The sequence below is a fragment of the Papio anubis genome, chromosome 1 (assembly GCF_008728515.1).
Source record: "Papio anubis isolate 15944 chromosome 1, Panubis1.0, whole genome shotgun sequence".
Lineage (NCBI taxonomy): Eukaryota > Metazoa > Chordata > Mammalia > Primates > Cercopithecidae > Papio > Papio anubis.
This window is the reverse complement of record NC_044976.1, coordinates 142,265,345-142,336,216: the sequence shown is the minus strand read 5'-3', so window position 1 is coordinate 142,336,216 and position 70,872 is coordinate 142,265,345. Positions and strand designations below refer to the sequence as shown.

Below are 70,872 nucleotides of genomic sequence, written 5' to 3'. Positions count from 1 at the left end.
GCCATTGCACTCCAGCCTGGGCAACAAGAGCAAAACTCTGCCTCAAAGAAAAAGGAGAAAGAAGAAAAAGAAAGAAAGAAAGAAAGAAAGAAAGAAAGAAAGAAAGAAAGAAAGAAAGAAAGAAAGAAAGAAAGAAAGAAAGAAAGAAAGGAGAAAGAAAGAGAGAAAGAAAGAGAGAAAGAAAGAGAGAAAGAAAGAGAGAAAGAAAGAGAGAGAAAGAGAGAAAGAAAGAAAGAAAGAAGAAAGAAAGAAAGAAAGAAAGAAAGAAAGAAAGAAAGAAAGAAAGAAAGAAAGAAAGAAAGAAAGAAAGAAAGAAAGATCATATTCATCTTTCTATGCTACATTTCACCTAGCCCAAAGACTTGTCGGTGGTCAGCATTCTTTCTAAATAAATATATATTAAATGAATGAATGAATAAATTGTTGCTGTGGTTTGCTGTTTAAGTTTCCAGGTCTGTTAGCAAACCCCAGACTTGTGAAATACTTGAAGGGTTGTGTACACTCCTTTTTTGTATCTTTCTTTGTGCACTGCTAAAACCTAAGCATACGATAGGGCTCAGGATATTTCTGAGGAAGAAATGAATGATGAGTGAATGATTTCAGGCTCTCTCTCCAGGAAAATGAGTTTACTCAAGCCACCACCAGTTTTTCTATGAGTATAATAAATACATTCAAATGTAAGTCTATACAGAACCTATTTAGGTAAGGCAGGCAGCCACTCAACCTGGAAGCACATTAGGTAGAGAGGATTATTGCTTTATCATCAGTGTCATGCTCACAGCGGTGAGCTTGTGTGCAGCACAGTTCTATAACCTCAGGGGGACTGTCAGCTGTAGATACTGAAAACACAGTTCTGCCACCAACAGCCCATTTCTGTTACAGTGAGTGACCCTCCTGTAGTTGGTGGTTGCAGTTTCAGCCATGTTGGTAGTCAGGATTTGTAACACATCTGCCTGTCACTCACACCATCTCCCCAACACACTCCCAAGTGAGAGGCCGCAGCTAGCTATTCGACAAGGTACTTTCCCTATAAATCTCAGCAGGAAGCAGCATGGTGAAATGGGAAGAACACAAGATTGAGGGCCAACTCTTGTGTTCTGATCCCAAATATTTAACAACTCCATGTTGTTATATGTAACAACTCCATGGATACTTTAGGAAAAGGCAAGGCAACTAGTGGTTTGCTGAACACCTATTCTGTGCCAGATAATTTGTATATCATTTATTTAATCAGCATCATAGCTTTACCTTACAGCTAATATTGCTTCTTTTTCACAGCTGGAGCAACAAAGAGGCTGAACAACTTGCCCAAGGCCAAACATGTAGGATGTAATAGAGAATTTGTACCCAGGTTTTTCCGGTAAACTATTTTTCTTTTCTCTGAGCCTCAATTTTGTCTATAAAAGAAAGAGATTAGGTGTACATGATTTAACACCTCCATAATTTTTCTAGAAACTTTTAACCTACTCCCTGATTTGTAACCATTACCACAGGAAGTAACATTGCAGCAAGAAGTAAAACAGAAACTATCAAAAATAGATAAAATGAAGAGATATACTAAATTGAGTTCATCTCTTTGAATATTGGATTATGGACAAGGCAGGTAATCTTCATACATCAACCTTGTGTATTCAATTGAAGATATTTTTAATAAATTCAAATATAACATTTTAATGATTCAACAAATTTTTTTTTCAGATTTTAAACATTATGCTATACTCTTATTTAGTTTGTCCAAAAGATTATGTTTTATTGAAGCTATTAGTGCCCAATAATCTCACTTTTGTGCCTAGATTGAGACCTTTTGGGAAAAAAGTTTGAGGACTGGTGAATGGACACTTTTCAATGCATGTCTATTAACTCCAAGGGGGAAAAAAACTACGTTGTACTTATTCACTCCTATGTGCGTCAGTCTAAATAGAAGGAGATTAATGTCTTTCTCAGACGAAGGAGCTAGACAGTACGGTAAGCTTGTTTCACTGGCACATAATAAAAATCTTTGAAGCCAAGGACCAGGCTGCTTTGCCTCTTTAGGTAAGAGAGGTGTCCTCCTCTTCCTGAGCTCTTCCCCCATACAGAGGAAGGATGGGGATCTTCTACTTTATAAGTACCTCTTTTGGGCATTGCAAGCCAATGTCAGCTTTCAGAGACGCCAATCTGGCACTCACAGAAGAATTAAGGTCACTTAAGGAATATGTGCAATAAAAAGAAGAGGAAAAAAAAAAAGATTTTGGAAGGCCATCAAAGACTTAAGAGAGGGCATTCCGTGGCCAGGCAGAAAATGATAAAGGATCCGGGATTTATGTGCTTAGGAGAATTGAACCACACTGTTATTACAAAGCCATAACAAAACCCTGGCTCAAGCGCCATTCTGCCTGTAAGTGCAATTTCTTAAATGGAGACTAGATTCACAAGGAAGACTATGATTTGTTTGGGATTTTGCCCCCAAAGTGTAAGAATAGCTTAGGCATTAGGTATTCCTAATTTGTTATAACTTGTGAGCAACTGGCTAAGTTGGCAACTGTAAAGAGGCTAAGACTGCAGTGGAGTCTAATAAAAACCCTAATAAAAGTTTTAAACTAGTTCACACATCTGCAGTCTAACGGGGGGTATTACCTAATATGTGCCATCACTGCAGCAGCCCCACCCCACACCGCTGGCTACTTGCTGGAGAATGAGGGTTGGGAGGGGTATTGGTGCAACATTTCCCCCAGGCAGAATTTACTGCTTCTTAGAAAACCACAACCATCTCCACAACCATCTTCAGATGGACCTTGAGGGGATTTATTTAAAGAAATATAGCTAATTCTCTCGGGTTCCCATAATTTGCACTTGCAAAAATTCTTTGAAAAGCGTTGAAGCACACCTCTTCAATGTATAGATATCTTCACCAGGAGACAAGAAATTGATGTCTGGCATTTTAATGCCCCCGTGCAAAAATAATCAACTCCACCCCCAGGGTCTCAGCAGCAGCAGTTCAAAGAGAGATCCCCTCCAAGTGCTGGGATTGCATGATTTCACTAGAGTGGAGGAAGAAGTGGGAAGCCGGTGGTAGGAGGTGGGAAGCCCAAGATTTCTTTCCACGCTTTGAAAATTAATCAAGAACCTTGGGAAAATACAAAAGTAGAATTTTAATACAAAAATTTAAAGCTTAGTAAATTGCTGATATTAAATGCAAAAAAAAAAAAATTCTTTTCCCATTCCAGAATAAGTATTATATTTTTCTAAGAGAAAGTGTTTGCACCATGAGCTGACATTATAATATGTTTAATTAGGTGATTCTAAAGGTTGTTCTAGCACATGCATAAACCAGTCCAGCATAAGGCCCCATCATTGGCTCGGTCTCAAGAGAGGGTGCACATGACACTTCGCTGCTAACAGTAGCAGCCTTCAAGGCCTGTGCCCACCAAGAGCACATAGATCAAGTTGGCTCTTAGAGTCTAGTCACACATTTATATTAAAAGGTAGAAAAGCCACCTTCTGGGACTTTTCCAGAACTTCAAATAGTCTCCCTTCTCTCAGCTCATCAAGTTTAAAATGGTTTTCTTTGTTAGCTTTCAGCCACCCTTGCCTTCCAGACTAAGGAGATTTGAAACCCCTCTCCCCAGGTTATGGAAGATACAAAGGACTTTTCAGTTCACCCTATTTTCCTGAAAGAAAATCTCTCTGTCTCATAAAAGCAGCCCCAAACCACACAAAAGCCTGGGGGCCGGGAGAAGGAGAGAATCCAAGCCAATTCTCCCTTCAATCACTTTAACTGGCTGCCGAGAGCTGCGAGGTGTCCTGTGTCTGGTGATTAGCATCAGGTGATGCCGGGGTGCCAAAAAATTAGCAAAATAACCTGCCTTATTCTAAGAAGGAGACTCATGGCAATGAAATTATTGTCCTAAAAATAAATGTGTTGATTAGGTCTTTGCATTTGTGCATGCACTCTCAAACAAAGAAATAGAGGCATGCTTCTAAAAGGGGCATTTTCAAAGAGAATATTATCCTCCTCCTCATGCCCAGCCCCACCCACCCAAAAAATAAAGCATTATTACATTCAAATCCACTAGGGAAAAACAACCAAATATACGTTAATTCTACTTATAATCTCTGTTCTATAGTCATGCTTATCATCATCTTTTTTTTTCCTGTTCTCTAAATGAAAACCAGAATTGCCTGAATTCGAGTTATTAAGATATTTTCTGACAATTTTAAATCACAGAACATTTCTTCTTCAATATTTTATTTGTTCTGTTTGCACATCAAGTAGCCTGTTTCCTCTAACTAACACAGTATTTACCCTAACACAACAAGTAGCCTGGAGTCCAGTTCTGCTCTCATTTGCCTTAGGGGTATCTGAGGTACTGGCTTCAGGTTGTCTGGAAGAGACTCCATGAGGGTTCAGGGAGTCAACATCTGAACTACATCTGGGGCATTTGGATTAGTATCTACACATTTGGGTTAAGACACCTTCAAAAAGGGGTGCATGGGAGTCACTCACATTGTAGCTAGTATTATCCCCATTGAGTGAAGTAGTTGGAGTTTAAGGAGGGTCATTCACACAGGTGGTGGAAGAGCTAAGATTCAAATTCAGATCTGCTTGGTCCTAGAACCTGCACACACAAGTCCTTCATGATACATCTCCCCTATTAGTAACATGAAACAGACCCAGAATTTCTGACTCAATCCTCCAGAAAGCAAGGAAACTCTAGGATAAGGGGCATTCCCTTGCCTTCTCTAACTGCAACTTGCAACTACACCCCCTTTCCCCCACCCTCAGCCCTAGTGCATTTTCTGGCTAAGAGACATACATGTGTGACTCAGAGACATGGTGTCCAGAGAGGTCTGGAGCAGAGGCATTGAGCAGGTTCTTTGAGGAGGTACCTACCAGTCCACAGGTGGGAGTCAGGCAAGAGGAAGGGCTGGGGCAGAGGAACTAAGCCAGTAGGAAGTGGAGCCCAGTATAGGCTGCAACAACAACATGTGGTAACTGGCCCCAGACATCATGGAGAGGAATTAGTATGTATTCAAGAACACTGCCTTTCCATAATAGAAGATATTTCATTGCCAAGTTACCAAGAATGTCTAGAAGTGTCAGAACTGGGCTTGGATGAGGACTCTGGCCAAATAAAACTTTTCCTGGGGCTTGTTACCATTATTTTTCAGTGGCAATAGTGACTCAGAAAACAATCTTTAGAAATATTTTTTATCACCTAGATCTACTCAGTCAAGTGTCCTTCTATTGTGATGCTGCTACTCCTGAGTTGGACCCATGTTTTTTCCAGTTTTCTGAGGTCACTACACTGTGCTATTTAGAAGAAACAACAGATACACACCATTCTCTATTCCAGGCTACAGCTTCAGTGCCACCACTCCAATCAGGAGGCCCTCAACTCTGGCTGCAAATTAGGATTATATAGAAGAAACTAAGATCAGCAGAAATGTCATGGTAAAACAAAATAAACGTGTCTAGTGTTTTCAGTAAAGAATGATTAGAAAATATGATCTATTCGCATATTTAGATAGGATTCATCTCTATGCATGCCCCCAACCTGTAACAAAACTATTAACAATTAGTCAATGATGCATTAAGTTTTCACTAGAAAGCCAACTATGATATATGGTACAAATGAGCAAAAGTTGAAGCTCTGAGTTCATGTAAAAGATGGCTGTGTGTAATTTCATCCATCCTCTGCCCTCTATGTCTCTCAAATGATCAGTGGGAAGCTATAATACACATTTATCCACAATTACAATGCTGTTGAAATAAAGAAAATATTGTAGACAAATAGTTTTTCGATTTTAAAAGTTGGAAGGTTTTTTGCTTACTTCTTATCTATATATATTTAATTAGATGTGGATGCACCTGCTTGGCCATTTTGTACATAATTTGATTTTACAGTGCCTTCATAAAAATAAGAAAACAGTGGCCCCTCTGGATGACTTCTTGGCAAGAGGAAGATACTTTTTTACAGAAGAAAAAGCTGGTGCCTACCCCCTTCTTCCAGGTAGGACTGAGCACAACCTGGATCACATCTCCCACTCATTCCCTCCATCCGGCATTTATAGGCAGGGCTTGGAATGTGCAACCCTAAGCATGTAACCCTACAGGATCGCCCACATTCAATTCACAATTATTGTTTTACCCAACATCATTCGATGGAAAATCTCCAGGAAACATTTCAGAAATCGGTCATAATTTTTCAGTTGAGACAAAGTTTGGGAGGTTTCTAGCATTTAGTGAGAAGAGACCAGGGATGCTAGATGCCTTACGATGTTCAGGGAAGAACCAAACTACAAAAAATTGTTCCACACCTTCTGATCAGAAAAAAATATATTTAAAACACTTTTAACTGGTACAGTCACCTGAAGCTTGACCCTAATTTCTTTATAATTAAATTAAGTAATCTGTTTAATAGTTTGTATATATATTAATTTTCCAAAAATGCAGCTACTGTATGAATGAAGAGAAGACTGTACATTGTTACCTTACAAAGATTTGCTCAACATTTTGGAAAATTATGCCACCAAGAGAAACTCAGGTCATAGGATTTTTGTTTCTAATACAAGATACTTGTTATCGTTTATACTAGTGGTTGTTCCATTCATGATGATTGAACATATGTATACATATATATCGTTAGATCTTGTTTCAAAATATCAAACATAAAAGATAATGGCAACAAGATTCAGCTGACAATTTGAAATTGGATTATATAGATTTGCCCATAAAAGAGAAGTTATGGAAATGCCTTCTCTCCCAGTGTGTTTTTTCTAATGAAGTAACAAAGTCATGAAGATTAAAGAAACATTTTACAAAGAAACATCGTAATAAAGTTGTCAAAAGTATGTCACATTTCCAAGGGATCTTGTCCCTGGAATACTCACAAATAGTCTTTTAATCAGAAAAAGGACGAATCTTAGCAATACAAATGATTGCTAAAGTGTGATAAGCTACATAATATTGGAGAAAAGCTAACTTTACTAGCTATGCGAGAATTTAGTAAAATGATCATGGAAAAAATGCAAATAATTTTTTTAACCTTTCTTTTGAGCAGTGTTACTGTATCAAGAAGAGTTGATGGCAGTGTTGAAAAATTAGCCATGTGATGAACTGCAACAAGTAAATTTTTATGTCAAGTATATGAAAGCATCTTGTATGATAATGAAGACTTACTGCTCATATACAAAGGATCTGCAAGAAAAAAAAGAGTTGCAGATAAACTAATATTTTCAAAAGTACTGATGAAGTACAAAAAAAGTATGTCAGTAGTTAGAATTCTTTAAAAATATTAAACAGAAAAATAATTTCCTTTCCAGTCATTGATTGTATCATAGAAAATGGGACCAGCTGTGATTTGACAATAAGGCTTTGTAAACAAATTAAAATACCACCATGTTTTAGCAGTTCCTCAATGACTAGTAGGTAAGAATCTTGGTGAAACATTTCAGAAATCAATATATTGTTTAGTCTTAAATTAATAAAATTAAGACATCTATGAATTATTATTTAGAAACCTAAGAATTGACAAAAATAGTAAAAATTTTATCCAACATAATAAGTAAGCTTTTCTTATAAGATAGTTCTTCAGAGGGAACTGCTTATCAATTTTATGCTTACTATTTGACACTGTTGTAGAATTATTTCATTTCATCATTGATAAATTAGTGACAAATACAATACCAAAATTAAAATGCTGAAAAATTTTGTATTTATTTTTTAGAGATAGTTGTAAAGTTAAATGAGGTAATTTTGAGATGCAAGGAAATGAAATCAATCACATCAATGTGAAAGAAATATTTACGGGAATTATCAAGAAACTTAGATTTCTTTAAAATAATCTTTGTCACTGAACATTTTCATTATTCTTCTTTCCAGCTGCCGAATGAAGTTAAGTGTAATACTATTTGGAAATACATTACTCTCATATGGATGCTACCAAAATATGAAATGTAACTATCTGAATGAATTAGTGATTAATGCATGATCTATTCATTTGAAATGGAAAAAGAGCATGTCAGCCAACATTTACAGAGTTCCCTGAGGGAGGAAGAAAGGACAGGGGTCCAAGAATTTAATCATTCTAATTACAAAGTTACCCCACTCCTTTTCTTGTTTGTTTGATTTTTTTCAATTTTAATATAATGTTTAATGAACAATATGTTTAATGAAAATAGTTTTAACATCATTTAACATTGATTCAATCTTTCTATTAATCTGTTTAAAGGACTGATATCTACATTGCCAGGGCGTATAGCTATTATGTATTATAATCCCTTCTTTTTAACCCTCATTTGGTTCTAATTCTATAACTATATATTTAATGCTCACCACCAGTACTTGTCATGATTATCACTAGTAATTTTGGTTATGTCATGCTCATTCTTTAATATTTTCCTTCAAGGGGTCATGGGATGGAGATATCCGAAGTTCTTGCCTGTTCATAACAGTTGGCTTCTCCTCTTTACAGTTAAAAGTCACTTTTGTATCACACCTTTATTATGTCTAAAAATTTCCCTAGAATACATCCTAGTATTGATTGTCTGGCTTAATATTCTCAGATATGTGACATATTCTTTCAATATGCAGTTTCTATTATTGTTGTTGCTATTTTGGAAAAGTTCCTCAAGTTATACTGTTAGGATTTGTCCTGTTTCTAGGCTTTTATTTGGTTCTTCAGGGACTCCTTCATTTGCATTTTTAAAATTTGGCCTCTGTTCAATCTTTGTCACTTTCCCTTGAATCTTTTTCAAGTGTCTCATTGTTAATGTTAAAATTTTAGACTTTTCCATAATCTTCATCTATTTTTTATCTATTTTTCCATAAGGCATTATCTGTTATGTGTATTCACTCATGTTTCTCCTGCAAACCCACTTATTTAAAGAAAGAAGTTGAATTACTTATTAGAGTATTTTGAACTTACTATTTAGGGAGAATGAGTTTCAGTGCTACATCACAGTTACTACAAACTACTACAAACTACAGTTGTTATAAATATATTGCAATGGTCACTGTAAAGAAGTCTAAAAACGTATAACAAATATAAACAGTGTGAACAAATTCCAAAACAAATATCAAATTGGTGGAGTCGCATGAAACAAATATACTTTTGTTTTAAGGTTTTTTTAAAAGTCTTTCATATTATTTCTATTCTGTATATGTACAGTGTATATGTATCATAGCTTAATAATAGGAAATTTGTGCTGCCAAAAAAACACGTATTTATTTTGTTTGGGTTGCCCATTCTTTGCTAAATGTAGTATTTATTGAGCCAGTTGTTATCGTAGAAAGTTAGAATCAGAGATAGTTTATGTTTTCATTTAAAACATTATATATGATTTAAATGTGCATCTCAACTTACCACAGTCTGCCTTCAAATAATATTATACTCACCTTACAAGTAACACAAGAAGCTTACAGCAGGATTTTTTCATTTTCCCCTTGTTCTTTGTGATATTATTGCCATTTATTTTTCACTTCTACATATGTTACAAATGCCACACTACCTTGTTTGCTTTATATAGTTACAAACATTTGGAGAAATTGAAAAATGAGAAGTCTTTAATATTTGCCTCACATTTATCAATTCCAATGTCCTACCATGTTGATCAAGTCTCTCAGTGGTAACCTTCACCTTCAGACTAAAGAATATTCATGAACATTTCTTGTAATACTTAGTGAACAATTCCCTCAACTTTTGATTGTGTGAAAATGTCTTTTATCATCTCCATTTTTAAGGATGTTTGTGCTGATTAAGGATTCTTAATTAACAGAGGTTTGTTTTTCTTTCCTTCCTTGTCTTCTGGCTTGTCTTGTTTCTTTCTTTTTTTTTTTTTTTATTATTATTATACTTTAAGTTCTAGGGTATATGTGCATAACATGCAGGTTTGTTACATATGTATACTTGTGCCATGTTGCTGTGCTGCACCCATCAACTCGTCAGCACCCATCAACTCGTCATTTACATCAGGTATAACTCCCAATGCAATCCCTCCCCCCTCCCCCTCCCCCCTCCCCATGATAGGCCCCAGTGTGTGATGTTCCCCTTCCCGAGTCCAAGTGATCTCATTGTTCAGTTCCCACCTATGAGTGAGAACATGCGGTGTTTGGTTTTCTGTTCTTGTGATAGTTTGCTAAGAATGATGGTTTCCAGCTGCATCCATGTCCCTACAAAGGACACAAACTCATCCTTTTTTATGGCTGCATAGCATTGTCTTGTTTCTGATAAAGTCAGTGCTAATTGTTATCTCTGTTCCTCGCACATAATGTGTCTTTTTTCCTCTGGCTCCTTTTGAGATTGTTTTCTCTCACTTATTTTCAGGAATTTTATTATAATGTGCCTCTCTTTTTAAAAAAAATTCTCTGTTCAGTTGTACATGTGCACTTTTGTTACATAATTAAACTCATGTCATGGGGATTTGTGTTCGTCCTACTTGGGGTATGTTAGGTTTCTTGGACCTATGTGTTTATAGTTTTCATCATCAGGAAATCTTTTGAGCATTACTTTTTCAAATTTTTTGAATTCTTCTCTTTTCCTAGGACCCCAATTTACACACTTGTTAGACCTCTTACGTGATCACAAAGCTAAGTGAGAATCTGCTTTTTCTTTCCATCTTTTTCTTTCCATGCTTCAGTGTGGAAAATTCCTATTGTTATGTATTAATGTTCATTGACCTTTTTTCCCCCCAGTATCTCTTCTGCTATTAAGCCCATCCAGTGAATTTTTTTTCTTTCAGATATTGTTTTTTTCATCTCTCATTTTTTAAATCTCTATTTTACATGTATATTTTTATTTAAATACTTGTTAATTCCAACATTTCTATAATTTCGGAGTCTGTTTCTATTATTTTTTTCTCCAGATTATGGGTCATCTTTTTCTGTTTGTGTGTCAAGCACATTTTGATTGATTTGATTAGATCGCTGATTTTTAAAATTTTGTTGTCTTTAGAGATCAGTGAATTTTTGTTCCAGTATCAATTAAATTATTTGAGGATTAGCTTGATTCTTTTGAGTCTTGTTATTAAGCTTTATTAGGTCAAGCCTTGAGTAACTATGTGGGGACTACTCCTAAGACATGGCTTTGCTAGGGTCTCTGCTGAATGTTTAAGAGTTTAATGAGATGTTTCCACTGTGACTAGACTAAACTCAAACCCTACCCACTTCTCAGCCCTGTGCATGCTTGAGTACAAGTTTGTCCAACCTGCTGCCCACGGGCCACTTGCAGCCCAGAACAGCTTTAAATGCGGCCCAATGCAAATCCATAAAATTTTTGAAAACATTTATAAGATTGTTTTGCAATTTCTTTTTTAGCTCATCGGTTTCATTAGTGTTAGTGTATTTTATGTGTGGCCCAAGACAATTCTTCTTCTCCCAATGTGGCCCAGGGAAGCCAAAAGATTGGACACCCCTGCTCAAGCCAAAAGATGGGACACCCTTGCTCAGTTTCTAGTTCTTGGGTACTTGTTCTTTCCCCCATAGTTGTTTTTCTCTAGTCTCATGGAGTTACATGCTGGATTCAAAGGGACATTTGATGTAGATTTCTGGAACTTTCTCTTCATCTCTCCTTTCTCTCTGGTTCTCTGATATCTCTAGGCTTTGATCTCTGTCTCCTCAGCTCAGCAAGATGGCTGTGCTTCATTTAGCTTCCTGCTTTCTGTGCCATAGTTCCAGGACATGCCTCCAAATTGTAAACCACATCTTACTGGTCTTTCTTCTCTCAGGCATCACAGTCTTGTGCTGGCTATTGTCGAACACCTGAAAACATTTGTTTCATCTAGTTTGTACAGATATGCATTGTTTACCACAGGAACTATGTCCTCAGTTGTAACCAGAAGCAGAAGTGAGTTGCCTATGGATTTTAATTTTTTGCTAATACTGCCCCCAGAAGTATATTGTAAAACAGTTTTCTACAGCCTCCTATACGTATTACTTTTTTTTTTTTTCTTAATCCACTCTCTGCTCCCTACCACCTGCCAAAATATTTGGTCTTCAAAGTCTTAATAAATACCAGAAACTGAAAGTATTCCCCAACACGTGGCAAGGTTTTAAAATAGAAGATACGTTTTCTGTGCTACTCTGTCATTACTTTGCCCTAGGTCATTCCATATGAATTATGTTGACCCTCCACTTACAAGTAAGATACAGCTCATTTGTTGGACGGTCTAATTCCTCATTTTCTCCACTTTGTTGGTCTACAGTTTTTCTTGGCAGGTTATCCCAACTTCAATTAAAGTTACTTCTCTCCTTCCTTTATTATACACAAATGAATCTGGGTTAGTATAACCTATTCAAACACTGCTTTTTATTTAGTGTCACTCATAGCTCTACTATTTCATTTTCCTGCTTTTCGTGTAGGGAATGATTTCTTACTTTCTTGTTGAAAAACCCAAACTTATTCATTGTGAAGTTGGGGCAAGAATCTGACTACTTCACTATATTTTCTAAGTAGTCATGTCTAAGCACTTACATAATGAAATGCATGTTATTTTGTGATAAAATGTTTTTCTTTTATTTGTCCTTTTTGAAGGAAATAAATTTATGTGTAGATATTTTATTAATATTTTCAAAATTTTATATATAAAAAGAGTATACCATTTGTTACTTCTCTTACAGTATAGCAAAAGGGGCATTACAAAATATTGGCTGGAAGACAGCATTGAGTCTTATAGGGTTAAAAGCCACTGATTTACTTAACAGCTTATTAATTGCTTTCCATGTCCAAAGCACTGTCCTTTGGAAATACAGAAGCAAAATGGATGTTGTCTATGGCCCTGGTGAGTTCACATTTTAATAGGAGAGGTATCCTGGAGCTTCATGAGTATAGGTCACTTATAATATTTCTTCTTCCTAGGACAGCCATTGACACAGACAGGGTGATTAATAAATGCACATTGAATTAATGAAAGTCAGCTCTCAAATAGCTTAATAAAGGACAATAAGTAAAAAGTGAACCAATAGTGGTACAAGTGGAATACCCTAGGAGTTTAGAAAAGAAAAATATCAGATCTGATGTGACCAAAACAGGGCTCTTGGAGGAAAGGGCTTTTAATTTAAACCATGATGCATAAACCAGATTGACATAGAGGCAGATGACAGGGGGTTCCAAAGTGAAGGACAACCAAACACTCACAAATGAAAGATTACCCAATATGTTGGAAGAGTAATTAGCAACCAAGTTTGTCTGAACCTTAGTACTCAAGTTCAAGTAAAGGAGTAACGAGGCTTGAAAGTTAGTGCCAGCCAGATTGCAGAAGAAACTACACCACGGACAGCAGAAACCAAGGTTCATTTCTGACACAATAAAAATAATGCCTTAGGAAGATTAATCTAGCTGTGGTATGTAGGAAAACTATGATGTCAAGGAACAGGGCTTAACTCAGGGGATATTCTTATATCAAATGCCCCACCAAATATGTAAACCACAAAGAATCTCCTTTTTGAAACTAGTAAACCTCAGGATGACATTATTATTTTTAATATCCTGTACCTGTAAGGAGGAGATGAAGAGAAATGAGATAATATTTATGTCATATATGTGTTTAGGAAAAAAAGATACAGTGTTTGAAATAAATAACAATGTAACGGGATAATAAGGGATCATTCTAGTAACTTCAACATTTTCTTCCTCTTCATTCTCCAATACAGACACGTTTAATGTCACCCTGGTCATAAGGTGCGGGGAGCTAGGCAAAGTAACAGTAGAGTAAGTTTCAAAAAGACTGTCCTCAAAGGATTTCTTATATAAGAGAGAACAGACTCAGATACGTTGACTTTTGTTATTAATTTAAGAAATGGCCCAGGCGCAGTGGCTCATGCCTGTAATCCCAGTACTTTTGGAGGCCCAAGTGGGTAGATCACGAGGTCAGGAGTTTGAGACCAGCCTGACCAACATATGAACCCTTGTCTCTACTAAAAATACAAAAATGTTTAACCAGGTGTGGTGGCATGGGCCTGTAATCCCAGCTACTCAGGAGGCTGAGGCAGGAGAATCACTTGAACCCAGGAAGCAGAGGTTGCAGTGAGCCAAAATCATGCCATTGCACTCCAACCTGGATGACAGAAAGAGTCTCCATCTAAAAAAAAAAGAAAAGAAAAAAAAAGTCTTAAAACTATATTGTCAGCACAAGAAGAATGTAATTGGATGGTGTTTACTGTTTTTTGTATTTCCCTGGATACTTTAAATTTCTTCTAAGTAGCAGAGACTTGAGAGTTATTCCTCTGTTTTGGATAATTAATCTCAGGTACCTGTAAAGAAACAGACTTTAAACTATAGAAGCATCTTACGCATACCTCCCTAAAAGCCTTGGATTCAGTCAATCTCTTAAGGTTTGCCTCTACGACAACAGCTAATACCATTTTACTTATTCTAAAGCCCAGGCAGTGAGATGAAGTCCCCCTCTGCAGACCCAAGCCAAAAGGACACACTGAGGCTGGAATGTGAATTAAAATTTTCTCTGGTCAGAAGAGATGACGAGCTTGGTAATCTTGTGGTATAATATTAGATTCTCAGCTCACACCACAGAAGTCCATTATGGGCCTCAGAAATCCCCTGGTTACTTCTGCCCCCAATTCCTATGAAAATAATTACTAGTTCATGCCCGAAGATTAAAATAGCCACAGCATAAAACAACTTCAGTGTTCCTCTTAGCCTACTTATTTGCTTAAGCCTCCTTCCAGAATATCCCATCAGTCAGAATTCCAGGCAGTGCTTAAAATGTGCGAAGTTGCTAAGCTTTCATCTCTGACTATTTTGACTAGGTCCCAGTCTCTTCCTCTAAGTGGGGTGTGATTTTTATGTTCATTCTTTCTCGTATAAATCATACCTGTCTTCCATTTAGTGTCTCCTGTTTTAGATACGTTAACCAGGCATAAGAGTGCTCCCAAACTGAGTAGAAAGAAAGAGAGAAAGAAAGAAAGAAAGAAAGAAAGAAAGAAAGAAAGAAAGAAAGAAAAGAAACCTATTAAGGGTTTTTTCTTAATCTTAAAATGAACAAATAAAAACTTGGAACATTGAGTGGGCAAGAGAAGTAACCAGCATTCGTGTGAATGGGTGGGGCAATTCAAATTCACTTTGGCATTTGACATTAATAGTAATGGCAATTAATTCTAATAAACCTCACTGTAATGAATTTTTGGTTTTGAACTAATTGAACTGTGATAAACTGGAATTGTGCTAGAAATAAAATAATAATAATAGCATAATAAACATAAAACTAGTATCATTTCATGTCACTTTTGAAAGAAATAGTAAATAAAATTGAGTTGATTTATGGGTGTCAGATCAAGGCAGGACAGTATAGCATCTAAAAGTTTGAACTGTTGTGAATTCGTACAGTAGAACCTCAATAAAACATAACAGATTTCATAAATTAAGTCCGTTAGCATGACTTTATACTATAAAATTATAAATATTAAAAAGCTAATCTTTATTGCATACTTACTATGTGCCAAATGATGTTTTCTATGCATTTTTCTCATTTAATTCTTATTTTTTTATTACATAATCCTGTCCATTTTACAAATACAGAAATTGAACTTCAGGAAGAGAAAATAGCTTAGGTAAGTGAATTAGTGGGTTAGGTGGGGCTGGTGATCAAAACTAAACCCCTGTTCTTAAATACTGTGCTATTTATTTTGCTTACTCTTTATGCACAATAGTTAGATTAGGGTATGAGTTCCAGTCGCATCTCCTAAGTGTTTTAGTAGAATCCTGTTGAATTTGTTATCATCTGTTCAATAGTTAAGACTACATTTGGTTTTCAAGCAGCGTTAAATACAACTTAAACGATGTTAAAAAAAGGGGGGGGGGGAGGTTCATTGTATGATTCCACATGAAGTTTGGGGTACCTAGTTACTAAAGTGAGTTAAGGAGCTCAACAGTGTTGTCAAGGAACCATGCTCCTCTGTCCATGCACCACTTTTTTATGGTTAAAATGGTGAAATTTATTTTATGCATATGTACATCACAATTAAAAAATGAAATTTTAAAAATCCTAGTATATGGACTTTTTTGTCCTTAGGATATTAGATGCTAAATTTTTTATGCTAACAGAAGTATGTCAAAAGGCAGGGCCCCAAACAAATTCTCCAAGTCCCATATAAGTTCACATATATCTCAGGGTAATTTTCAGAGTGCCACAAACCTTACCTGCCAGCTTTATTTCTCTTGAGGCTGAGGTAACCTATTTCTATTAGGACCCACTAATATAGATGAGTTAATGGAAATTACATTACAAGATTGGAACGTGTCAAGAAAGAGGCAGACAGAACAAAGTTTGTAAGCCATTCGCCATTCATAACACTGAAGAGTGCCATCTCCCTACAAGATGGAACAGAGGGCCAGGAATCAGGTCCCTGTTCAAGTCAGAAATGAAGGCGGAAGCCTGGTGCTAGGGACATCTATCCCTTTTGTGAGGAAATTGAAGGCTTCCTCAGAAGTCCCAGCAGATTCCGCTTATATTCTATTGCCCAGATCTGTGTCACATGGCTACACGTAGCTTCGAGGAATGCTGCAAAGGCAAGCAATAATTTGGCAGATCTAAAAGTGCAAATGGGCAAAGGAGAAGAGGGCCAGGCATGGGCACAGGGCTAGCCACCCAACAGTATTTGTGGAAAGTAAATATTCAGAAGATGGTGTCTTCATCTGTTGAGGCTGCTGTAACAAAAATACAATAAACTGAGCAGCTTAAACAAATAAAAAATTATTTCTCACAGTTTAGAGACTGGGAAGTCCAAGATCAAAGTGCCTGCCATTTGGTTCCAGGTGAGGGTTTGTTTTTCGGTTTGCAGACGGACGTCTCCTCGCTGTGTCCGTCCATGACAGAGAAAGCAAGATCTCAGATCTCTTCCTTTTTTCATAAAAGCATTAGTCCCATCATGCAGGCCCCACCCTCATGACTTTATCTCACCTTAATTACCTCCCAAAGGCCCCACCTCCAAATATCATCCCATTGAGGGATAGGGTTCCACCATATGAATTTGAGGGGGATATCACATTCAATCCATGGCAGAAGGGATTATTTGATCAATATAGTATAACTTTCATTAACTGGTATTAGAATTCTTCTAAAGCAAATTTTTTTTCAGAGATCAGGTCTTGTGGAAATAAACAGTTTTTATCTTGGTAACAGTTGCTGAAAAATGCCTATGTGCAGGTAGTGTCTGGACCACACTGACAGTTAGGCATGTGTAGTTCATACCCAGGTCTCTTAAGAAGTATGGAGACTGCCGGGCGCGGTGGCTCAAGCCTGTAATCCCAGCACTTTGGGAGGCGAAAGACAGGCGGATCCGCGAGTCAGGAGATTCGAGACCATCCTGGCTAACACAGTGAAACCACGTCTCTACTAAAAATACAAAAATTAGCCGGGAGTGGTGGCGCCTGTAGTCCCAACTACTCGGGAGGCTGAGGCAGGAGAATGGCGTAAACCGGGAGGCCGGGCTGCAGTGAGCGAGATCCCAGCGCCACTGCACCTCCAGCCCTAGGCGACAGGCGGACTCCGCCTCAAAAAGAAGTATGGAGACTGGATGGGGAAATTATTCAGATTAATCTGCACATGACTATAAGGTAGTATATAATGCATACTATGAAAAAGCAAGTAAAGGGCCAGGCGCGGTGGCTTAAGCCTGTAATCCCAGCAGCACTTTGGAGGCTTGACAGGCGGATCTTGAGTCAGAAGATTACGAGACCATCCTGGCTAACGCGGTGGAAACCGTCTCTACTAAAAATACAGAAAACTAGCGAGGCCTTGATGGTAGGCATACCTGTAATCCCTACAGCTACTGCGGAGGCTGAGGCAGGAGAATAAGTAAACCCAGGGCCAGGCGGGGAGCTGAGTGGTCAGCGCCCTTTGCACTCCAGCCACAGGCGCAGGCAGACTCCGTCTCAAAAAGAAAAGAAAAGAAAAGAAAAAGCAAGTAAAGTAAAATGCGGCAACTTTAGTGGAAGGAGAAATTATTTTTTACCTGGGAAAAAGTTCTGCCACAAAAAAAGCACTTGCTTATTTTGTAGAGAGAAGACTATCCTCAGAGAAATGGCTCTCTAATGATAGAGTTTCAGATACTACAACAACTATGTAAAAGATAAAAATGCCAGCATAGTATAAACACCAAAAACTGCCAGATGAATAAGAATCTGCCCTGACGGTGTTTCAGCTACACAGCATTGTCAGAATGTGGATCGCACCATTCGAATTCCCATGTGTCCACATGAATGTGAGCATTCTTGATACCACCATGGGGCACCTCTGAGATTTTCCTCTCCCGTAATCATTTCATCAGTTTGAGATTCCAGTGTGGTTGGGGACCAAGAATTGTTTGGCATGTTAGAGAAGCACATAGCATTTTAATTGTGCTTGGAGACAGCGAGACTGAATGAGGGAGAGTAATTAAGAAACATAAATAAACTAGGCACTCTGTTTTGCCTCACATCATGTCATTATGGCTCAGAATGAACTGCTGAGCTTTATGAGTGAAAGAAGCAGCCAAGGCCACTGAGTTTGGAATAAGACTATGGACTATATGGAATACGTTAGGTGAAGAATAGAGACAACTACAATGTTATTGTAATTATTTTTTATTGTACATTTACTTCGTTTATCATAGAAAAACACACTAATTATGTATGGGGCATATGGCATGTGCTCTGGCCTTAATCTGTGAACATCATTATATCATTTTTATTATTTATTTATGTATTTATTTTTGAGACAGTGTCTCACTCTGTCGCCCAGGCTGGAGTGCAGTGACACTATCTTGGCTCGCTTGAACCTGGGTTCTCCTGCTTCAGACTCCCAAATAGCTGAGTTACAGGCTCCCGCCACCATGCCTGGCTAATTTCTGTGTTTCACGATTTTGGCTGGGCTGGTCTCGAACTCCTGACCTCAAGTAATCCACCCACCTTGGCCTCCCAAAGTGCTGGGATTTCAGGCGTGAGCCACCGCGCCCAGACAATATACATTTATTTAAATTAATTATCAAATTAAACCTGTGAGATGGATACTCTCATTCTCTCCATTTCATAAATGAAGAAAATAAGGCTTGGAGATTTCAAGTGACATACCAAAGCTTATGTATTCCTTTCTAGGCGCTTAGCAGGTACTAACAGTCATTCAGTGGCAGATCTTGCTTTTCATCATGACCTATCAGACACCCAAAGCCAGAATTTTAATTATCATGTAAAACAATATTTCTGTAACCCAAAAAAAAGGCAATAGAACTCAGATTTTGAAAAACTTTTGGCAGATTCCAGGTCTAGAAAAGATAATTATCTTGGACACAAGCAATTAAATGTAAACATGTATAATGTGAAATATTCAAATGTATATTGAAACTGTCCCTGAATTGGATGCATTTATCAGTGGATAAATGTATTATAATAATTTATTAATAGACATTAAATTAATATACTTATTACTAAATGGATGAGTTTATTAAGATACCTAACAATATATTAAACAAGGATATGAAGGCTTGTTTTCATAACAGCATCACTAATGCTGCTAAATGTCCATCTCTGTGCAGATATTGGCAAACCTTTCCTCTAAAGACTAGACAGTAACTATTTTCAGCATCGCGAGTGATAGAGTCTCTGTCACAATTATTTAACTTTGCTGTTGTGGCCATAGACAATGCATAAATGAATGGGTGTGGTTGTGCGCCAATAAAATTTTATGTATAAAACAGGCAGAGGTGAACTTGGGCCATAGTCCAAGGTTTGCCAGCCCCAGTGTTAGAGAGCTAAAATGATCCCATTTTAGGGAGAAAGCTCTGAAAGAGTGCTAGTATAGTAAGCAAGAAAAAAAGTAGATATATTTAAAATTTAAGCAACACTTGAATCTCATTTTTATAAACGAAGGGAGTCAACATGGTTTTCATTTTCACTTTCAGCAGTATTAAATAATGATTCCAAGGAAAGAAACTTATGTTCAATTATAAAACTAATTTATAAGGCAAATTGTCTAAACTGTCAGATTATCTAAACATCAGAAGACACGTCAGAGGCAATATTAGTACACAAAATAATGTTTAGAAGAACCAGAATAAAGCTCACCACCAGTCAATCTATACATATTTAATGACCATGAAATATGTAAGTTCTATTGCAGAAATGCAAAGATAAAAAAGAAGGCAAAAGAAAAGAAACAAATATTAGAAAATTAAATTTATTTAGTTTATGAGAAATTATCATGTGGTTATTGTTTATTTCTATGTAATAGCTTTCTCTCGATATAACAAAGAAGAAAATAGATCAATCTCCATGAATTAAGATTTTTAACCATCTGAAACAATAAGACGGATGCATATAAACTCTTGAAATTAGTTTCACCTCTATTACTCTAGTTTTGCGAAGCAGACACTAAAATAAATAGATATGTGTGTTTGCATATGTGTACATACACAGACATAGACATTTATATGTATGTTACTTAATTGTTGTTCTCTGTATAGTATATGTAGTGTGTTTATTATATGTGTGTGCATAAATACTGTGTCCATATACTATATATATACACGTACAGTGTTTATATATGTAGTGTTTATGTAGACATATATACCATGTATATTGTATATGTAGTATATATATACACATATGTACAGTCATCCCTCAGAATCCACCTGGGATTGGTTCCAGGATCCCTATGAATACCAAAATCCACAGATGTTCAAGTCCCTTATATAAAATGGCATACTACTTGTGTGTAACATACACACATCTTGCCATATACTTTAAATCATCTCTAGAATTCTTACAATACCTAATGCAATGTTAATTCTATGTAAATAGTTAAACTATATTTTTATTTGTATTACGTTTTATTGTTGTATTATTATCTTTTCCAAATTTTTTTTTATCTACAGTTGGTTGAATTCATGGATGTGGATAGCCAACTGTATTGTATGTCCATATATACACACACACACACACACACACACACACACATGTATTTACTATATAAAGAATGAAGAATAAATAATATACAGATTACAAACATTTCCACATTATTCATCTCATTAAATCTTCACATCAAAAGGTAATACAGAAAAGGTAATACAAAAAAACAAACACACACACACACACACACACTTGAGTGAAGATAACAACAAATAGATTTGTAATGGAGAGACCAAGTCAACTTTACCTGTACATATCAATCAGTTCGAGTCCTCTTTTCCCCAACAGACGGTTTGGAAGGAGAAAAACGAGTCCATCATGCTGCGCTCCAAATCATTTATTATCTTAAAAATGTGGGAAAGCCAGAATTGGTAAACAAGACTTTTGTAAGCATGCATAAAACATATTAAATATTTGGTGGCAAGGGATTTCCATGAGGCTTTCATGGGAGTTAATAAATCAACAGAAACCACTTACCGAAACATTTTCATGGGTCCAGTGGAATTCTAAGCAAATATCAGGTTTAAGAATGAAAAGTCAGTTATATTTTCAACGTAATCTCACGTTCAAAGAAGTGTAAAAGATGCTTAAGTGTTAATATTTTATGTTTCCCCACTCTCAGCAGTAAATGCAGCCCATTAAAAAGAATGCTAAGCCATAGCTGTTAGCACTGGCACGGGACCAAGGAAACACTGAACCTTCACAGAAGGGGGTTAATTGCTACACGAAGAGGTAATTTATTAAGGAACACTGAAGCCCTGTATATTCCCCAATGCGAGGCTGAACAGCAAAATCTTATGTGAATATTACATTTGATAATCAAGGCCTTTTCTATGGCAGACTTCAGAACTAGCTAAGCTAAACAAAAAGGGGCAATGGAGGGGAGAAAGGGAGAAAGAAAAAATTCCAACACCATTTTTCTCTATGGCTCCCATAAACCTTTACACGGTGCCCTCCAGTCTGCCGCCCCCACCACCAGGAAAAGTTTGCTGCTCCATAAACCTCTTGGTGGCTGATGAGAAAGTCTCACATAACTATCAGGTGCAGGGCAGCTTCTACTGTTTTTTATTTGTCCAGATCTGATTCTTCAGTATTCTTCCGAGTGTCAAACTTAATTTTCACCATTTATCAGAGCAATGTTTTCAGAACCTTATCATGTTGAACTAGACCTTCTTTTCCATCGCAGTTCAGACCAATATCACGTGGCCTATTAAACATCAAGTGTGAAGAAAATAGTGGCCCCATGTGTCCTAAGCCTAATGTCTCCCTTTTGGCAGAGTTTCGTTCTTAGTCCAATGGGTGCCTTGTTCTGTCCTGAGCTTAAGATTTTGTCAATGGCAAAGGTTCAAGAGACAAGTAGAGTCCAAAAGCAAGTGTGAGGGCCAAAGTGGCTCTGAGAAATCATTTTACCTAAGAAGCTGATGATTTTCTTGGCTGCACTGGCAACAGATTTTGGAGTCTCAGAGAACTAGAGAAGGAGAATTAGTTTTACCTCTTTGTCTTTCTCTCCTTCTTTTTTTTTCCTTAACATCTCCAACAGCAAATTGTCATTGAAGAAAAATTCCCTTAGGGGAAAAAAAATAGAGCAAAGGAGAAACTGGTTCTTCCATCTTTTTCATTTTGAACTTAGTCTTCTAGCCATCTCTAATCAAGCCCTCAAAAAATGAGTATTTATGGGGTGCAGATCTTCCTCCTGGCACTGGGTTGAGAGAGGTGATAGAATACAGAAAGCATAAAACACGAGGCCTGGTCCAGCCCTTAAAGTGTTCAGTATCATAGGAAAGTTTTTTTTTAATAATCCATGTGAAACAAATAACAACTTTATAGTATCTACAATAGGGATAAGAGAGAGAGAGCACTTTGAGATTTTAATGGATCCTTATTCCTCTCCCTTGTTGAGCTGCTCTTCTACTTCACTTTGTATTTTTATTTCTCACCCTCCTCCATGTTTTCTATATCTTCTTGGCCTTTTCTTGTCCCTGAGCTGCATATGCCCAAAGCCCTATTTGGACCTTTCACCAGCCACTTAACGTCATGCAATCTTGAAGGGCTCCATGATCAAAATTATGTCTCACACTTGCAACTAATCCCCCTATGACACCCCCATTTCTTCAATATCAATGGTGTTAGTGGAAAAAAAGTATCAATTAAGCTAGTTTACACAAAGCAGTAGGTGGCCTAAGCATCCCCTTTCTCATCCCCTCCTTCTTCATATGCTTTTCAGATTATTGACTTTATATGGGAATATCCTATCTCATTCTAAGACTAGATCCTGAGCATGTATCACATGACAGGGTGGCCAGGTCTAAACCAGGGGAGGGGACAGAGAGGTTTCTTTCACAGCTTCTGAGGACTGTCCATCCACTATCCCACTTCAAACTATCATCAAGTTTCATAACTGTTCTTGCCCCTTTTTATTTGGAGTTTGACAGCACGTTGCTATATTTCATATATGATCTTATGGCAAGGGAGAAGAGGAACTACTTTTTCTATAGAGCAAAGGGAACAGTATGCCCTAAGCCAAGAGAAAACAATACATGTTCTGCTTTCCAGCTCCTAGTGGGGTATGTACCTGTTACTTGGAGACCCTTAGAAAACGAAAGACAGGAATGGTTCCTGTTAGACAAGAGAGAAAAGCTTGGATCCTCTGAGATGCAGATTGGTGTGGCTTCCTAGGATCCTCAAGATACTTTCTGTTCTCCTTTCTTTCCTCTCTCCATTTAGAATTTCAGATACTTATCTTGGTTATCTGGGCTACATGTAACTAATACGAAGCATGGTCATTTACATATGAAAAACATTTTCAGTAATTTTTTATATTTTTGAATTTTTTCAGCTAGTTATGTTTATTTCTTTTAATGCATAAGTGCCTTCTTAATTGGATTAGTATATCATCTACTAAAAGCAGCCTCTATTCAGGATTATGTTTCACTTAGGACCTCATCCTGGGTAGATTTGAAAGTCACATTAATAATCACTATTAAGCTCATAAGATGAAACCAAACCTACACATACATACACATTTCCAAGGGTTGCAGACTTTTGGTTTTTAATCTGATTTTAAAGAAAGCCTGTGTTAGTTCTTATTCTCTGCAAATACTCCATTGAGGAGTGTCTTATCGTTTCAATCTTGAAGTTTATCTTGGAATTTATCTAAAAGGAATTATTTTGGTCACCAGGGTCAACACCCCTTTTCTTTCTTAATCTTTGTTTTTAGTTTTCTTTCTAAGGAATTGGAAGAAAACACAGGCAGATGAGTACTTAAGCAATCCCAGAACTTTGCATGTCACTTGACCCAGAGCCAGGCACATGTAAAGGTCTTCACTTGCCAAAAACACACCAGGGACCTCTTAAGCAATCAAGAATTGCTACATGTGTGCAAGAGCTAACATCTTGAAGACAATCAAAATCGGTAATTCACTTACCCTCTGTTTCTCATTCATTCACCCTCTGAGCATCTCGACATGCTGGAGCATGGAGATCCAAACTGGAAACCTTGACTGCTCCTTCTGCTTGTGGAAAGGTGACAAGATCATTCCCTCTTGTTCACAATTGGGCATAATGAAGAGGAGTGGAGGACTGGTGGAGGACTGGACTCTACTCTCAAGAATCCCTGGGGAAATGAGAAAAAACAGGGAAACAACGACAGAAGAAAAAGCAGCAAAACAAAGGACACACTAAAATCAACAAGAGTGAAATAACAAAAGGAAGAAAAAGAGAAACTCAACCAAGGGTCAATTTCTGCTTCTTGTATAGTTCTTTTGGGACCACTGATAACATAAGTAGGAACTGATCCTCAAAAAATGGGGACTTTATTTGCATGAAACATGGAGGACTTACTTTTGCTTGTGGCATTTGTTGTATTTAAAGGGAAGTGAACTACCTCCAGTCTTTCCTGCATATGAGTTTTCCACTTCCAAAAATGGGATCTAAAATATATAAGACATTATTCACTACCTGCATTTGATATGAGAAGAATTAAAGTATTCCCCAGCAGTTTTATTCACATTTATTATAGTGGGCCAGGAGATTTTCCATAAAAATGAGTAGCTCCCAGCAGGAACAAAATGTATACAATTTGCTGATCTTGAACACAGTGTATTTATATAATACGTTTTATCACCTGTAGGCCTTACAGAGCTAGGTTTTCTCCTGGGATGCACTGTTAATATTTCAACCTCTGCATATGCCAAATGGAAACAAAGATTATTTGAAAGGGTAAATACCCGGCTTTCATTCTTCCTGGCACAATACCGATGCAGCATATTTAACTTGAGTTACTAAGAAAACTGAGGATCTTTTACAAGATGTGGCAATATTATGCAAATGACTAATTCCAGTTAAATTCTTTTAAGTGAAATGTGTTATTCAGGGGTCTTTTGATGGCAAGTGATAGAAAACTAACTCAAACTAACTTAGAGGAAATTTACTCATAGATAATGAAGCATCTCACATTATCAAATGAAGGGTTAAATAACCAGTTCACTGGAAGGACAAGAATGCTGCTAGCCCTCAAAAAACAAATGCAACCAGAGTTTCAAACAGTGAGGATTTTCTGTGTTTTAGGTTGCTTTTCTCTGTATGTCAACCTCTTTCTTTATTTAAATTTCCTCCATAAGGCAAGAAACATGCCTTCTGGCCAGTCCTAAGCATCAAAGCATCATAGCTAACAGCTTTTAAAAACAGAAAAGGTTTTACCCTATTCTTTATTCAAATATCCAGGCAAAGGGTTCAGATCAGTTTGGCTATATCAGGTACTCATCCTGTAAGCCATAGAGTGATCCTTGCATCAGATGATCAGAATACGCTCTTTCCTCGTGTTCCATACGCCTCCATCATATGATTAATGTTTGGCAAAGTGAGAGTGAATGCTCCCTTCCTTTCAGTTCAGCACCAAGAGCTGCATCATGGTAAGTAATCTAGGAAGCATAAAATCAATGTGGGAGGCCTAGTGGGTCTACTTGTGAGCTGAGACCGTCAGACAAACTGCCCACCTCTTGTTTGAGTTTTAGTTTCCACCTCAGTAAAATCAGAGAAAGAAGCCCTTTCTCAAAAGAATGGCTGACTGATACAACATCATGGATGAATCTTACATTCATTACACTGGATAAAAGAAACTGGGAGCAAATCAAATTCTAAAATAGAGCTAGGCACAGTGGCTCACACTTGTAATCCCAGCACTTTGGGAGGCTGGAGCAGGAGGATTGCTTGAGCCCAGGAGTATGAGACCAGCCTGGACAACATAGAGAGACCTTATGAATGAATGAAAGAAAGAAAGAAAGAAAGAAAGAAAGAAAGAAAGAAAGAAAGAAAGAGAGAGAGAGAGAGAGAGAGAGAGGGAGGGAGGGAGGGAGGGAGGGAGGGAGGGAGGGAGGGAGGAAGGAAGGAAGGAAGGAAGGAAGGAAGGAAGGAAGGAAGGAAGGAAGGAAGATCTAAAAGAGGCAAGACTGTCTTATAGTGACAGAAACTCAATCAATGCTTCCCTGGGTTGGGTGGTGGAGAGTATTGAATGAAGAAGATATGACGTAACTTTCTGGAAAAATTAAAATGTTCTACATCTCAACTCAGGTGGAGTTACATGAGTGTATATGTTTTATTGAAAGTCTTTAACTCATACACTTAAAGTATGACGATTTCATTTTACGTAATACATCTCAATAAAAGTTGAATATCTTTTAAAAGTATATCAGAGGCCTTGAGATGAGCATGAAATGATGCAGGGCACGTCAAAGCACTTTTTTTTTTTTTTTTTTTTTTTTTTTTGAGATGAAGTTTTGCTTTTGACAGACATCTAGGCTGGAATGTAATGGCATGATCTTGGCTCACTGCAACCTCCGCATCCCAGGTTCAAGCGATTCTCCTGCCTCAGCCTCCCAAGTAGCTGGGACTACAGGTGCCTGCCACCACACCTGGCTAGTTTTTGTATTTTTACTAGAGATGGGGTTTCACCATGTTGGCCAGGCTGGTCTTGAACTCCTGACCTCAGGTGATCCACTTGCCTTGGCCCTCCAAAGTGCAGGGATTACAGGCATGAGCCACCGTGCCTGGCCCAAAGCACTTTTTAATCATAAAATAATATGCATATATCCTTGTTTTTTAATAGTGTCTGTGGCTAGTTTGTTCAGTTAAGTCAGGATGCTGATACAGCCAACTATTAGTCAGACTCTACTGCTATAAATTACTCCTGCCTCTTTGGGCATATTTTCTCTTTGCTCTTCCCACTGCAGGATTCCACTCAACTAAATCCCAGGTGATAAGGCCTTTACAGTTATCCCAATCCCTGGTGACACATGCAGTCATTCGATCTGCAGGGGAGACACAAATTGCAACAGGGACAAAATATACACAGCACAAGAGGCATCACTAAAGACTCCTGCCCCATAGGGAAGTAAGTGCTTCTGAGCTTAGCGAGTCTGGGTTACTAAGGGTTTCAGTTATTTATCACTACTTAATAATTTACCTCTAGATGTAGGGTTTAAGACAGCAATAATTTACTCTTTCTCACGATGCTGTGGGTTGGCTGGACTCAGGTGGGCCCTTTTCCATGAGGTGTCAACTGGGGTCAACCATGTGGCTGTACTCAGCTAGCAGCTTAGCTAGGCCTGAAACACCCAGGATAATACACTCATGTATTTGGCACCTCAGCTGGAGTGGCTGGAATGGCTGAGAGCTGGCTGGGCTTCTCTCTTTTTACATGTGGAAGTCTAACCCAAGCTTTTTTCAGTGACACCTAGATACCAAAAGGAAGAAAACAAAAGTTGCAAGTCTTCCCAAGATCTGAGCTCAGAGGCACCAGAAAATCATTTTCACTGCATTCAGTTGGTCAGCACAAGTCATAAGCCCATCAGACTCTACCGCTTGATGGGAGCTTTGTCATTCATGCTGGGAGATGGGAAGAATTGTTGGTGGACATCTTTACCAACAATATCCAGCACTCTGCCATTCATTTCTTCCACCTGTTATAAATAATTAAGTTTAAGGTCGGTCAGCCCCACAGATATAGGCCCCAAAATAAGGGACTTATTTGTCCACGAATTGATTCATTCAAATCACAAGTATTAAAAATTCACTATGGGCCAGGTATGTTGTATGTTAGACATATCAAACAAAAACTCCTCTATCACAATTAGTCAGGAAACCACCTGGTGTGTGAAACTGTTGGCTCGGCAAGGTCAGTCATGCCATTACCAAATCACATGACAAAGAGTTCCCGTTTGTCCAGATTTTGTAAATAGCGGAATACTTTGGAGATCAATGGGCCTTTCTTCTGGCTCTAAGAGGTACTTCCTTCTATTCCCTTAGCTGGATGATAATCTTTTCTCTTTTCAAGGAATACTAAAAAACACAGTAAATAAATGTAGACAAATAAAAGTTCATGTAAATTAAGAGAGGGTCTTTTGAAGATGGATAGAGTTCATTTTTATTCCATTAATTGTTCCACAATGGTCATCTACCCATTCCATAACAATAAGTGCTTGCTATCTGCTACATTATAAGCACTTCCCTTTCCTAGCATAAGGGAACACCCCCTTTACCTATCTTTTCTTTAAATTAACAAAGTTTCACTGCCACCTTTCCATTTTCATATGCTCGAGGTCGTAACTCCAGTAGACTTAGCCCTGAGGATGGTGGGGACTGAGACCGGGAAGGAAGCCTACCAGGAGAGGTCTAAAGCCAGAGTATTAAGATTCCTTTCCTTCAGGTGTGAAGTGTCCTCCTCGGGGGTGCTGACTGTCCCAAGTCTCCACTTGCCAGCTTCTCCTAGGTCTCATCCACCAGTCTGGTTCCTTTGAGCCAAGTGTGCCTTCTCCTTTCTCCCCTTCTCTCTCCAGACTAAACTTTACTGATTCTATGGCCCAATTCCTCGAAGGATTAACTGAATCACAGAAGGATGTTAGAGATTGACAGAAGCCCCCTGTGTTTGCATTTTGATTTTCAGGGCAGACGCAAATATCTCTAAGGCATGAAGCTCTAATGGCAGCAGGCAGAGGCATGAGGGAGAGGCACTGGGGCCAAGTCTTACCTCAGCATTCCTCAAGTCATAGGACGTATACCACTTTTATCTGCATGTCAGATAAATCGGCAACTCAAAAAACTCCACTCATTTTCTCCTGGAAACTTTCATTTTTAATGTTTGATGAATGAATGTCAAGAGAAATTTCAGAAGAGAACAGCTGGTTCCTTGCGAAAGCAGGCTGCTGAAACACCCTCATTTGTTTTAGTCAGAAGCCTTTACAACAGAACTTTGGTTTCTGTGAATTGATCAAGTCCAAGAGCTCAAGGGGGTGATGAGGTCAAGGCCACTGCAACACTGCCTCGCTAGGGTTCAGCTAACTGCTGATTCCTTGTGAAAGCAGGCTGCTGAAACACCCTCATTTGTTTTAGTCAAAAGCCTCTACTACAGAAGTTTGGTTTCTGTGAATTGATCAAGTCCAACAGCTCAAGGGGGTGATGAGATCAAGGTCACTGCAACACTGCCTGGCTGGGGTTCAGCTAACTGCTGATGTGTGGGTTTCCTTTAATGATGTGGAGTAGACTAATAAACAGAAAATGCTATATTTTGGAAAATGAATGAAGCCCAGTACTGGGAGACTCTTGGGTGGAGTGTGTGTTAACCCTCTGCTGAGCCAGAAATGGGACCTCTGAGGTTTCTCGTGGAAATTATAATATTTGTGGATCTGAAAATAGAGAAGCAGCCAAATCTTAGAAGTTGAATGAAAATGAGTCATTTTGGTAAAGTACTTCACAGGCCATACAAACAACTTCTCAGTCATTGTCAGGACTGGAAATGTCCTTAGGTGGGTTCTGAAGAAAGCTCTTTGGTTTCAAATCTTGGTGATGCAGCAAAATTAACTTATTTGAATTTTTGTTTCCAGTGTTATAAATGGGAATGATAATAAGAGCATCTACCTTAGATATTATGGCAAGAAGTCAGAGAAGGCTTTGGAACACTTTGAAAAGCATATGTCATATCCTAAATGCCCCATAAATGTTCCTCATTACTATTTAAGTATTGTCAAGTCCTTATCATGCCTACTATGCATAAGAGCAGTTGGACAGATATCCTTGACAATGATGATGGCACAGACATCTACCTATCATTGGAATGAGTTTATAAGCTTGCATTAAATTCTTGCATCCGTAGATTTACTTTCCTAATTATGTTGCCTGGGTTTGGCACTCTCCAAGCATAAACGATTATCAGTAAGAGGAGAAAGCCAAAAATTTGCTGAATGTTAGGAAGGTGGTCTGGCCTCTCAGGCCTCTTCCAAACATAGGATTCTGTTACCCAGAAAACAAGTTTTAGGTGAGTAATCCGCCATGTGCCTAAATCCCTAATAGCTAATGAGGCATTGGCTTATTTTGCACAAGTTTTTCTTCAGGGTTTCCAAAACTAAGTGGCAACACTTTTCTTCCTAATCCAACTAGATATCTTTCTCTCTTGAGTATCAGTTATCCATTCCAGGAGGAGGCAACTGTGTGTTTCATTGCCAGGTGACCAAATATTCTTTTATCTTAGTCAAAGCCCACTGTGTGTTCTGAATGACTGCTTAGCCAGAAGGGTATGTATTTTTACGGCTGGATATAAAGTAGGCAATGTTATATAAAATACAAACTGGCAGGTCAAAGCAGCAGGAGCACTTTAGCGGACCCCAGGCAGAAGTGGTAAAAATAGTACCTAACGCTTGAGAGTGCTCAGCAGAAGCTGACAGTGTAGGCATGATTCATTCATTCGCTTTGAAGATTATGTAGGTTTATTCAGGAGGAATTCGAAGGCAGGACTCAGCCTCATTGATCGTTTCTGTGAGCAATTTTCTCACATTGTGACAAGTCCTATCCAATATTCTGCATTCAGGGAAAAAAAGGAAGTCTTTGTAGATGAGAAATTCAAAAGAAATAAGCATTGGCTGTTGTAAACAAATAACTAGATCAAATTTTAAAATGTCAGTCAACTGACAAAACTTTGACGTATTCATTCAACAATAAAAGCATTTTTAAGCACCTCCTCTGTGCTCAACCCTTTTCTACAAGTCAGGGATATAGAGAGAAGCCCCCTGGTTCCTGTAGTTTATAATATGGTGAAAATGACAAATAATAAAAAATCAAATAAATATATAGCCTAATTCCATGTAGAGTTACAGTTGATAGAGTGAAGATGTAAGGGAAGAACCAATGGTGTGAATCTCTTGTTTCTGGAACAGCATAATGAAATCAAATGAGGTCGCTCTGTATGATGTTGATAGTCAAACTCAACTTCTCCCTTTCAAATTCGTAACTATTTCTGATCATTGGTCAAAGATAAGGAACTAAGGATTGGTTAATATGGTGACTTTCCTGAAAATCAACACTAAATAACTTTTTGAAGTTTCTTTCAGCCGTGTAACAAATTTTCCTCTTCCCGTTTATCTCCAGAAGCTGAGATTCACTTGTCCCCGAGTAGCTTGAAAACTGGTCAGAAGAAAACAGTGACAACATTCTAAACAGTTTGCTATTCCTCGATTTGCAGTCAGTATAAATATACCATTTTTAAAAGGTGAGCCCAAAAACCCAAAAAGGTAGAAAAATAGGGAAGCTAAAAATAAATGACTAAAAGAGAAAAGTTCCTGTAATTTTAGGTTTAAAATACAAGGCTGAGTAATCAAGGAAAGTATTTTTACTGCCTTGTCAATATTTTTCCTGGAAGCTCGGGTAAATAGCCCTTCTTCAGATCTGTAGTGTGAGTGTCTAATGGTCTTAGGTGTCTCTGACCACAGAATAACTTTATGCCTAAGAAACAGAGCAAACAGGAACTCTGTGGTTTCAGCATTTCCCACAAATAAGTAAATACATGGATGTACATTAAGAAAAGGTTCAGGGCCATAGGACAGACAATTTGGGTCTAGTTGAGCAGTGTTCCTCTCCTAGTGAAATCTTTCATACCAGGCTATCCATGCATTTAAAGGAATCCCTGCTTGCCTAGGGTGATCTTGATCATATTTTCTGCATCGCTTATACTCTCTTTCAATTTAATGCCGAATGCCCAGCAGCTGTGCCAGAAAACCTAAGAAAGGCTGTCCTTTTTCTAAGTTGGTCCTCATTTATTTTCCCTGCTGGTGAAAAACCCACTGGCTTTCATCTCTTCTGAATCCATGGCAAGGAAAAGCAGGGGGTCAACATGCTGAACGGAGTTTAAAAGGGGGAAAAATGATCAGGAGGGCCTTCAAGCACACATACCTCCCCAGTTCTAGCTGTCCCTGGGTTTTATGAGGCATTTGCTGAAAGCCCTGCTGTTCAGGCAAGGGGAACAGCACGTGGTTTTCTTGGTAGCCAACAGTTCTGCCTCTCACTGGGGCATGCCTCCAATGGCAGATTCATTAGGTCCCACTGATCCTAGATTTAACACAAATCCAGCGCTTGAATAACAGCCCCTCCTCCTGTACCCACAGATCCTTGGTTATTCGATGCTGGTTGGAAAGTAGGTGCTGGATTTGTCAGGGGAAGCAAATACCCTATCAGATGCCCATACATCACCCTGAACACCAAGGATACACGGTGTGCTTTCCTGTCAGACATGACTAATAGATCCTCAATCTGGACTTGGCCAATGTGAAGCCAGCAGAGGTAACTGTGAGGAAGGTTCATTTTCTCTTCCAAAAAGGTCCAGTGTGAACCAGTATCTCCATTTATCTGATGGCTTCTGGCTGAAAATATTTGACAGATCACTTGGAGACAAGAAGCTCATAATTTGACCCCATAAGGAAAAAATGATGTTGTTCTTCTAGATCATTTGGCCACTTCTGACTTCTTCAGCATATCAAAACTTTCACTTAATTCAGTCAAAAAAACAGTCAGACCAGTCATTTTTAGGCAAATAAAAGTAAATACCTCTTCAATTAACAAGTAGCAAATTACTTCCAAGATATCGTGTGGGTTAAAAATATCAAATGCTGTAAGAAAGCATTAGATAAATCTATTGTTAATCAACCTCATATAGTTTATCATGAGAAAGCTAGAAAATCCTAAAAATATCTATAACCAGACTAACATTAAAAAGGACAATTAACCCATTTTTAAACAAAATGGCTCAAAGAGCCTGAATGCAAAGCTAAATGTGACCTTCTTGATGTTTTTGGATTTGATATAATGTAGGCAAATATAAATAAATAAAAAATCAGCTGAGTATTTTTTCTGTCATGTTGATGCAGTCTTGTTTTTATTCTTCACAGGAAACATTTGAGATGACTGCACTGTATACCAGTTTGTGCTCACCATTTGGCACATCTGTGACATTTTTTTCCTCCAGAAAGGCAGTAAACAGTAAGCAGACTAAGGCAAGAACTTTTTTCCCACAGTGTCTTGAGTCTGGTCCTGTTTATCTTTCTATAGCAACGGAAACAGATGTATTTTTGTGCTTGCAACTTTCCAGATGTATCACTCTAAAATGCTGTCTGCTGTTCAGAGATGTTGCTAGCATTTAGAGCAGTGAAGGCTTTGCCAATTTAATTATTTGACTCAAGACATTGCAATTTCTGCAGAGTCCACTCTCTGCGGTAGACATCTCATTAGGATTTATTCGGGGTTCTGTTGAAGTAAGTTGTGATCACAGACTCTCAGCAAAGTGGACCTGTATCAGAATTTAGGACTCCTAGAAGCAATGACTGACAGCAGTGAAGAAGACCTGAAACTCTGAAACTCAGAATCAGTGATGGATAAAATTGCTTAAATCCCGCTGTCACCTTAGGTCAGAATTGATCCAAGGCCAAGTACAAGCCTCAGTGTCAGGTTAAGGTTACATATCCCTGGTTATGGAAAAACCAGATCCAGAAGAGCAGACAAAACTTGATAGAGTCACACTGAAGCAGAGAACCTGTTTTGAGAGGAGCATCTTTCGTTTTTCCTAAATTATAGTATTCCTTCACTAACTGTGCTTGTTCCTTCTACAAACTGTAACCTTAGCCAAAAGGTATACATTTTTGTCTTTATAGCTCACAGTACCAAAATACTGAGCAGCATAAACACTAAACAGATTTTCAATTTGAAGCTATGTAAAATGCAACACTTAAAACAGTAAAAGATACATTTTTTTTTTCAGTTGAACACAAAACATTTAGCAAGACAGACTATATTCTGGGCCATAAAACAAACATTAGCAAATTCAAAAGAATAGAATTTATACAAAGCATGTTTTTGAATCGTAAAGAAATTAAAATAGGCATCAAAAACAAAGATATTTGAAAAAAATCTCTGAAATCTTGGAAATTAAAGAACACACTTCTAAACATCCTATGATTCAAAGCGGAGGTCTTGAGAAAATTTTAAGATACTTTAAACTGAAAGGTAATTAAAATACTATGTAATAAAATTTAGAAATTTGTCGGGTATGGATAACACAACCTACCAACCTACCAACAGGGATGAAATAACAGATATAACCCCTGACCTACCAGACATTAAGAGAATAGTAAGCAAATACTACAAATAATTCCATGCCTATAAATTCAACAATTTAGAAGAGATGAACTGATTCCTTGACAGACACCAACTACCAAAACCCATTCAAGAAAAAAAAATAACCTGAATAATCCTACCTCGATTATAGAAATTAAATTTGTAGTTAAAAACCTTTACACAAAGAAAATTCCAAGTTTGGGTGACTTCACCGGTTAATTCACCAAACATTTAAGGAAGAAATAATACCAATTATAAACAATCTCTTCTGAAAAAATAGGGAAAAAACACTCCCCAACACATTTTATGAGGCCGTCATTACCCTAACATCAAAACCGAAAACATAACATATAAACAAGAAATATACAGGCCAATATCCCTCACTCTCATGAACATAGACACAAAAATCTTCAGTAAAACTTTAGCAAAATTAGAAGTCCAGCAATACATAAAACAGTTACTATGCCATGATCAAATAGTCTTTATTGCAAAAATACAAGACTGGTTCAACTTTTAAAATCAATCAATGTAACTCAGTATATTAACAGACTAAATTTTAAAAGTAATATAATCATGTCTTATATATAGAGAGAGAGAAAAGGTATTTGGGAAAAAAATCAACACGTTAATGATTTTTAAAGATCAGCAAACTAGAAATAAAAGAGAATGTCTTTAACCTGATAAAAGGCACACACACACAAACCTTGCAGCTAACATCAAACTTTCTGGTAAGAGTCTGGATGTCCTCTTTCACTGAAACTATTTCGCATCATACAGTATGTCCTAATCAGTGTAATAATGCAATAAAAATACAGTCTACACATATTTGAAAAATCACTCTCTGTTCCCAGACAACATAATTGTGGACATAGAGAATTTCAGGAATCCACAGAAAAGGTAATGAAGTAACATTTGAGTTTATCAAGGTTGCAGAAAACAAGATCAATACACAAAAATCAGCTATATTTCTGGATACTAACAGCAAACAGTGGGAATTTGAAAAAAAAAAAAAAGATAAAAGTACTATTTACAACAGCACCCAAAAAATTAAATCCTTAGGCATAAATTTATTGAAAATGTACAAGATCTAAATGCTAAAAAGTACAAAGCACTGATCAAAAAAGCAAATTATATCTAAATAAATGGAGAGATGTAGCTTGTTGATAAATTGGAAGACTCAATATTACTATGCTCTCACTTCTCTCCCAATTAAATCTATACATTCAATGCAATCTCAGCAGGCTTTTTTGTAAATATTGTCAAGCTGGCTCTAAAAGGTATATAGAAAGGCAAATAAACTAGAATAGCAAAAGCACATTTGAAAAAGAACAACATTAAAGGAATCTATTCCATTTCAAGACTTGCTGTAAGACTTACTACAGGCCAATATCCTTCATGCACATAGACACAAAATCTTCAACCAAATAATTAGCGAATCAAGTCCAGCAATATAAAAAGTTAATGTATCTTAACCAAGCAGCGTTTATCCCAGAAACGCAAGATGAATATCCAATAATTAAAATAGTATGGTATTAGTGAAAGGATACACATATTCACAGGAACTTATCAGGTTGAAATCCAGGTTGTCAGCTTGGTTGGACTCCTGTTTGAAGACTCTGGGAAAAAATCTGCTTCCAAGTTCATATGGTTGTTTGTATAATATCGATCCTGACTATTAGATTGGTTCCACACAGATAAGCTCCCTGTTGATAAACCTGAAAATCAACACATTAGTAACCTTGATGGCATCTACATAATCCTTTATACCTTATAAAGTAGCATAATCAGGGTGTATTATTTCATCGTATTCATAGTCCCAGGTATTAAGGTAGAAAATCTTGAGGGGACTATGTTAGAATTCTGCTTACTATATCATCTATATGTGAAAGAAAGAACCTTATGGGTACTTTAAATCTTATATAAAAATTAACTCAAAAACAATCATAGACCTAAATATAATACATAAAATTATAAAATTTCTAGAAGCAAATGTAAGAGAACAACTTTTTGACTTTGGGTTAGGCAATGCGTCTTCATATATGACACAAAGGTATAATTCATTTAAAAAAACAAGAACAATAATTTGGGCTTTTTCAAAGTTGAAAACTTTTATGCTGTGAAGACACAGTTAAGAGAACAAAAAGACAAGCCACAGAATGAAAGAAATATATTTTCAAGTCATCTTTCTGACAAAGGGTTTGTTTCCAGAATGCATAAAGAACTCTTGAAACTTAACCAGAAAACAACCCAATTAATAATGAACAAAATATATAAACAGACACTTCACCAAAGAAGTGGATGAAAAATAAGCATCATTAATCATTAGAGAAATGCAAAGTAAAATCACAATTAGATATGACTACATGTCTATTTGAATGGCTAATATTTAAAAAGTTCCATACCATGGAATACTACTCACCAATAAAGGAAACAAAGTATTGATGCCCATGGCCACATAAATGAATCTTAAAATGCATTCTGGGCTGGGCGCAGTGGTTCATGCCTGTAATCCCAGCACTTTGGGAGACCGAGGCAGGTGGATCACGAGGTCAAGTGTTTGAAACCAGCCTGGCCAATATAGTGAAATCCCATCTCTACTAAAAATAAAAAAAAAAATTAGCCGGGCGTGTTGGTGGGTGCCTGTAATCCCAGCTACTCAGGAGGTTGAGGCAGGAGAATCGCTTGAACCTGGGAGGCAGATGTTGCAGTGAGCCGAAATCGCGCCACTGCACTCCAGCCCAGCAACAGTGCAAGACTCTGAGTCAAAAAAAAAAAAACAGCCTTCTGCTAAGTGAAAGAAGTCAGACCTAAGATGCGATATAGAAAACGTTTTATGATTCTATTAATATAACATTCTGGACAAGGCAAAACTCTACAGACAGAAAACGAGACAGTGGTTTTCAGAGGTAGGGGATGTGGAGAGGGGTTGCTTAGAAAAAAATCAGTAAAGATGAGATTTGGGTTGATGAAGCTGTTTTGTATCATGATTATAAATGTGGATATGTAACTATATATTTGTCAGGACCTGTAGAGCTATATACTACAAAAAGCAAATTTTATTATATGTAAAAAATTTTAAAAACCAACCAGGATGTTGTGGGAGGACTCAATATGGACTACAAACTTAACAAATGAATGTAACTGTATTACAAATGAATAGTATGACCCTGCTAAAGAGGGTAGGGAAGAAAGGGACTAACCTGAATTACTTTGAAAATGAGTATTTTGATCGGATGCTGTAAGACTAAATACTAAAAGAATTGTACAATACTAAATTCTAGTAAGTACATTTTCTTCTCTCAGGGGAATGAATTAGCAATCCTGAAACACTTTATGTTTGTACTATAGTTAAACAAGTATGTGAATATTTGGCAGATAATGAGAACTAGGAGTCTCACTGTTAGAGAAAGAAGTTACAAATAAGAAAAGGTAGAAAGCTAGAATGAACACTGTGGTGTTGAACTGCAATCAGAGGTATCAGTAACAATTTATGCTTTTTAAAATATAAATACAAATAGATACAGAAATGTAGATGTCTGTACGTGTCTGAGTTAGTATACATATGTATATTTCCAATCTTTGTGCACTGCAAGGGTCTAGAAGTAACAACACCCTTGTAGAAATGAGCACATCTCTTCCTCTTGGTTTTAAACATAATTCTCCCCCCAAAAAGGAACTAGAAGTCCTTGGAGAAGAGGTACAATCCAGGCCTGGGCAGGGAAAATACAGTGGTGAACCTTGAGCATTGTATGGTGTCAGAAAGTAAGGAAATGGTCCTCAAGGAAAGAGGTATGTCAGAGGGATCCAGAAGCAATCTAAAAGAGTGCCACATGATCAAGTTAGAACAATTTGAGCAACAAAATAATCACAGTATTATAACCCATAAAATATAATAAATATCAAGTCTACTTGATATGAATAAATAATTGAATAAATAAATAGATGTGCAAGGAGAGACAACTCTTCTTGATGAAGAACTTCAATTAATAAATATGGAAGAAGTGAAAATTACCATTAGTCCTACCAAGTGATGCTAAAATAATTAGAAAAAAGCTTGAGGAACAAGATATTTGCATAGTCTCAAAGTATTTCTCAACATCTCAAAGACATTTATTAATTACAAAAGAAAAGTTAGCAACTTACGGTAGAGAAATCCATCACAAAGTGCTTTGACCATGTGATCAAAGTTAATATAATCACTAATGAGACATATTTATTTCATATGACCTCCATATCAACACAGAGAAAGACATAATCATTTCTGTGACATTCCTACCAAAAATGACTAACTTCAATCTAATCATGAGAAAACATGAGACAAACTCAAATAGAAGAAACTTTATCAAAAGACCTTGAAAAGGTATTTTATGTCCTTAGCCCTTTTGAAGGGTATTGGTGAGTAATTCTGGAGGAAAATTTATGAAGAAAATGAATAGTATGACCCTGCTAAAGAGGGTAGGGAAGAAAGGGACTAACCTGAATTACTCTGAAAATGAGTATTTTGATCGGATGCTGTAAGACTAAATACTAAAAGAATTGTACAATACTAAATTCTAGTAAGTACATTTTCTTCTCTCAGGGGAATGAATTAGCAATCCTGAAACACTTTATGTTTGTACTATAGTTAAACAAGTATGTGAATATTTGGCAGATATTACTGACCAATACTGTTTTCTAGAAAAGCAAAGGTTGAAGAATTGTCACAGATTGTCAAGAGACCAGAAGAGATGTGACAACTGAATGCAATATAGAATTCCAGATTACATCTTGAAACAGAAAAAAAAAAAAAAAAGTCATTAGTGGGAAAACCAGTGAAATCCAAAATAAAGTTTCTGATTTAGATAATACCATTGTGCCAATATTAACTTCTTAGTTTTGATCATTGTGTTGTGGTTATGCAAAATATTAACTTTAGGGAAAGCTACATGAGAGGTGTAAGAAAACTCTCTATATTCATGCAACTTTTTGGTGAGTCTAAAATTATTTGTAAATAAAAAATTTAATAAATAATTAAAAGAGAATAATGGGAAATACATCAGTCACTGGTCCATAGGAATGATGGAATTCTGATTGGACAGGTCTTTGAAAATTCCCTGCTCTGGTAGCTGAGGAAGTTCCTTAGTTGACACTAGTTCTGCTCCCTAGAAGGAACTCTTGATCATTGTCCTTCATCCCCAGTGACATTGCTAAGTTTTTGTTGCTTCATTATCCTTCAAGACCATATCTAAAGTAGGTAGTGGGAATCATGTTCTGTTAGCAACTGTACAACTTTCATATCATACTTTCTGCTTATACAATTTTGATGTCCTGTATATTGGTTAAAGCTTAAGCAATTTTTTCTTTGAAAATATAATTCCCTCAAAAAATTCATAGACTTAAGATAATTTTGCTCATAGTTAGTCCCATGTGTTAGCAACCTAACTAAAGTTCTTTTGTGGGCATAGCTCCAATTCTTGCTTCATTTCATTATTTACTTTAATGGCAGCTTTCTTTCTTACTTTAACGGCAGTTACTTTTAGGTCTTCTGAACTAAGAGGACTGGTTTGGAAGGCCACACCCTTGGTCTGTTCTTTGCCTACCGAGACTGTTTCTCCCTGAGGATCTTAATGGTTTTTTTGTTGTTGTTGTTGTTGTTTTGTTTTTTAATTCTTCTTCAAGGTTATATGTAACAACTATCTTCTTTTTTGTTTAAGGTATAGGACTTAACTTTTCCAAACATAAGAGGGTCTAAATTTCTGGAGACTATTTTTCTGAGTTTGTATCTGTTTTGAAACATTTTTCTAAAGTAGCAAGGAGCTCAAAAAATACAGTAATCTAGCTATATCTAGTTGTTTCTCTTTACCCTATAGTCTCAGTGAGTGCAGGGTATATAATTTGTTGCAGGCCACAGTTTACCAAATGTTTTGTTATAGCATTATAAAGGTCATACACATTCTAGCATGTTGAAGCCACCTGGTGCCTCACCACTATGCAGATGGCATATATATATTGACTTAGTTAGGAAAAGCCCCAGTTCTAGCATCAACTGTTAGAAAGAAACACTTTAGACAAATTAAATTTAGCAGAGTTTATTTGCACAAAGAAGAATTCATGAATCAGGCTGCACCCTGAAACAGGAAAGGTTCAGAAATATCCACCCAGCAATATGGGCAGATAGTATTTACAAACAGAAAGAGAAAGTGGCGTACAGAACCAGCTTGATTGGCTACAGGTGGGCATTTGCCTCATGTGAACATGGTCTGATCAGTTGGCAGTCTGTGATTGACTGAAACTCAGCTACTGCGATTGGCTGGGATTCAACTATTTACTATAATATACTGTTAGGTTAGTTTGCAGCTTATTTATTTACATACTAAGTTAGGTTGCAGTTTGTTACACAGGAACTCAAAGTAAAGACACATCTTTGGGCCAAATTTAATTTAATTTGACACAATATCTGAATTAACTAAAATATAGCTAGGCAAACAATACAATGGCTTAACGACAAAAGAGCCTTAACAATACCTTCCCTTAAAGAATAGTTATGTTCATTTCTCTCCCACAAAACAGACCAGACATGAGGTTTGCTCTGCTCTGCATCTTTCTTATTTCTCTACCATTCCATAGTAAGTTGTTCCTGGCTACATGACGAAAGTTGGGGGAAGAGCATTGGAGAGTACCTGTGCAACATGGTAAGGATATGGCCTGGAAATGGCATATGTCATTTGTGAAGATTTAGTCATGTAGTCACATCTTGGTACAATGGAGTTTGGAAATACAGCTTTTCGATGGGTGGCCACATTCCCAGCTGCTAGTCTAATTCTGTGGAAGAAGGAGAGAATGGATTTTGGTGACACTTAGTCTCCATCCGCTCTCCTCTTGGATTATCTATCACCACACTTTCCTGGTTTCCCTTTCACCTTCTTGACCTTTTTTCCAGTCTCCTTTGCTGACTCCATACTCTATTTAACCTCTAAATGCTTTTTAGGGATCAGTGTCAAAGGGACCAGTCTCTAGGTCTCTCCTCTTCTCTAGCAATACTCTCCTCTGATTATCCCAACTCATTCTGTGGTTTTTAAGTAACATAAAAATGTCAAATCCTAAATTCCTTTCTCTAGCTTTGTTCCTTCTACTATACTCAAAATTTCTATATACAATGGCTCTCTCGCAACCAACTACCAGAGATCTCAGCTTGGCAATCCGAACTCATCATGGACAAAACTAAACTCTGTTTTATCCCTACAAAGCTGATTCTCCCCCAGTATTTTGTCCATCCTGATATGTGGTAGCATCATCCAGCCAGTTGTCTGAGCCAAAAAAAAAATCCAGAAGTCATCCTTGGTTCATAAATCCTTCTCTCAATCCCAACATCCAATGGATCAGCAAAGTTTTGTGTATACTACCTTTAAAAGACATGTTGAACCTGTGCATGGTAGGCTAAACGATGACCCCCCTCCTCTGCCCCAGAAAAAAAAGATGTCTGTGTTCTAATCACCAGAACCTGTGAATATTGCATGGCAAAGGGACCTTGCGGTTGTGGTTAGGAATCTTGAGATGGGGAGATTATCCTGGATTCTCTGGGTAGGACCAACGTAATCCATAAGGTTTCTCATAAGAGGGAGGCAGGAAAATCAGAGTTACACCAGGGAGAGAGACAGAAAAGGGTGATAAAGGTGGCAATGGAGGAAGAGAGGAGAAAAGGCTATGTGATGCAGGGACATGGAATGATACAGGTCAAGGAATAAGGTTGACCTCTAGAAGCTAGAAAATGCAAAGAAATGAATTCTCCCTTAGAGCCTCAAGAAGGAACATGAGACTGCTGAGGTTTTGATTTTATCCCAGTAAAACTTCTGACCTACAGAATTCTAAGATAATAAAGTCATAAGATATAGGCCACTAAGTTTGTGGTAATTTGTCACAGCAGCAATAGAGTACTAACACTCTATCCGTGTCTCTCTATCTCCACTGCTTCTACCATAATTGAGGGCCAGCTGCAAGCAAAAACTGTCTGAATTTGAATTCCTATTCTGCTACTTACCTGCTCTGGGCAAGCCATTCAAGCTTCCTCTGCCTCAGTTACCTCATCTGTCAAATGAAATCATGGTAGAGTCGTTACGAGGACTCAGTGTGTTGCCATATTGAAAGTCTTTGGAATATTACTTGACATACTATAAGTATGTTTAAGTGTTTGCTATCATTATTGTTATAATTTATACCCTGTATCATTTCAATACTCAGCTGGTCTCCCTGCTGCCTCTCTTGCCCATATAATCTCTTATTCACAGAATATTATTCACAGTAAGAATGATATATTTAAAACATAAAATCAAGTAATCTCTTGGATTATAATCCTCCAAGGGCTTCCCACTGTAATGAAATTATATCAAAAATTCTAACCAGAGCCTACAAGGCCTGGTATGATCTAGTCCATGACTTACCACCCAACCTCATGTCAGTCTACTGTCTGTTGCTGACTCGCTTTTCCCAACTACTGTTCATTTGGCTCTCCAAACTCACCACACTTTAAGTGGGCTGTTCCCCTGCCTGGAATGCCATTTTCCCATGTCGTCGCTTGACTGACTCCTTTTAGAAATTCATTCAAAGTCTTCTGCTCAGAAAGGCTTTCCCTCCCAATTCAAATGAAAATAGCTGCCTCTACTATTTACTTACTTATTTCATGTATCTTCCATGAAAAGAGCCCGCTGCTGTATCCCTAGTGCTCAGACTATAACTTGCATATTATAGATAATCAATAAACAGTTGTGAAATGATTGTTGGTGACATGTGTGAAGAGGCCATTTGTTGAGGTGTCATACTGGTGCATCCCACATATGTTCTGAATCAGATGAGCACAGTTTTAAATCTTTCCTCTCAGCAGAAAGGTTCTGCCTAAAGACAAACTAATTCATCAGTGACGATTATGTAAGTCTGTTTTCTCACATTTTTCTGATTATTTTTCTTAACAAGTGTCACTAGGGACACTTTCCAGAAAACCACTGAAAAGGGACTTTAGCAGTGTGTGAGACCTATATTTAATCTCCCAAACCCACCCTTTCTAAATCTGTTTTTGTTTTGGGGGACAGGAGTTGTGTGTTTATCAGACCGGATTTTGTTCTATTAGCCAGGCTAGAGTGCAGTGGCCCCATCGCGGCTCACTGCAGCCTCAAACTCCCAGGCTCAAGCAACCCTCCGACCTCTGCCTACTGAGTGAGTAGCAGACATGCGCCACCATACTCGGCTAATTTTGTAATTTTTTGTAGAGACGGGGTCTCCCTATATTGCCCTGGCAGACCTTGAACTCCTGGGCTCAAGAGACCCTCCCACCTCAACCTCCCAAAGTGCTGGGATTATAGACATGAGCAAATAATTTTAGGCATGAGCAAATAATTTTAAATTGTTTTGGTTAAAAATGAAAACCTGTGTGTATGATACCTACATGAAGTGAGTCCTGCCTTTAGAGTACAGCATTTCAGAGACCCATTGTTGAAACACCTGGGAACTTGCTTTCTCAGAAGATGCAAAGAAAACTGAGATCCAACAGCAGAAGAAAGGCAAGCCTCACACCATCCATAGAATAGCTCCTAGGAAGTCCCCACATAGTGTTGGGCTCGTGTGTGTGGCCACCAGTTTGCACAACTCTGCACCCTGTTCTTTTATGTTTATTTTTTCTCTCATCTCAGCATAAGGCTATGCACAAATAGTAAAGAAAGTTTTTCTCAGTCTTCATCTATCTAAATTCTTTCCAGCATCTTCCCTTAAAATATGAGATACTGCATGGGCCTCAGTTCCATTTTCATAGGGATGGGGTTTTCTGATTCTTTCAACATAGATCTCATTTGTTAATTTAGAGTGTAAGCTAAAAAGAAAAAAAAAAAGTTTATAACCACTCTGCGATCATTTTAAAAATGTGAAAAGATGTAACATGGGGTTTAGGGTTAACAGGAGAAAACAGACGGCTGGATGGTGATTCACTCTTCTTCTCCCTAAAGACACCAACATGTAACCCTGGGGTGGCCTTGTCGACATTGCAAGTGCATACCTGGCATATCATCTGACAGCCTGAGAGTGCCTGCTATTACTCAGAAGAAAAGATGGTGTATCTGATAGTCTGAAAAGAACAAAGACTCCAGTTACTTCATCACTCTTGCTGGAGGGTCTGGAATTAATTGTGTTTCTTTATATCCCATCTAATTTTACAAAATCATACCTCTCCATGGCAGTTTACTAATTTACCACCTCATCTAAGATAAGACTTTGCCAACAGTAATAACATTTAGAAAATGCTGTCAGGCCTGCCGAATACAGTCTCCCGTTCCTCCAACCTCACCCCCAGCCCATAGACACACATCTACACAGCTCACTCAGAACTTAAAGCAGGTAGACCCAGCCTCGAAGGACAAAAAACAACCAGAATGATTTGGTACCTCAGAAGTTTACCTTCACAACAAGAATAACTAACTCTATTCAGACACCTCTTTGAGTATCTGCTCCAGTGTCAGTCCAATGGGTAAAGACAGTAGAAAGAAATAATTGGTCTACACTTCAGAAAGGCATTTTAGTATATTTCCCTTGTACACATTTGTTGTGTGCTTATCGTATAAAGATCACTGTATGGATTACCTCCCCTCAGATTTGATGGGCAGGGAGCAAAGCAGGGAAATTGCAAATTTTGAAATGAGCATGTAAATATCAAGCCTGAAGATTCTAAATGGAACATTTGGTGTTATGGTGTTTGGGGAATAGAAAATGACTGGGAGGTCGGATATTCAATTCAGTTGCATAGTCAATTTCACCAAATTCTACTCTGGCCTAAGGATGAGTAAGCAGGCTTGGTACACAAATATCTTCTAAATTTAACATGGGAATATGGCATATACATGGAGACTTAGACAAGGGGTGATAGGGCAAAGGTAACCAAATATTAATAAGTGTTTCCCACTAGTCTAGTTTCTCTAGGCCATCAAGCAGTACATCCCTGATCTTTAAGCATGATATGGTGTGTATGTGTGAATTGTGTGTGAGTGTGTGTGTGCTTGTGTGAGTGTGGGTGGGGTATAAACTAAAGCAAAAGCATGTATGTTTCCCTTCTGGCTCAGATTGCATTCATAGATATAATTATTTGTTTAACATAGTCACACCATATCATATTACATTCTATGATTTATTAGCAAAAGCATGCTCTTTAAACTTCATTTTCCCAAGCAGTGATAATTTCTTGACATGTTTCATTACTGGGAAATGACATAGACATTTGTTATATTCTCAGACGATAAAATATTACCCTGCTCACATACCTTCATGGAATATTAAACAAAATGAATGCCATTCCCTTTCTGTGTTTATCATATCATATTAAAAGTGAAGACGTAACCCTTATGTTTTCTTTCCTGATAGACGAGACATTGGAAAGAATGAGTTTAGTTTACCCTTCTTTCCAACTGGCTTTACTTAGCTATTTGCAAAGCCTCCAATAACGCTGTTAGAGTATCATTTCAATCATCCAGCTTTTCAAAGGCCATTCCCAATATACCTTTCTTTCAAATCATCATGAAGAATAAAAATCCGAAATTTCCCCTATAAATGCGTTTCTTGTCTTAACCCCAGATTCAGTTAGTTTCAGGCAATGATGGAAATAGCAAAGATTGGGGAGTGATCCAATGTAAGGATTACACAATTCTTCATAGAAACTGGTTGTAGACCAACTTTATGAATACGTTGTAAACATTTATCAGCCCTCATACTGGATCTTTCCATATGCATATAAAGACCATATGAAATATACATTCTTTACCACTAACATATCAAAAAATGTTATCTAGTGTGAGTAAGAGATTATGTACTCACAGGGTGGTATATGCACACCCATAACCACACAGATACACACATTTATTATAGAAAGAGTTTTAAAATACTATGGACTTTCTGTAGAAAGCAGTTCATCATGGAGAATAATAAATTTTTTTGAGTTTCATCAAATGTATTGCATATTAAGAGGGATTTTTCAAGGCTATGCTTAGAGTTGAGTTGAAGTCCTAGACATGTCTAAGTTTTCCTACCTCTCATGGATAGAATCTGCATTAAACTGAGGGGAACTTTGCCAAACACCAAACATTTTAGATAAGGAAAATCTGTGCATTTTTTGACATGACTATGGAAAAATAGCCTAAACATCTAAAACAACCTCAAGCTGAAGTTCAGATAGTCTAAGTTCTACACTTAACCTTTATTACTACCTTGTTTGAATTCAGGCCAGTAAATTAATTATTCTATACATTAATTTTCTAGGAGTTCCCAGGGGAGAATAAATTTGCAGTATCTACTTTTAAAGTAGTTGAGAGAACAAAATAAAACTGTATAATCAGTGCAGCTCTCTGCTGAAGGTGAGAACCTACGCAGTTCACAGGGTTAGCTCAACAGAAGGGCCATAGCTTAATGCTTAGTTGTCACTGACTTGAAATTCATAATAGTTTTACCTTTGAACTTGTGCTTGGTCCGTGAAGTCCAATGAGACAATGAAGCATGAGCAGAGCAGACGTGATAGGTGTGAACAGGTTGTGTGCAGGCTTGGGTCTTCTGGAATCCTGAGCAATGGGCAGAAACATCAACAGTGGCAGCAGCTGCCATGGCTCAGGGAGAGATTATATGCTCTGCATGGGGGCAGCACCAAGATCATGGCTCGCCCTTCTACCTCCAAAGCCTGTCCTTATAGCATCTGTACCAAAATTAACTCTCTGGTCTGAATACTGGGACAGGAACTGCCTGTACTCAGGCCATAAACTTTGTCAATACATTATTACAAAATCAACTGTGCTCATGGACATTGTACTAAAGCATATCAGAGAGTTCTTAAAATTCTGCAAAGACTTTAGACTCTCTGGTTTTGAAAACTTCTGCAATATTGCAAAGCAAATATCCACAGATTTAGAAACAGTTTAAAGATCATCACATTCAAAAGAAAAAGAACAGTATTCTCATATGAAGCTTTGGATGAACCAATTATTAACAAGGAAGACAATTCTAAGACTAATTTTTCTGCCAAGGGATATATTGTGATGGAATGCATAAACAGTTGTTCTGAATTGTGTACAAATTATGAAGCCATCTTTGGTTTCTTGTATGACTGCCACAAATTGTAGGAAACATTAGGAAAAAAACAATATTTTTAGAGAAATGTTAGAGAAAACAATAAAATAAAATGCTGTGGTATATATTCACATGTTAAATTAAATTCAGACTTACAATAAACCAATTTGAATACAGTTAAATCTTTTTAGAAAAGTTTTTTTGCAAGAGTCATCAGTACTTGGCCAGGCACAGTGGGTTATGCCTGTAATTCCAGCACTTTGGGAGGCCGAGGAGGGAGGATCACCTGAGGTCAGGAGTTCAAGACCATCCTGGTCAGCTTGGTGAAACACCATCTCTACTAAAAATACAAAATTAGCTGGGTGAGGTGGTGGGTGCCTGCAATCCCAGCTACTTCGCAGGCTGAAAAAGAAGAATCGCTTCAACCTGGGAGGCAGAGGTTGCAGTGAGCCGAGGTCGTGCCACTGCACTCCAGCCTGGCAACAAGTTGAGACTCCATCTCAGAAGAATAAAAAGAAGAAGAAGAAGTATTAGTTCTGGATGTGCTAAAAATGTGTATTTCAAAATAATGTATCAGAAATTTATCTCAATGTTCTCACAGCCTACAAAATACTACTAGCAGTTTTAGTAAACAGTTGCATCAACAGAAAGGTCCTTTTCAAAATTGAATATTATCGAGAATTATTTGCAACTTTGCATTTGCCAAGAGGACTGACATTGCTTTCAATTATATTAATTGAAAATTAAATTGGTAAAAGTGTAAATTTTGATGACCTAATAAATGAATTTGCAGAAAATTTGGCCAGAAAATTATGTAATTCATTGATATAATATTACTAAATTATTATTTATTTAAAATTATACCAATATATTATTGCGATTTGTAAGTTTATGTTGTTACTCATGTATTATTATTATTCCTGTTATGTTTTACAACTAACAAAATGTTTTTAAAGAAAAAGGTTTCTCTTTTAGCACCTTTATAACATTTTTTCCCTAATTTTTTCACAAGGAGCCCTGCATTCTTATTTTGCACAGGACCCTGCAAATTATGTAACCGGCCCTGGATGGAATACAGTTTAGATTTTTGCCAGAAATTTGCTGAATTCTATTTAACCAAAGCAAGGCTCATTTTTCTTTAAACACTTGAAGTATATTAATTTTATGTCCTTTATCTAATAATTCTGCCTTGTGGACATTTGTTTCTTTGTGTGTTAGATAAAATTTGATTAGTGTGTTAGTGTTCATTCAGCCCGTGTATCTCTGTGACAAGCCTGTGCATCAGGGTTGAAATCTGCCCCTGCAGTGGAAATTTACATTGCCTCAGCCAGGCACTCCAGGATGCTAATAGGCCACCTGAGGTTGGGGTTTTTAAAACCAGGAGGTCATACAAAACTGACTCTAAACCCCTGCAAGGGAATATCTATATTATAAATTCTCAGAGATGTTTTTCTACCAGAACCCAGGCAGAAAAACATAGTTTCCTTATCATCTTTTTGTGAGCATTTTTTTTCCTAGTTCACACTTTCACAAAACAAAACACCCATTAAACAGCCCACCTCCCCTCCTTGCCCTGACCCAAGGCCTTGCACTGGATTCTGGACCGACCTGAACTAAATGTCCAAAACCAGCATTAGATTAAGAAATATTCCACAAACCCGGGCAGCAGCAGCGGCCTCTGTGTCCCTTCACCACATGGTTTTCATTCTCCATTTTAATGTAGTACCTGATCATTGCAAACTACTCTGTGCATTGGAGATAATGTTGAGGATATTTTATATGCCATTTTTAAGTGTTTTATAGTTACAGTTCACTCCTTCAATCTTCCACTAAATGTTGGAAGACTGTGTGCTGGAAAAACAGTGCAAGGTGCTAAGGATACCTTAATGGATAAGACATAGCTTCTGCCCCCAAGGAGTTCACAGCTTGGGGATATAGAGTTGGAAATATAATTTTAGTAAAATGCGAGAATGTAATCATAGGGTCATGCACAGGATAGTACACAGGTGTGGGATAGTGACAGCTTTTAGCAAACATTCAATGTAACCTGTTTGAGAGGATAAGTTAACCTGGTGTTTGGGGGCAGGAGATAGGAGAGTGCTGATCCTGGAGTGGAAAAGGTGATTCCAGACAAAAGGGAAAGCTTGACAGAATAACAGAGGTGAAAAACCACATGGTGGAAATAAGAGCTGACTGATCCAGTGAAACGGCCTTATTCTAACCCTCTTTTACAAAGAACCGTAGTAGAGCTATGAAGATAGAAACTAAAAGACGATTAGGTTCTCCTGATTCAAATACTTCTTAACATAACCTAAAAAGATTTTATTTTTAAGTTACATTTTATTTCTTTAACTTTATTACTTTTTTGAAATTTTATTCACACTAAAACATCCTGAAATAGCATGAACTTTTAACAGCCCAGGCACAAAAACGTACAGCAAATTACATATTGCTTGCAGACTTAAGAACAATGTAGTTCTGATGGAAATTAATCAAACCCCTTCTTTAGAGTGTTAGTGAGCCCCTTACCCAAATTGTCAAGGGAAATATTTCCCCCCCATTTCCTTTTTCTGTTGTCTCAGTACTTTCTCTAATCCAGATTGCTTATACCTACAATTCTCATTGAACCAAGCTGCTCTGATTGTATCCCTCCTAAAGTGGTCAGTCCTCAACCTCTCTGCAACTGTTCAAGGTTTCGGTCTTATATGGGACTTCGGCTTCAACTGCCCCAACATTTGCAACAGAACATCTACTGTCTCTGTAACTAGTAAGCCTGTTCCTGATTTTTATTGCATAATTCCATACAATGTTGAACCGGTAAGTGAAGTCCCTCTCCGATTCAGATGAACTCTATCCTGTGGCTTTATGTAGGAAACTCTCCTTATAGAGTTTCCTATCTAAACCCACTAGAAATGGGTTTCTCTGTAGCATTAGGTGAGAAGAAAACATATTCTGCGCTAAGTCCTTGCCGTGATGCAAATAACCTTTCTTTAAATATGTCCTCCTCACCTCCCTTCACACTATAGATGTTTCATTGAAGAAAAAATTGCTTCTCCTTATGATTAATCTTAGCCCAATGGGCTTGAAATTCTGTTGGCCTTTTGGGGCTCACTGATATTGGGTAACAAGTTGACCTTGAATGGTTATCAGGGGCATATAAATGCAAAGCACTATTATTATATGTAAATTACTATTTCTTTCTGTAAATCTTTCCTCTCCCTTTTCAAAAAACATATTTATATTAAGGTTGAATATTCAAATTTTTTCTGCAGATCTCTGTGAATAGCTTTAAAATACTCAAGTTAGAGCTCACTTCAACTCAATTGAGATTTTACCAACTTTTCATTTTCTAGCAATATGAATGTCAAATTACTTTGTGCTTAAAGATTACATGAACTAATGTACTGTTGGAATGCGAATTTTCAACTATGAAGATTTGTCTTAATTTCTTTAAAAGGCAATGTATGATGTTTGTAATTTATGTTAAAATATACCATCATAGATCTTATAGTACTATAAATACGCTATTTAATTTAAGCTTGAGGCTGGGTGCAGTGGCTCACTTCTGTAATCCCAGAACTTTGGGAGGCCTAGGTGGGTGGATCACCTGAGGCCAGGAGTTCGAGACCAGCCTGGCAACATGGTGAAACCCAGTCTCTACTAAAAATATGAAAATTAGCTAGGTGTGGTTCTGCATGCCTGTAATCCCAACTACTCCAGAGGCTGAGGCAGGAGAATTGCTTGAACCTGGGAGGTGGAGGTTGCAGTGAGCAGAGATTGTGCTACTACACCCGAACGTAGGTGACAGAGCAAGACTCTGTCTCAGGAAAAAAAAAAAAAATAATAAGCTTCAGCTGTAAAGATAGTCACCTCCTCTGACTGAAAATCTGCACACAAGGGAAACCAACTATAATTTTATTAGAAAGGCCACACTAGAAATACAAGCACTTCTATTATTCATATCTAGATCAATCCCTGAAATTTTGACTGGCTAGATTCTCCAGTCAGTATTTAGAATGATAAATGTTACAATTGGGCCTTTATTAGCAAAATTTAAATACATTTAAAATATATATATTTAAAAAAATTTTATAAAATTAAAGATATTTAAGATACGTAGATTGAAAACTGGATGAAATACTTTGGATTCACTCCTCACTCTTTGGTGAACAGCCTATAAAAATCCAGCCAGGTCCAAATTAGTCCTTAGGTTTGGTGGTGGGGATAAATTTTTTAAATCAGTAAAATTATGATTCTTTATAATATAAAAAGAACATGTGTCAAAGATTTTATTTGCCTCACTAACTAATGAGGAAACCAGAAAAGAAGTAACAGTTTATTCAGAGAAGACCTCTAAGACCAGACAAACATATAAGCCCATGGGTAATGAATTTTTTAAATAGGTACAAAACTGGTTTCTTCCACTGTAGGGAGGGGAAGTCCATTGAACCTCCACTAGACAGAATTTATTTGCATGTGTATAGATAAAAATTATTTGCCCTACTCTCAGTTCTCTACAGGTTAACTTATATCTACAGAATTGTAAAATAGCTCAGACAATGAAAGGCAGACATTACATAGAATCAAATAATCACAAAGGTATTCTCTAAACCAGTTGTTCCCAACACTTTTGCACCAGGGACTAGTTTCGTGGAAGACAATTATTCCACAAGATGGTGGGGCGTGGGGGATAGTTTCAGGATAAAACTGTTCTACCTCAGATCATCAGGCACTAGATTCTCGTAAGGAGAATGCAACCTAGATCCCTCACGCGCGCAGTTCACAATAGGGTCTGCGCTCCTATGAGAATCTAGTGACAGGAGGCTGAGCTCAGGAGGTAATGCTTGCTCACTTTCTGCTCACCTCCTGCTGTGCAGCCCATTTTGTAACAGCCCACAGATGGTACCTGCTGGGGTTTGAGGACCCCTGCTCTAAACAATGCATAGTTTTCTACTGAAAACACCTGCTAATCTTTTGGTTCATTTAAAAGTCTTTCACAATTTTACCTTACTATACTACTATATTCAATCACTGATTTAGAAGGATTTCTAAATTACCTCTAAGTTTCTGTTATCTGTTGATGCTAAACAGATAACAGAAGTCTACTTCTAGAATGCTATCTCCTTTTCCTTAGGCTAACTTTTCTTGCAGAATGTTGGTTGGAGCAACTAAAAAAGTAGAGTACTGGAACCACATTGGGCTTACAGAACAGACTGTATTGTGCTTGCCTGCTCATAAAGGTTTGTTTAAAAATGCCTACATCAACAATGAAATTTACCAAAAGCTTGTTTTCATTATAACTTTGTAGCAAGATTATGGTGGAATAGTAGCCCTTATCAACTTCAAACATTTTGGGCTGTTACCTTTACCTATCAAAAAGAACCCAAGTTATACATAAACAAATTGACAGGTAGATTTGCAACAGGCAGAAATTACTACCATGATTAGTTCCCCCCCTCCCTTTTATCCCGTCTGGAAGAAGGTTATTAATTCTGCTTACTAAAGGTCAGAAGTAGCATTTATAAAAGATTTTGAGTGGGGCCTATAATGGGTTTTAACATCTGTGAGCACCCATCTGGCTGTTAATATTTCGCTCCTACTTCACATTTTGTCTAGTCCTAGTGTGGTATACACACAACCTGCTCAACCTGAAGTCAAAGGAACCAGAAAACACAATTTTTATTCTTTACCTATTCCTGGCCCACTCCTCCAACCCCAGATCTCTCTATCTTGATGACAACCTCCCTTTATTTAGTCTTTGAGGAAGGTGGCAGTGGGAAGAGGAGGGAGGTAGGTGAGGAGCCTCAAGCTCAGCATCTCTGAGTCAATATTTTGTGCTCTTTTAAAGTAAGACTATATCACTGGACTATAAAATACTTTGGCAGTAACTACATCAAGATGTAAACACATATGACTGGTGAGTAAGTACACTCAGCTTACCCAGCTTGGTTATAGAATTAGAATTTCCATACACCTCCAAATGAACCCTTGAAAGCAGGCTTCAGTGAAAAGGAGGTAAAACAAAGACTACAACATATGGTTTATCTTTTCAGTAATTACATTTTCAAATGTAATCTTATACACTTTTTCCTCTTAAATAAAGTCTTGTCTAAAACCAAATGTTTCTCTGTTAACACAGAGTAGGCAAATGAGAGTCCACACGCGGATATTGAGATATTCAGTGGTTTCATGGTTTTGAAAAGTTTGAGTTAACATGCTGTACTTGTGGCCTCCTGGAGAATAAGGCTGTGCAAAGGGAAAAGTGGTTAAGAACTGGGCTTGTGTCTTCCACATGGACAAGCATTTTCAGGCCACACTCAGTTGCAGAATCAGCATTTTCTTCAGAGGAGAGGGCAACTGTGCACTGTAACATATCCCACATGTCCATATCAGAACAGCAAATTTCTTGCTCTGAGAAAAAAAATCTACCTTCAGCTCTCCTCCTAAGTAGAAGGCTTCTACAGAATTCTTTATGTCTCTGAAGTCACTCTAACTGAAAAATGTAGCTGCTTTTAGGTTTTAACAAAGCTAACATGACCAACCGTATTTATGAATGATCGCATCATTTTGAGTCTGTTTTCTATTATTCTGATGATAATGTGAAATTACCACACCTTTCCAAATGCCTGAATTTTCTGTTCCTGTGTCAGGAAGCATGTTATTCCTTCGTGGGGAAGAAAACTCGCCTTTGCTAATGTAACTTTGTAAGAAATCAGACAGCAACAGGACAAAAGTCCGATGGCAGAACAGGGCCTTAGAGATGGGCTCGTGCAGATTAAGTAAGAGGAAGGCAGATGACATTTAGAAGTCAAAGAAGGATGGCAAGTACTATGGTTTTCTTTGCTCAGCCCCTATTTAACCCTCCTTCTTCCTTGTTCTGCAGAGTGAGACAAGCTGAAGTCCACATTTCCCACACTTTTTAGGATCTGGTGTTGCAAATACAAATTAGATTCTACCAGTCAGATGTAGTTGCCTGAGATTTACAGATAAGTAGAGAAGGCTATTTTCATGCAGATGTCCCTACCAGCAAACCATGCCATAAAGATGTAACTATTGAGAGGCCATTTTGCTGGTGTCTTAGTCTTGTTTTGTGTTGCTATAGCAGAATACCTGAGTCTGGGTCATTTATAAATTAAAGAGGTTTATTTGGCTTATGATTCTGGTGGCTGAAGAGTCCAAGATAGGGCAGCTGACTCTAGTTAGAACCTCATGCTGCTTCTGCTCATGGTGGAAAATGGAAGGGGAGCTGGCCTGTGCGAAGAGCTCACATGGCAAAAGAGGAAGCAAAAGAAAGAAACCAAGGAAGCCAGGCTCTTCTTAAAATACTGTCACAAGAACTAATTTACTCACTCACCCCTGACCCTGTGGGAGGGCCTTAATCTATTCATGAGGGATCCTCCTCCATGACCCAAATACCTCCCACTAGGCCCCACCTCCAACACCACCACATAAGAATCAAATTTCAACATGCATTTTGGTGGAGACAAACCATATCCAAACCACAGCAGCTGGTCACTTGCAGGGTTCCAGTGTCAAATAACCAGTCCCATAAATGTCAGGAGGCAGTTACAGCAGCAGCAGCAGCAGCAGGGACCACAGCAGCACAGCAGCAGCCTGCTGATGCCTTGGCCACAACCATGAATAGTCCTGTGCTGGGACCTTGACCCTAACTCCTTCAGTTCTTCCACTAACTCTGTAAGCACACAATTCTCTATGTTAAATCACCTTCTGTCTAAAACACCCACAATGGTTTTGTTTCTTGTGCTTCACTCTAATTTGGAGAGGATTGGTGATTACCCAAAAATGATTGACTGGGCAAAGTGGCTTATGCCTGTACTACCAGCACTTTAGGAGGCTGAGGTGAGGGGATCCCTTCAGGCCAGGAGTTCAAGACCAGCCTGTGCAATGTAGTGGGACTGCATCTCTGCAGAAAAAAAAAATTTTAATTAATCAGGCATGGTGGTGTGCACCTGCAGTCCCAGGTACTTGGGAGGCTGAGGTAGGAGGATCACTTGAGCCCAGGAACTTGAGGCTGCAGTGAGCTACGATTGTGCCACTGCACTCCAGCCTGGGTGACAGAATGAGACCCTGTAAAAAAAAAAAAAAAAAAGAAAGAAAGAAAATAGAAAAGAAAAGATCAACCACAGAAGGTAAGAAGCCTAAGTCTCAAAATTGATAAATTTTAGAATTAGAAGGGAGTTTACAAATTCCCCACCCAGTCCTACCCTCCTCAATTTAAAAGTGAGAAATTAAGACCTAGGGAAATTAATTATATGATCTATAATTAAATGAATTGAGGCTATGTGGCACAAAAGACAAAACAGAAGGCAAGAAATAAGGCATATCTGGGTTTGAATTCTAGAGCTGCTACCAATTAACCGCGTGGCCTTAATTTCTCCAAGTCTCAGTTTCCTTATCTGTAAAATGGGGCTAATTAGGCTATTAATTATTATTGAGTGGTGAGCACTCAATAGCTCATAGATTCTTCCCTTCTTTTATTCCTTTATTCATGGTCACATGATATGAGTGCCTGGTCACAAACCAGGCTTTCTGATCCCTAGAAATACAAAGACAAGCATGAGGCAAGCTCTAAAAATGGCCTTATATCCAAGCGCACTTTTAATCTGTGGACAAAAAAATAAAAGAAAAATGAAAATCTGGAAGGCAACACTGAAATCATGAGAGATACCCAAAGGGAAAAAAAACAGCAGAAGATGAGGACCAAAGTTGGAATTAGGGTTGGGAAGTGTTACTTCTATTGGGGTAAGATAAATTTTTATTCCAACAGAGTGAAAATAGGACTCTATTGGTAACGGTCCAAGTGACCTGATGGCAAAATACAAAAAAGTGGGGACAATTTATGAAGAGAGATGGCTGGCCATGGTTCAAACCAACAGGAGATTGAGTTGGCAAAAGGCAGAGTCAGCCCCTGGGGTTGGGGGCTCTGCCGGCTATGCCACACTAGCAAACAGATCAGAATTTCATAGCTGGGGAGTGAAGAGCAGACATACCTCCTGGGGTTAGGACAGTATAAGGGTAGAAAGCAAGTCAGATCCAGACATAAGTCTCTTTTTAAGTCCTATTCAATCATGCTAGGATAGGATCTACAAATAAGCTACAACTGTGCCCAACAGAGTCTTAGCAGCAACCTCTTTACACCATTCCTAAGACTCTGAGGCTGGGAGACAAATATGAATGAGGAGGAACATTGTGCTTACTTTGAAGTATCAATTTAGCAGTGATTGCATAGATTTCTGTCTTTTTTGGTTGTTTTGTGTTGACCTGCACTTACATGGATCTAACTCACGTGACCCTTAAGACCTTGATGAGATGGGCTGGGACCCTTAATCTATGCCCCGTGAAAGCCCCAGTGCAGCCATAAGATGTTTGCGGATTCCCTGGGATTTATGTTTGCCTCGTCACCTCTTCCTCCAGGCATGTTTTCTTTTGTGGCGCCTCGCTTCATACAACAGACACAGAAGCTCAGTTTCTTCCTTCATTTCCACACAAACTGTCATGAGCACAGTGGGCGCTACTGAAAATCTTGGGGCCTATAGGGACAGGGCATGAGAAAAGATCTCAATGCCCCCAGCCATCAGTCCTGCTCCTCTCACGTTGCTTTCCTTCTCTGATTCCCATCACCCTACCTGTTAAGAGTTCGGCTCTCCTTAGCAATTTCTCCCAAATTTGTATTTCCAAACCCAAACGCATGGAGACTTCGGATGCCAACACAAACAGATCCAGGGCAGATGAAGGAGTTTATTTAGAAACATAAAATCAAATAAAAAGTAAAATGGTAAAATAAATAAACAAACCAACACTTATAAATAAGGCAGGCTAGTGCTCTTAGAGAAAATAAAACACTCCTCAATCTGGTTGATTCAATCTAATGGTGAAAATAAAAGTAGGCTTGGAATTATTTAATAATTCAAGTATCTTAACAATCAAAAGGAAATGAAACTCGCCAGTTAGGCTATCTAGAATTATTTTCACCAGTGCAATAAATTAAAATGGTCATTACAGTTGACCCTTGAACAACATGAGTTTGAATTGGATGAATCCACTCTACATGGATTTTCTTCCACCTCTGCCACCCCCGAGACAGCAACACCATGCCCTCTTCTTCCTCCTTTTCCTCAGTCTATTCTACATGAACACGATGAGGATGATGATCTTTAGGATGATCCACTTCCATTTAATAAATAGGAAATATATTTTCTGTTCTTTATTATTTGCTTAATATTTTCTCTAGCTTGCTGTATTGTAAGAATATAGTATATAATACATGTAACATACAAAATGTGTGTTAATTGACGGTTTATGTTATTGTAAGATTTCCAATCAATAGTAGGCTATTAGTAGTTAACTTTTGGGGGAGTCAAAAGTTACACATAGATGTTATACATAGGGGGTTTGATGCCCTTAACCTTGGCATTGCACAAGGGCCAACTCACTGAAAATAGCTCTGATATGTTTTCTCATTCATTCTCTCCTCATATCGTTTTTCTTCTCTGATGCATTTATTTAACAAATATTTATTGAGTACCTAAGGTGTTCCAGGCACTGTTCTAGACCCTGTAGGTACAGTAGCAAGTAAAAAACAGACAGGGACCCTCACTTATGGAGCCTACCTTCTGGTGGAAGAGATAAACAGTAAACACATAAACAGATACATAAAATAAGGTCATATTATGGTCAGTATTAGCAACAAAGTAAGGCAAGGTAATGGGACAGAGAACAGCTAGAATTGGTTGGTTTAAGCTGAGATAAGATGGCCAGGGAAGGTTCTTAAAAAGGACCCTTTTGGACAATGACTTTCTTGGTTAGCAAGTAAAAGGCATGGAGGAGAGTTCCACAGCCCTAAGGTGGGAAAAGCAGAGGGACAGCACAGAGGCCAGTGAAGGTCAGAAACAGGGAAGAAGGGAGATAACAAGAGATGAGATCAAAGACATAAGCTGGGTCCAGATCACCAAGTGTCTTGTGCGCCATGATGAGGAATTTACATTTTATTACCATCACCCCTACTGTGTTTACAAACACCTGCTCAACGCTTGTTTGACAGAATCAGACCTATAAGATTTCTTATTTTTAAAAGTAGTTGCAACATAAAGCTTAAAGAATAATATATGACATTATAATTAAGTAGAAGTTTAAAATAATAAAAGCCTAAAGCACACACACGCCTTCACACTACACATTCAAGAAATCTGACCTGTGGTCTATGAGTTTTTATGCATAGAAAGTGTACAGTATGACATCAAGCCCCTTTCATTGCCCATTGCCATCTGTTCCTGCAAAATCTATCTCCACAAACAATGAAAGAAGTCCTTCCTTAAAATACTATGTCCCAGGTTCCTAATTTCAGACCACAGCTGAAGATAAGTTAAGCACTGGGAAATTCTTTGGGTTTCATCATCTTTTAAAGCCAACAAGAGAGCCCTTCAGATTCTTCTTTTTTCACTAGGTTCTTGGGTTGACTCTAAAGAGAGACCATGTGATTTTTGGAAATTTTAATCCTTTCTAACCCCTAGAGACAGGGAGGAAGAATCAATTAAGTGCCAGAAAAGTGAGCTGAAACGAATTATGTAGTGGGCTTAATAGAACCACCATGTGATGAAATATTCTCTCTCTTTTAATTTATGAAAAGCACTTCCTGGCATGTTCCACACCCACCTCCCTTGGGGCTTCTTGGTCAACCCATTCAACTGCATCACTTAGGAATTAATTTTTTTCTCCAAAGCCAAGGCTATTAGGGCTACAAGACAAAGATCAGCATCTCCATTCCATTGCTTCAAAGGGATTTCCCTCAGGAATTCCCTTCCTCCTTTACTCCAATATGATTCTAAATAATACTTACCCGCCCCAGTTTTGAAATACAGTTGAATTTACCCATTTACCTTGTCATTAGAGTTTGAGAACAAGGCTACCAGCTCGCAGATGAATTTTTCAAGGAGCCTCTCCCAGACTTCACTCCTACACTGAACAATGTCTTATCCCACAGTCAGGATGTAGTTTCAAATAATGTGGAAAAAAACCCACCTATGGTGTGATCTTAGACAATCACTTACTCTCTCTGGATCTCAGTTTGTCCACATATAAGGAAATAATTAAACAGGAGGAGGAAAAAAGCAATATGAGCTAAGATGCTCATTGGAGCATTAAATATAAGGCTAAAAAAACAGAAACAACTTAGCTTCCAAAATGTTAAAACCATAACAGTATTTTACTAGCTTTGAACAATGATAAAAACAACTGGAATTTGTGTAGCATATTACTTTGTAAAATATTTACAAGTACATTGCCTAATTTGTAAACAGTCTAACAAAAAGCAGGCCAATTTATGACTTTTATTCATTTTTATTTTGCAGATGAGAAAATGAAGCCTCAAATAAACTAAGTGAGTTGCATGAGGTTATACAGAGCAGTTACTCAGACACAGCATGGTAGAATGTAACTATCATGGAGTTTGGAGTGAGGCAGGGTTGGTCTCTTATATTAGCTCTACTACCATCTAGTTTTAAATTGTTTTGAAGGTTATTATATAGGCTTCAGTTTTCTCATCAGCAAAACAGGATGGGTAGGTGTGCAATTAAACAGGAGAACATCTGTGGAATGTAGCATCTAGCATGTAGCTGTGATAATAAATTCTAATTTCCTTTCCCTTCTTTTAATTGTGAATCCTATAGCCTACTAAGTATGCCATGCTACCCCTGCCATCACTAGAACTGGCTACCAGGGAATTCTACTTTTGCTTATCTTCCCAATCTGAGGCAGTGTTTCCTTTATTGATACCCCCTGGCCTAGGGTTACCCACACCCAACAGACAGAGAGAGAAAATAGGCTTTCCACCAGCTTCAGAGTCCACTGATCTCATTCCTTCTGACTCTGACTTCTGAATTTCTGCTTGCCTCTTTAAATCTGTGTCACCTGACTCCTTAGTTGAGCTGCCTAGTGTCAGAAAACAATGGGAATATTTTCACAATTCTGTGTGCTCTGAGCTTCCTGAGCAATCTTGGTTAGAGGGTGAGTGAATGGCAAACCAGGGTAGAAAGTAAAGGATAGTAAGTTACCTAGGAGAGATTTACAAGTTTCTCTCCCCTTGAGACATATGTTCGCATTTCAAGGTTCACCCTAGGACCTTCCTTTCTCTCCTTAGAGAAGATTTGCTCATGTTAGAAAGCAAAGGTTTTTCTCCTTCTCTCAGGAGGGAATAAAAGACAGCTGTGCCTCTGCTCCCACATGAGCTCCAAGATTCGTAATTTCATCATGATACCCTGAAGAAGAAATGGACATGGAAAACTGGCACTGACACATAGATCATCAGTCTGCTGCTGACCTAGAAACCTTGTATTTACTGTAAGGATAAAATAAATGAATGTAAATGTAAAATATTGTCTCCTAGACTTGATTTATTATCCACAGAAGTCTGAAATATCTTTCAGCTCCCCTCCTTCTTGACTGAACCTGGGTCATTATCATCTGCAGAGTCATCTCAAACGAATGCATAGGAAACTTCAGTTTGATAGTAGTTCCAACCCTTACTAGGTAGAATTGAATGGAAAAGAGAAAACTGCTTGTCTTGAGAACCTGAATTAAGACACTAAACTGAACCTTAAATTTTTACTTAGGGAGGATAGAAAACGTATATGTTGGAGGAAAGCAAAGGGTAAAAGAGACCCACAAAATTCACCAGCCACTATTAAACATAAGGTCATAACATAGCACTTCACTGTTTCAACTATTTGGGACTGCAAAAGGGTCTCTCAGGCCATTCATTCATTTTTTTTGCCAGAGCAAAGGAACTTTCAACAAGATGATGGCCTCAATAACAAAAGAATTGGGAAGAACATGAGAATGATGCTTCTTGCCCTCCTGTACCTGGTTCTGCCAAGATGTTGGAAGCAAAACCTTCTCAACCCAATTGCAATCAAAATCTTTGGGTTTTGGCAGCTAACTTTTCTTGCATGTCTGTTTTATAATGACCTTTTTGAGTCAAAGCTATCTTCATTCAGAAGCGCCCAGGAAGTCAATCTCAGTAGAGTTAGATCAGAGACTTTCATGTTACTCTCAAAGTGCCCTGGATCCAGGTCACAAGATTAGCTGAGTCAATACAAATGAGCCACCTCAGCAAGAACATCAGTGAGTGAAACAAGCCAACCTATGGCTGATTCACTTCTTTTGATTCCAGTGAGTTCACGTTCCCAACACAGCCTTGCCCTCAGACTTTAGATTTCTGGTGCCCTTCAGAACAGTTCTTTATTGTCCTTTTGTATGAAGCCTAGAAGGACCTGCTACTCAGCTGAATTCCTTCTCTCCAGATCTGAAGAACAGTCTGCAGGCTGGCTGGCATCTCTTTGCAATCCACTCTATCTGATCCCACTTCTTACCGCTAAATCCAATCAGTTCGGCATTTGACAAAAGTGAAAATTTAGAAAATCTGGTTTGTTTGTTTGTTTTTTACCATTTCAAAGGCAGATTTATTGTATGGCTTTGGACAAGTCACTTAACCATTCTGATCTTTGTTCTTCTAAAACATAAGTAGCCAGTATGGAGTGTCAGCACATAGCTATCCATGTTTCCAGGAATGGTGTTCAGTATATTATGAAAACCCTCTGGAAGGGTTAGTTTATACAAAGCAGGAAAATTCCAACCTTGGAGAGGTTAATCCCCTCATAAAATAGCATAAAAATACAGAGACATTAAGTTTCAAGAGGATGGAATATGACTCCAGCTAGATGTCCTGCCCTAAACCTCAGACAATGTCATGAGCCAAAAAACCCTCAATAATTGAATGCATTTGGATAAGACAATGACAAAACCAATTTCCTGAATGATGGAAATTATATCTGCCCCCAATGGCTTTTCTCTGTCGCATGATGGCATAGAAACTAGCAGGGAAAAACTATTTTATTGGGTAATGGACCAGTATGCCAATATATCATCCTCACTATTTTTCAGTTTCTGAGGAACAATGGTAAAGATCAGTGCCCTGCCACTGTGAGGTGTCAACCCAGCTGAAAATACCAACACATCTAATTTACTAAAAAAGGCTTTTGGACGACAGGAATGATCACTGCTGCCCATGGAATTAAGGAGTTTGGCTGCAGGGGGGAGGACAGGCTGATTGTGCTTATCTTATCTGATTCTGTCATCATTGTAGAGTCAGCTTCTGCTGGGGGCCTGGAATCCTGGGAAACTGACCTCTTTGCTCTGGGGTTACTAAATCACAGAAGCCTGTGGGCCCCACCCAGTTCACGTAGAAAGAACATCTAGGCAGTTTTTACTCTTAGTGGGTGAGAAACCGCAGAGAACAGCTTACATCCCAAATTAGTAATGATCATGGTCTCTGTTCTATAAGGCACGCATCTACAAATTCCTGCACCCAGCTTCAGTGATTAGGCCAGCTTTACTTTTGAAGTAGACAGCAAATGGGTAATCCCATTTGCTTATACATATATTAGAAGAGTGTGCTGTGTTTAAGCACAGTGCAAGACTCTTTTATCGGCTGCTTTATAAGCCTAACATTCTCTTCCCACCCAGAATGGCCAGTTAATATACCAGGGCTAAATTTTGGGGGAATTACTCTACCATATGGAAGTAGCAAATGAAGAACATAAAAAGCAGAAAGAGCTAAGCCTGGGTGTATAGTGGTCTCAAATTCACTCATTATTCATATGAGTGTAAGAAACACAGGGAACAGGAGAAGGTCAGTGGGGTCCGTGGAGGCCATTCCTTTCCAATAAGCTCTTTTTTTCCTAGGGCAGCATCTAATTGCTTCTGTGTTGCTTACAGTTGGGCCTGGGATTCTGTTCCAAATATTTGTTACTCTCAGGGAGGGGGAAAAAAAGTTGCTGGTGATTGTTCAGTATTTCAGTTTTTGAGTTTCAAATACTATTCAAGTACTGTATTATTGCTTTGTACTATAGTATAGTGTTGCTTGCAGACAAGGTCCTAAGCAGGGAGGGTTACAGATGAGCCTCAGTTCTACTTCCCAGGAGGCTCTTCTCCTTTCTGAGTGAGAGAACTAGCTACTTTTAACCCCAAGGTTTGTTTGTCATTTTCCACGGGGGATGTGCTACTGGAAAATAGTGGGGAATAGGGTCAGTCAAATGGGATATTTTTTACAAAGAAAACATGCTCCCTGGTTCTCAGGGAAATAGAGGAGTAGAAATGGCCCGAGTATTATCTACTTTCCAATGACTATAGCTTTTTTCCCCCTTCCTTCCTTCTTTTTCTCCTTCCTTCTGCCTGTCCTTTCTTTTCTCACTTTTTTCTTTTTAATATCCAGAGCCCACTAGAATAAAGGTATCTTACCTTCTGGCTCTAAGGAGCTTTCCAGTCTCCTCAGATTAGCTATTGGCCCCAGCTTGCGGATACCTTCAGGGATCTGGGAACCAAACCACAGTTAGCACCCCAACTTCTTGACACCAAACCTTTTAATGCCCAGAGACAGCCAAAATCAACAGCTGCTAAAACTAGGGAAATGAGAAAAATAAAACTCTTACTCACCCTCAAGCAACTTGTAGCTTGCTGAGAAGGCAATATTCATGCATATCAAGCAACTAATCAAAAATACATAACAGTATATTGACACATTGTGAATAAGCTCTGAATTCACTAGTGCCAGGCCAATCTAAGCTCAAGTTTTAAAGTTCAACAATCAGCAACTAGAAAGTTTTATAAGCTCTCCTACTTTCTATACTCAAGGACTTCTATGCTAATACAGTAGTCCTTAAAAGATGGTTAAGAGCCACACATTCTTTGTCTAGTGAATAGAATTACCAATACTCTGGGTTCATAACTGTATTTCTTTAACCCTTAAGATTCCCTAGGGGGTTTCACATCCTGGAATATGCAAGGTAACTCTGTTATAAAACAAAAGAATTTTTCCTTTGTGTGTATGTGTGTATTTCAATGCATCAAGTAATGAAATCATGCATTTGGGTTGTAATTCTCTCCTTCCTGGGACTGAACATTAATCATCCAATTAGCTGGTCTGTTCTTCCTCAAAGTAAAGTGTGGTCTATTGAAAGCATTATTCTCACACATGGGGGCTAGACAACTTTTGACCACTATGGGCTGCCTGCAAAACAGAATGGAGTTTTCAAAGGGTGCTATTCATTACCTCACAAATCCTACAGTATGTCTGCCTTGGGTTTATTAGTTCAGTGAAATTTTGATGGATTTAAAAATATATATAAATAACTGTAGTAAAAAGCCTGTGCAGCTCTCACCCATGCTTGAACTGAAGAAACTAATAGGCACAAGTGCTATGAATACAAACACACCCAACCGGCTTTGTTTGGTGGGATGATGATTTCACTCTTGGAAGCTCTGCTACTCTTGGATATGCTTTCATTTTTTTTTTTTCTAATGTAACAATTTTACATTCAAAAAGGTAGAGCAGAGTGGCTTCTCACTGACTTCTACCTCTATAAATACCTACACAAAGGGAAACAGCTTAAGTTAGAAATGAAACATATAAACCTCAGTCCAAGCAGAGAGATTTATGAGTTTTCTGATGAATTTTATCCCAATAACCTTGATCAAGCAAAGAATGCCAAGTAATATTTACGGACCTCATGTCTCAGTTGAGATATTAGAGAAAGGAAGATAGACAAAAGAAACTTAAAACTAACAAGAAGAAATGAGGAGGAAGAGTAAATGGCAGAAAAATTAAGGGAAGTGAGAAATAAGAAAGCTCTGCATATGTTAAGGAGTTGTCAAGAGCTGATGATTTCCTAGATTCGGGCTCCATTAAACGCCCTGTATTTGGGGGCAGGGATGAGTTGTATGAAGTAGCTTAACTTCCAAAACCTTGTGGCCAATTCAAGAAAAAAATACTTACCTCTAACTTGTTACCACTGGAAGTAACCTCAGAGAACTTCCAGTTCAAACTCACAATTTATAAAATGAAGAAATTATGACTCAGATAAATAAAGTGGTATTTCAGTGATCTCTCAGCTGATCAGTAGAATAGCTGAGCCTAAAATCCAGATCTATTTTCTAACCCATTCTCATTTCCACTAAACATCATTCTGTATGTTTGCTAGACCTGTATAATCTCCCGTCATATTGTGCATGCCCCTTGCCCTTCATCCTCTATTCCACACACACAAACACACACACACAGACACACACACACACATTTGTGCTATGTTTTCGTGAATATAATATAGTATGAATATGAGTTATTCATCAGTTAGAATAGATAGGCAAGAAATAGCAGGGAATACATGTTGACAGCAAGCTGTTTGCTTGCAAACTGAATGCAAATATGGTGTAGCACTTCCAACTATTACATACACTTGAATGTGACCTTTAGGAAACTCCTGATGAAATTCACAGGATATCCCTGAATCCACCAAATCATTGTACAACATAAATCCAATTGTATGATCCCACCCCATGGGGAAGCAAGAAACTCTGGGGCTGGTGTCACTTCCCAGTGGATTCATTTTTTGGAAGCAACTCTGTTGCTGTCACCTGACTGGGAAATAGCCATTTGTTTCGTTACAATTTTTTGATTCAATGGGCTTCTTCCATGTCATATAACATATATATAAACCCTTCCACTTCAAGCACTTTATTACCTGGGCACTAATCACCCCTCACCTATGCCCACCCTTCCAACCTTTCACTCCACACACACACACACTCCACCCTTTGTTTCCACCTTCAGCTTAAAGGCAAACCTTATTAACTTACTATAAAAGGCCAAAGTGAAATAGGGAAAACATATTCACTTTACATTTTCTTAAAGGGGGCTTGTGTGAGGCAATGTCCTCTCCTTCCAATAAACCTTGCTGTCACTGACAAGCCATAAGAAGAACTTAAGCTTTAGATGTTTTCTTAATAGAAAGGATGGATCTATAGAACTCAAACTAGATGTGTGGCATAGTGGATCAGGTGAAATGGTGTCTATCCTTAGATAGGAAATATTTAATGATAGAAGAACAAATGTTCAAGTCAAGAATTACAAAGACATGTATGACTGCTATACAAAAGAAAAAAGCTTCAGTTTAAGACAAAGAAGGACTTTCTAATGAAAAAGAGTTCCACGCTCCCTCTCTCTCTCTCTCTGGTATGTCAATGGAAATTGGATGACCATCTATTTATATCCCCAACAGGAATTCATCAAAGAAAGGCTGGACCAGGGAAACCTGAATCCTTTCTAATTCTCCACACAGAGCGCTATGGAAACTCTTCTGATGGTTGGTTGAGAACAGGTAAACATTATATGGGTTTAGAAAAGAAAAAATATAACTGATCAACATAGGGATCAAGAATGGGTCTATCTGCAGGTTGTTCCAACCAACTGTGGAAGTGATCCTGTAGTTCACGGTGTACATTGTCACTAATAAAACCTTCAAAGACCTTCTGTAAAGAAAAGATAAGAATGTTTTATAAATATCACACCAAAAATGTATTTGGATTTTTAACTGTATGAGCATACTTGAAGTTTTTTCTCCTAAGTAGTATAGATAGCAACTTTTAACATAAAATTAGGAAAACAATAGTTTCTACTTCATAGAGGGCGTGAGGTTTAAACAAAACAACGTGTGAAATCTCCTGCACAGATCACCTAGCACAGTGAGTAATCAGTAAGTGCTAGCTATCTTATTTACAGCCGCTATTAATTTTCTCAATAATGCATTTCTTGATAGATATTGTCTTGGTAAATAAGTTACACTAAGTCAGAAGTATCCTGATTCCAAATTTCCAGAGCTGCACAATATGGTCTGCATTATACTTCAGAGCCTACAGCACTGAACACAGTTATCATGCAGATGCTGAATGCTCATTCATGTAGCATGTTGGTATCAGTGTCTACCGGCATGACCTAGTGGGCATAAACTTAGAGGGAAGTTGCAACAAAAGCAAGTAATCAAAAGACTCCATTTTTCTATGAAAGTAAATAAAATCTGATTGGTGGAATGAACAAAGCAAGTAGAAAGAATTGGGTCAAGAGAGACTTTATACATATATTTTTTGTGTGACTAATTTAGTGGGTTAGTGTTTCTTTGCAACTTGTGGTGTTTTCCAGCTGGCTTGAAGAAATAGAGAATTTAGGGCCAAAACATTTGGTGAGTTTCCTAATGAAAAAAAAATTAAACAATAGCTGCTCTGGCTTTTTGTAAGCAAAGATGTCTGAATTGAACTCCAGGAAGAAAAGGAGCTATCACCCTAGTCTATATTTATGAATCTATATGCCAAGATTAAGGTGAACACCCCCAAAGTCCCATGTTACCACTCTTTTCTACCACCATACCCGATCAAAAACAGCAACATACACTGAGAGAAATTCTTTAAAAGCTACCTCAAAAAAGCAAGCAATAGACACTTTTTACCCACAAAAGCACAGAAGGCACAAATTGCCCAAAGGCAAATGCCCGGCTGCCTCCCATCCCAAACACGAGACTGAAACACTGGAAAGCTTAGATCCTTGGTGGACTGTGGACTCCTCAAACTCCTTGGATGACATAATCTGATTTGAGAAAAAACACATTCAACTGACCATCTAGCAGAGGTCTCTATTCCAAGGGTTAGCCTTGCAGTGACCATCTGTATTTCTTCAGCTGAAGTCTGCACAAAGAAAAACTGAAAAGTTGATATTCTAAAGCCCAGCTCTTCCTGGACATTAATTTCTAGTGACTATCTGGGATGTTTAGTTGAAGTATTCCTAGGCAGAGAAAAGTTAAAACAGTCTCCAACTCTCATCACTTCTCACATCACAAATTCCAATGGATCATAATTACCCAAAATAAAAATGACCCACAGGACATACAACCATGATTTCTCTTTCAGCATGAAATTATCCAAACGAAGACCACAGAGCAGATGGCAACTTCTCAGTGGCACATTCTATGACTGGGATATGAGTCTCAGCCTAATGCAATGACGACATCAGACCCATGGAAGGTGGAATTCTAAGACGGCCCCCAAGATCTGTGTCCCCAGGCGCACATGTCCTGTACAATCTCCTTCCCTTCAGAGTGGCCAGAACCTATGAATATGATGGGATAGTCATTCCTCTGTTAGGCTATATTCTACAAGATTCCATTTTAACTGACCAGAGAGAGATTCTCCTACTTGCTTTGAGGGAGTAGGTTCCCATATTGTGATAAGGCCACATGTTTTAGACGTGAGTCGTTGACTTATTCTCTGAGAACAATCCCTGGATAACTGCATGGAAGAAAACAGGAACTCGTTTCCTATAACCACAAGAAGCTGGATTCTGCCAACAGCATGAATAAGCTTGGAAGAGAACCCTGAGGTCCAGATAAAAACCAAACCAGGTGACACCTTGATTTCAGCCCTTTGAGACCTCAAGCAGAGGATCCAAGGAAATGATGAAATAATAAACATCTGTTGTTGGAAGTCACTAAGTTTGTGGTAATTTGTTACGTAGCAGTAGGATACTAACACTTAGCCTGAGCTGAGTGGCTGTAGGTTCTCATTTACCCACTGTGTGACCTCAAGCAGGTTAAATAACTCTTTTGAGCTTCAGCTTTCTCATCCCTCAAGCGTGGATTATGAATATATCTGCCTACTTGCTCCCAGGTATTTCAAGTGAGGGTGAAAATAGATATTACTGGTGAAAGTATTTTGAAATTTTATAGCATTAATCAAGTAATTGGTAATGTTAAGTAAAATATTTGAGGTCTGTGGAAATCCAAGGGTCATGGCGGAACTCCAAACTGACTCCAGCTTTTCAAACCAGGGTGGGGTTATAAGAGCTTCTGCTCCCATGACCTATCTACAAGGCAAATGCCAGAAGATATAAACATGGAGAAAATTTTATATTTCATAGAAATTGGCAGAGCCTCGCCTGCAAATGATTAACTTATGCACACTATATACATTTCCTGTGACAAGTGCTACGTACTATGGATAAGTACGCAAACAAAATCCAAGTTCTCTTTTTAAGCCAGTTAATGTCCCTAAGAAGACACAGATAAGAGATGAACAATTACCAAACTGTGTGAAAATGTTATACTAGTTGGTAGGCAGACTGCTGGGTGAGCACAGGCTGCAGGGAGTTAGAGCACCTGCTTGTCACAGGGATGTGCAGAAGGGTTTCCCAGAGGAAGATGGACTTGTGTTGATTGCTAAAGGACAAGTAGGGATCATTAAGCAGAAAAAGATGGGCAAAGGGCTAAGGAAGAGGCATTTCATGGGAAACAGTTGGATTTAAAACCCAGAGGCTTGAAACCATGACCCTTTTATGGGACAAGCACGTTAGTGCCATCTGGCTTTATAAAAGAGAACAGGAAGGTACACGAAAACATTAGAACTGACAGTTAGGGAAAAAGCAGACCATAAAGGACCTTGTATGCTTTAATGAAGAATTTGATATTTATTCTGAAGGTGATAAGGAGCCCTTGATGGCTTTTAAACAGCTCCGCATTGAAGAACGTTAACTTGGGCAGCAGTATGGATAATGGATTAGAAAGAAGAAAGAATTCAACTTGAGGGTAATTGGAGTAATATACCTAAGAAAAGATAAAGACATTCATGCAGAGGAAAAGAGGGATGAATTTAAGAGCACCAAAAAGGTGGGACAAGCAGGATTTAATTGGCCAGATTTAATCTGGCAGAGAAAGAGGTCATGTTGAATCCAAGGTTTGCAGCATGAGCAACTGTATAATTGTGAGATCTGTGAGTACTCCAGGTCTCATCCTGATAGAGGAGGAAGAATTTAAGTAAGAACATCAGGAGCATCCCAAAGCTGATCAGGAAGTAGTAGGAGGAAATTATTAATACAGGCAGACAATTTATGTCCTAGATCCATTTAGGCAAACATTGCCCAGGGATTTTTCCTCACTAATAAAAGAATAGTTTGGGCAACAAAAGTCGTGTCTGAGACTAGAACAAGACAGTAGTTCTGGGTCTGAAGTCTTAAATGGCTAGGCCTATAAGTAGTCATTAAGAGCATCAAAGACAATTTCTTAATGGGTGGATGTTCAACTTGCTAAAACTTAACTATAAGTGTTTAGAAGGCAGACTTAGGCATTTGTTAATTGACTGGCTTACTGGTCTAGGAGTTGAAGGTAACCATGGCTTAGTTCAGCACATATGCACACTTTTAAAATGAATTATAAAGTGTCTCAGATAACAAAAGAAATCCTAGTCTTCAGAAGTTCCTCTTGCAGTCAAGAAGGCGAGAGTGGTGAGAGCTCAGAAGGCCTGTCAACATTTTTTTATTCCATTTTTAGAACCACATCATTCAAAATGATGTTTTCAATTATTCCTGCTTTTAAATTGAATTTCGCCTGGAAATAAATACACCACACCACTTTTAGTGCGAACACCCTGTAAAAGGCACTGAGAATGTGGAATCGATTTTTAGACTGTGCACGAGGCCTTATATTCGCCAAATCACACCACTCCTTTTAAAACATATCTCAAGTTGGTCATCTGCTGGGGAGCATTGCTTCATTCTTATTGATCTTCCTCCAGCCCACCAGCACTAACCCGAATCCACCTTTCTCAGTGTGCAGTG

General features: G+C 38.0%; 2 long non-coding RNA genes across 4 annotated transcripts; both read right to left on the bottom strand.

Annotated features, from left to right (window-relative positions):
• Nucleotides 1-10,139: 10,139 nt before the first annotated feature.
• LOC103877820 lies at nt 10,140-34,886 on the bottom strand. 2 transcript variants are annotated; one of them, XR_002517416.2, is made up of 6 exons: nt 28,900-34,886; nt 24,302-24,489; nt 21,124-21,220; nt 19,044-19,122; nt 16,698-16,789; nt 10,140-12,832 (listed from the first exon to the last, which is right to left on the bottom strand). It is a non-coding gene; the product is annotated as an uncharacterized LOC103877820 (long non-coding RNA). The 2 variants fall into 2 exon arrangements; XR_002517414.2 differs by having other exon boundaries at nt 10,147-12,832; nt 21,124-24,489.
• Nucleotides 34,887-34,925: 39 nt separating this feature from the next.
• On the bottom strand, nt 34,926-47,649 carry LOC110741350. 2 transcript variants are annotated; one of them, XR_002517411.2, is made up of 3 exons: nt 46,757-47,649; nt 36,724-36,901; nt 34,926-36,019 (listed from the first exon to the last, which is right to left on the bottom strand). It is a non-coding gene; the product is annotated as an uncharacterized LOC110741350 (long non-coding RNA). The 2 variants fall into 2 exon arrangements; XR_002517413.2 differs by having other exon boundaries at nt 36,724-36,898.
• Nucleotides 47,650-70,872: the final 23,223 nt, after the last annotated feature.